The following is a 72,089-nucleotide window of genomic DNA, read 5'->3' as shown; positions in this document are numbered from 1 at the left end:
GTTACAACATCAGATGCGCGTAACTCCTACGAAAATGCCTTAAAATGCATGAAATTTTTTTTATGAAGACATCTCCCGACATATATACTACCGTTTACATTTGGTGCAATTTGGAGGCAATTGATTTTCGATTTATTTTCGATTTATTTCTTCTTCTCTCCATGTCTTCTCTCCATGTCTTCTTCTTCTTTGAGTTTTATGGCGGTTGGCAAACATATATGTGCATTACCGCCACCTACTGGAGTTTGATATCAGCCAAACGCCTGAGGGGTGGGCATGAAAACGAAGGCCACGCGAGCCCAGTGCATTGTGGGAAATGTAGTATTTCGAGTCCCCGCACCCCCCCCCCCCCCACCACCCCCCCCCCCCCCACACACAGAGTGGATTTCTGGTGATATCTCAGGCTGTAAACAACCAATTTCAAAAATTTCAACGGATTCTAAAACCTTAGGGGCGTGAGATTTAATATATATTCATATTCCCCACGGAAAACCCGGCCTTTAACACCAGTGATATGGATACTGAGGTTCTGGCCCTCCTCCACTGTGATCATCTGAGATGCCGGCTCAAAGCGGAACTCCTTCATCATGGGCTTGAAGTAGTACTGATGATGTTACTGCAGAAAGTTCTGAAGAAACTCCCGTCCCTGCTCACTCTCCCAGGACACTTGTGCTTTAAGTTTTTTCTCAAGCTAAAACAAAACAAAACATACATATAATACAATTAAAGTGATATTATTAGATATATTTTTAACAAATGAATACAAATAAATAAATAGATAGATGGCCATCGCATCTTACTTTGCGCAAGCTTTTAAGCAGATCAGCCCCCTGTTTCTGCTCTTTGAGAAGATTTGCTCCTCGGTTGGTCAATCTTAAGGGGTCTTTTTTCTGGGAATGAGAAAGACAGCCAGACCTTAGTGTAAAGTGCGGGGTGCGTCTAGTAGCTGGTTTTTCGGGTCTAGACAGCATTATTTCGCATTTTATTTTGCCGACTTTCTGAAAATTCGATTAAAAGTTGCGATACATTTGGATGTAAACCCAGCTAGTGACTCTGAATCACAATTCTAATTTATCAGAATTCTGACTTTATTCTCAGAATCCTGCTTTAAAGTTAGAATGTCAAATATTTTCATTTAAATAAATACATTTAACCATCTATCGCTCATTAACACAAGGTGATTGACAGGGTTCCCACAGATCCTTGAAAGTTTGTGAATTTGAACGATAAAACCAAGGCCTTTTTTTTATTTTTAGACATGGGTCCTCCACAGCTTGAATTTAGGGGTTTTCCCTGCATAGAGAACTCAATTTGAGAGTTGTCATGTGCAACTGCAACTAGCACAGATGAGAAATGTTCACACATGATAGTTCTCATTATAAAGATTGTGTTGTAACAGTAATTCACCTTGATATGATTGTGACCCTATGGTGTGAAACCAATCTGCACCTGCAGGAGACTCAGACTACGCAAATCATTTTAATTGTTGAGTCAGTGATGACTGGGAAAACTGTCCCTCTTCTATCACAATTGTTCTCTCTGCACCTATATGTACTACAACCAACAGCTGAATGCAACAAGTTCAGTCTCATTCCCTGCCTGTGGGTTGTTGAAAGGCATTCTGGGAAATGTATGAAGTCAGTAAATGAAATAGAACCTAAACATACATGTAGGCTAAAACCCATGAATGACTTGGGACCACCTGCTGTCAGGCCAGCAGCAGTCCTACCACACCTGTGGAGTATGGCACTAGGGCCGGCACCCGTGGGACCTAGCCTGTTAAATACTCTAATGCCACGTTCACACACACGCCTAGAGCGACGCTTAAAGCAACGCCTAAGCAACGCCTAAAATTTAGGCGTCCTTGTTAACAGACGAGAGCGTTCACACATACCGCTGCCACGCTGTGCTGAAGCCGTGCTGAAGCCGTAGGCGTGTGTGTGTGTGTGTGTGAACCGGCCGTAACACACACACGCCTACGCATATAGGCATTGCTTCATGCACACCTGGCGCCTATTTTCGTTCACACAGGACGCCACGCTCTGCGCTACGCTGAACACATGAGCAGTGGTTTTTTTACACTTTTCAGATCTGATTTATAGCATGGGTGAGTCCTCTTTTTTATTGTAATGTGCAAGTGAGGATGTCTGTCTATTTCTTGGCCCGCTGTAATTGTTATTTTCCCTCGGGTAATCATGTGACTATGAGTCATCAACACCATGAGTGATACATGCATTGAGACAGGGGGGGTATATATACATCTGACAGAAAAGACGTTAATAGAGGAACACATGAAGGACAGCTCTCCTACTATGCACTCGTTAATTCGCGCTCCACCCTCCCTTTTGGGCAAACTCGGTAGAAAATATGGCCCAAGTCCACCAGAAACAACAGCCAGCTTGACAGTTCAGCGCGCCTAGAGCTGAAAAATAGAACAGACGCCTAAACGATAAATGCAGCGCAGCGTAGGCACAGCGCGAGCGTGGCTTCAGCACAGCGTGGCAGCGGTATGTGTGAACGCTCTCGTCTGTTAACAAGGACGCCTAAATTTTAGGCGTTGCTTTAAGCGTCGCTCTAGGCGTGTGTGTGAACGTGGCGTAAGCCCCTCCTACAAGCACAAATCCACAAGCACACAACCAATTAGCAATTAGCTTTGAAATAACAGCACAATAGGTACATCAAGGGTTTAGTTCTACACAACAAGTGTAACTGGATGACCCAATATATCTAATATATTGCAATATCCCCATCAGCGTTCATCTCAGACACTTAGAGAGAGAGAGAGATAGTCTAGACTAGTCTAATCCATTTGACACCCTCTGCACAACACACATGAGCCCCTTCTAAACATTCAGTGAAATCCAGATTAGATTGACTGTGCGCACACCTGCATGCCCCATATCCCTTCCCCTGCATGCTTAGTCTCTTAGAACAGACGAGTAGGCTTCCGCAATTTTCAAATGCTTCCGCCATACCGTCTGTACTTCGTGGGGGAGAATCATGCACCAACCGGAATGGGAAGCAGAAAGGCGGGTCTTCCGCTCATTAGTCCAATCAGAATCCAATATGCCGGCAGAAAGGCGGGTCTTCCGCTCATTAGTCCAATCAGAATCCAATATGCCGCATTCGTGTGTCGTGATTGGTCGGATTCTGTAGAACTTCCTTCCAGTCTGAAGGTTTTTTTCCCAACTTCCTTGTGCATGTTCTGGGGGTGTAACGTACAGACTGTATATAGCTGCATTCGCCGGATGTAGATGATACAGTCTGTTTTAAGAGACTACTGCATGCTCAACTCCAACCAATGGTCAATGCAAATCACAACATGAAGTTACAGCTCATATAAACCAGCCTGATTATCACTTCAAAAGAAAATAGAGAGTGGCAACATGTTGCTGGCTGTGGTGAATGCAGTGAGCGCAACAGGGGGGGGGGGGAGTGATCCGATTTGGAGATGAAGGGAAAAAAGGGGGATTTGGTTGGATATAATCAGAATGTCATGTGTATTATAACATTGCACCTGAAACATGTATTAATCACTGTATTCACTTGGCAGCTCCGAGGCGTGGCTCTCCTCCCCTCCTCTTGTGCCAAATGTGCACAGACGCAGGCAACCTGCCTGTCACCATGGATTCTCTGATTTCTGTTGTTTAAAAAAATGATCTGTAATCTCTGTCATCTGCTCGCTAATTATGTGTCAATTATGTTCTTATCCCTGTTCAATCAAAGAGTACAACTTGAAGTGTGAATGTCGCATTTTGGCACTCGCATCTCATCGCGTCCGACACCTGACATCAACGACATGTTATTTGATAGCCTATTGTAGATGTATTTCTTATTTTTCTTAGATTGACATTATCATGCAGTTTTGAGGATAAAGCAACATCTCCCTATAAGTCTGAGAATACAGGAAAGGTAGAACAATGAAAGGAATATCGCCTTCTCTTATGCCTCTTATTGAGCCTATACGAGGGATCAGCTGAGCAGCATTTTGGTAAACAAACCGCTTCACTGGGTGGCAACAGCAATGGAACCCTATGGAGCACAAGTGGCGCGAGGCGCGAGTGTCTGACTCTAGCCGGCTTGACTCTTTACATTTTTTAAACTGCAACAGTTCACACAACTTTAACACGACATGCATATATTATACATCAAACTCTTGAGCTACTTCTGCTCTCACTCAGAATGTATAATATATGCATGTCATGTTAAAGTTGCGTAAACTGTCGCAGTTTTTAAAATGTAAACAGAGTATTGACACTCACTTGTGCTCCATAGGGTTCCATTGCCGTTGCCACCCAGTGATGCGGTTTGTATACCAAAATGCTGCTCGGCTGATCCCTCGTATATATGTATGTATGTATATAATATAAACATTTTATCTTTTAATATTTCCTCTTATTATAGATAATAATTAGGCCTAGAACTTTCACCTAATCATTTTCACTTTGATAGGCTATGGCATATTATCATGTGTTGTCTATTGGGCTAATTTTAAAGCCCCAATAAGCATTTTTTCCACCTTAATATAACAGCTTTTTAGTCATTGGAGATGGTACAGTGACTTATATGTATATATTTGACTCGTATTAGAACTTGTTGACTTGATGTCATACCAAAGATTTGTTTCATGCCCTTCCCAAATACTGAACTCAGAAGAAATCACGTATACATCATTGCCAAGGGACTAAGACCAGTGAGGGCTGTCATCAAGAGCCACACAGACTGAAAAACAGCTTTTTTCCATGGGCCGCCCAGACTCTAAACAACAATAGCAGCCATTAACTCTCACTCAGTGAAATACATGAACTTGTGCAATATATCAAAATGTGCAATATTCTTTTACTACCTCAGCAGTATTTTATTATTGTCTTGTTTCCGTTCTCTTTGCCCACCGTCTAGGTGTCCATGTGTTCTTATTTGTTCTTAATTTGATTTTTTCTTTAATGTTTTTTTAACTTCTGATTTTAATGCACTGTCAGCTGAAGCACTCTTAATTTAGTTGTATGGGGAACTGTGCAATGACAATAAAGGCTATTCTATTCTAAACATTGGGCTCATGCAAGCAAGCATCAGATCATATCAAACAAACATGTAACATTATATTTACCTTTGCTGTCACGACAATGTTTGATGATGATGTCGTTGGTGGCACAAAAGTAAAAATGTCAGACCAATTGCCACAGGTGAAATAGTTAACGCTAGGACTCAAGGCATTTGAAAGCCTTCAGCTCCTGAGACGTGTAGCCTATGCCAATACTGTATTCACAATGTCCGGTACGTTATACCTGGCAATACTCTAAGTCGGTTTTTTATAGGGGTCCGCACCTCCAACCAAACTTATTTTTTCATCACTTCTCTTTGACGAAGCCATAACTGTTGCTATATGCTCGGCCAGACTACGTTACGGCTACGGTTTGTCAACAATATGGCGCCGTCCAGGGTTATCGAATAAGGTCTATAAACTGTATTGTCCAAAATGACATCAATGCAATGAAACAGTAAACCACGGGGAATTTAATAATGATAAATAACTAGAAATAGAAAAACACAAATATAAGATCAGAAAAAAAAAAATATATACACAACATGCTGTCCATAACTTAAAAAATACAAAGAAAAAAAATATCGGCAATATCGGCCGATACCGTTTATCTCCTGTGTGGACTATCATGTGTTTCTTCAAGATTCCTTTATGACAAAAACCTTTACCACAGACTGAGCAAAGAAATTGTTTAACTCCTGTGTGGATTATCATGTGTATCTTCAAGTTTGCTTTATAACCAAAACCTTTACCACAGAGTGAGCAATTACATTTTTTCTCACCTGTGTGGACTATCATGTGTGTCTTCAAGGTTGATTTTTTACCAAAACCTTTAATTCTTTATATTCGTGATAATAACACTCGCACATAGGAGTCTTGTTTGTAAATTTAAACTTCTGAAAGTGTATAACAGGAAAATAATATGCTACTTGTGGCGATCTGCCATTTCAAAACATCACTCCATTCATTCCCCCCCCCCCCCCCCCCGTAAATAAATGAGCCATTAAATCTGTTCAGAGAGGAAGGGTCAAAGGCTGGTGGTGGTAGTGGAGTTCAGGATGTCTGGCTGGACGTTGGTGTTAGAGGCCTTGGAAAGGTCTCGCTGTGGAAAAGGAACAAGAAGACTAGTGTAAGAAAGATTCCTCCAAAACAAGGAGACAGGAGCTGATATTTATAAGCAATCTGTAATGCGCCATAAACCCATAGGCACTGGTTTTGTTTTCTAATAAAAAGAGACAGGTTGAAGTTGTTAGTGATCATCAGTGGAACAAGTGGAAAGAAAACAAACCGCATCATCACACAGTGTGGCTCCTGAGGCTTTGAACCCTGACTGCTCTGTGAAATATTACATTTGACACAGATTAAAAAAAAAAAAAAAAAAGACGAATCCACCCTCAGATTCTCTCATTAACACACACAGCATCATCAAACCCATGTTCGCAGCATCCAGAAGATATTTTGTGATCGAGTGTTGTCATTTAGTTTTGGTGAACCCACTATTTCCTCGACCTGCCTCCCATATTGCCTTTCAACGACCCGCATAGAACAGGAGTGAACTTGTTGCTTTCATTACGCCTACTAGGTGGAGAGTGTGATGGCAACAATGAAAACGCATGATTTATAATTCTGCAGTCGTCTCTTGGTGCAAAATGGCGGCTTTAGAAAGAAGCCCTCGCTCTATGATTCTGAAGGGACTGACCCCAAAACCTGATGTTTACCACTGATGCTTTACATCCTGAAACATTGGCTGCGTTTACATGGACCGTTTATTCCCCTTTTCATTCGGAATTAACGTTCAATCCTATTAAAAGTTATCATGTAAACATCTGAAAAAACTTAAATCCGAATGAAAATGGCCAATCCGAATGAAAATTCAATCCGATGTAAGTGGCCGGTTGATTCCGTTTTTTATTCCGAATGAAACCATTTTGCGTTCATGTATACCCTTTTTTAGGAATTAAGTTCATTCCGGTCTTTCTGCGCATGCTCGCTCCCTTTTTCATCCACTGCTGTCTGGCCTTGCGAGTGGGAAAAGGCAATGGACTGAGGTACAGCGGTTTTCTACTGCCTCCCTTCTCCTCCTCAGCAGACGCAGAATAAGCAGTAGCATATTACTGTCGTGCTGCTGCTTAACACAAACGATCAAAATGAAACAGAAAAGTGCGGTGATAACGTTTTCTTCCATGTTGTTGCTGTTTCTAGCTCGTCGCTCGCACTGGTAAATCGCTGTCCATTCTCAAGAAGAGCTATTTAGTTGGTTCATGAAATCGCTGGGCTGCGTGTCCTCCAGTGTTGCTCCTGGCCAATCCCGGGGCCACAGGGCGTGGTTATTGCTTATCCTATGTGGGGTTAGAAATCACGCAGCACTGAGAACTCTGCTGAGTGTTTACTTCTGGTAAACGTAATGACGTTAACATCCTGTTTACGTTTATCCAATCAGAAGCCTTCCCAGCCCCAAACCTTACGATGACTCAAAAACATCAGATTAAAGTTTCTTTCATGTAACCACCTTTTCGGAATTAAGATTTTACATGTAAACTCGCAGGAAAAAACTTTACTTCTGAATGATTTCATTCGGAAGTTTTAATTCTGAATTAAAAGTCATCATGTAAACGTAGCCAGTGTCTCATTATCAAACTTCCACTTATCCACTGTAGCTGCTGGAAATATCTGGTGGTGATGTCACCTCATCTATAATTGGCACAGAAATGCAACAACCAATAGCTGTTTGTTGTTTTTTACACCGTTTTTAGGTTTTTTAGGGTGTCATTTCCTGTAATTAATACAGGGTTTCCTAGAGGTCTTCAGGGGTCCAAAATGAAGGACCCGGAACCTAATGGACCCAGGAAATGTGTGCGCCCGGACCCGATTGTATATAAAAAGGTGTGAGTGACAGCTGTGACAACCGGGTGAACCACTCGGATCCGGCATTCCACTGGGGGTTCGGGCATATTACCCCCTCTTTTGTAATATCAAATGATAGATTTTCAAGCACCAAAGACAAATTATTTCAAAATTACGAGCCAATAATTCACAGTTGTTCACAGACAGGTCATGTAAGTCCTCTAGACGGAGCGCACAAGGTTCAAACAGATTCTGGTAGGCCAAATTCAAGCACTTTTAATGACTTTTTTTTTTTTATTCAAGCACTTTCCAGACCTGTACCTGGGAGGGGAGCGGCCGGGCCTCGAGCGGCCTGTCGGCGACCCAGGCCGGTTGCGGGAGCTGCCGCCGCGGCCGCACACCTCAGATGGTCCCGGACGTGAAGGGGAGGGCGGGTGCCTGGGAGGGGAGCGGCTGGGCCTCGAGCGGCCTGTCGGCGACCCAGACCGGTTGCGGGAGCGGCCGCCGCGGCCGCACACCTCAGATGGTCCCGGTGGAGGGGAGGGGGAGTGGATGGGAGGAGAGCCCTCGCCCTCCGACTCAGTGGTGTCCACTGCTGTAAATAAAATAATTGTATGAGCACTCAATCTGTTTGTCACCGACTCTGAATGAAGACTGTTCTATGTGAATATTTGCACTGATTAGCTCTACTACGTCTGCTGTTCTGACAGGAGCTCCATTCCACAATGGTGTGCTTGATCCCATCAGTGCACAAAGCACGTGTCCAACAAATGTGCCTGCAGTCATTACGCACACCGGACACTGCTGATTACTCTGTACTGAATACACATTTATTGATAGGTTCTAATGATAATGTGGTAGTCTCCCGGTAGCCTAGATGATTATAGATTGTTATTGGATTAGTATGGTATTATTCCTATAATTAAACAAAGGGAATAAATGAAGAGTTAAGGATTACTTACTGCCCACCTGTGGTCCCCCAAAACCCCCCACCATCTCCGGGGGGATGCTGGCTGCGGTGACCTCCTCACTGGGGCTCAGCTCAGTGTCGGAACTGTTAAGCTTCCTTGCTGTCAAAATGAAGACTTTGAATCAGGATGACATTATTTTAATGACTGTAAATCACTTTGGGTCAGAGTGGATCGAAAGCTCCAAGAAGGTCCTATTTGAACTGTGCCCTGGCACGTCGCAGCGGTGTGTAGCACATAAAGGACCACAGAAAGATGCTAACAATGTCAAGAGTTGTCTGAAAATACTTAATGAGGTTGGTGAAAATGTTCCTCGCTTTGTGTCCTATCACTTAGACGAGCTACCACCAGTGACTTTTAACAGCCTTGATGTCTCTTGCCTGGTTAGTAGAATTGAACGCCTAAGTGCAGAGATAGCTTCCATGAAACATGAAACTTTCTCTGACAAAGGTATTCTCTGTCTGACTCACAGATCACACCTATGGTCATGTAGACACTGACTAGCACTTCTATGCGAGCGGTTCCCAACTTCTCCCACTCATGGCCCACTTGAAAATCTCAAAAATGTTTGCGGCCCACATCCGACCATAAACAGTACGGAGGCCAAAGAATGTGTTCTGAGAAGACTTTTTATATTAACGATAAACAAAGCTGTCCATCAGCACCACACGGAAATCAGAAATCAAAAGTGAGGGGCTGTCTGCAATAGGCTAAGTAACAGATAAATGATTACAAATTAAATGGCGGTATATCATTCAACAATGGAGAAATGCATTCTCATACATAATAAAAATTGACAAGTTCACGAAAATCGTAATGTTTTGCAAATAATTTTGGCGGGGCCACTCGTGATACCGTCGCAGCCCACAGGTCGGGAATGGCTGTTGTATGCTATACAAAACACACACCTGGTGCTATACAAAACACACACCTGGTGCTATACAAAACACACAAAACACACACCTGGTGCTATACAAAACACACACCTGGTGCTATACAAAACACACACCTGGTGCTATACAAAACACACACCTGGTATGTTCGGATCATGTCCTGGCAGTTCTTGCGGATCTGCTCGGTCTCTTCTTTGGCCTGGGCCAATCTGGATGTTGTGTCTTTCAACTTGTCTTTAGTCTCCTGTGCGCAGACAAACACAACACATACTGTACCTCTGTAACACACACACTGGACGTCAGTGATCTATAGGTATTAGGTTTTACAATTAATAGGTTTACATTATGAAACACTAAAACAGCAAAGGACACTCCTCTTCAAAGCTAAGCCAGTATGAAACCAACACACTAGGCATGTCAAAAGTGGCGGTTTAATCAATCTAAGAAATAAAATAAGAAATAAAATGACCCTGACACATTTGTATTGTTTCTGTGCCGTTAACCTACCTTGTGGGCATCCATCTCACTCTTGAGCTTGTTCTGGGCCCATTTGACTTTGATGAGCTGTGAGTTGATCTCCTCCTTGAACTTGTCCAGCTCTCGAGTCAACCTGCCGACCTCCCCTTCCTGAGAACACAGAGAGAGATGGGACACTGAAGATAAGACAGGGTAGTAGGTGGTTCTCGCTGATGAGGTGATAGATGCACATCCCCCACGGTTCCTGAGGGGTGGGGGGGGTTGGGTTAGGGGAGGGCGGAGGTACTGGACAAAAACAACAAAAACAAACTCAAACTAAGTTATGTTTGGTTCTCGCTCCCTTGCGACATGCTCAGAATGACATTTCAGTAATACACTTAAACATTCCATTCAAGGTCTTTCTAAAGGTGAGTTTGTCATAAGTGGATCAATGATTAAACTAAAAGGGAGTTTCAGAGGAACATATGGCGGATATCAATGACATTAGATAGTCAAATGTCCTCTTTCCTTTGTTTGTTTATGTTGTTGAAGGAGGCAATAGGCATACATGATCACATCATGCATACTTTTCAAAATGTGTTTAACCGGTCCTGTCTCAGCCCTCTGATTCCCTCTTCGCCGGCTCAAAGCGGAACTCCTTCATCATGGGCTTGAAGTAGTACTGACCATGGCCTTCTTGGTCCGGTAGGGGATTCCGTTTGCTAGGCAGGACTGCAGGTAAGTCCTGTAGTCCTCATCCGGGGTCCCCTGAGTTGCCACTTGTGCCAACTCTTCAGCTGTCCACCGAACCCTTTTCCCAACAGGCACAGCCATGCTGATGGACCTGGGTGGCCTCTCATCATCCTCATCCAGCACCTGGGCATCCTCTTCCATGGCCTGTGCCTGTGGGCCCTCTGGCTCCTGCTCCCTGTATTTGCCAGGCTTTGGTGGCACTACGAGCTGGGTGGGGATGTCATCTGCCATCTTGAACAGTATACAGGTCTCACCACATATCTTTCTCAGCGTGAAGTTAGAACGCAGGTTCAGGTCGAGCATTCTTTGCCCTGCTATCGGCCTCCTGTTATGTAGGTAGCTCAGCTGGTCAAAGTCCACAAAGCCATTGTTTTGCAAGATCCCTATGCAAGCAATGTAGACCAGCAGGTCCATGGTCTTTGCTTCCTTGTTAGCCAGTTCGGGGGGAAACCGTCTGAGCACCTGGGGCAACCAGGGCATGCCCCACTCACGGTACCTTTCCAGGTGCCCCTCCCCGGTCAAGTCACGCTCCACCATCTCATTGCAGATTTGCTGCACCAAGGCGTGCTGTTTTGTCTGGTCCGACACGGGGGCTCCGATGGCCCGGAGTTCGGCAAAGTGCCTAAAGGACCAGTTCACGGTCTTTGTGCCTTTAAATGTCCGATAGCGGATCAGCGGGAAGTACTTGAGTTGGAGGGCTTTTAAACCCTCAGTCAAGCACTTCGCTGGATCTCGGCCTGCCTCTTTCACCATCTCCAGGGCTCGTGGCATGACGCAGGGGAAGCGGAAATGGGCTACATTTTCAACGACCGATCCACCGATCCACAGAAGCTCCACAGACGTGCTAGAAGCCGATCCACTATCAACATGACTATATTAAGTGCACAGTTATAATGTACTGTAGATGCTGAGGACGATTTTTCCTGTATGCTTTATTGCATTATTTATGGAGTTTGTGCTGGTCCACGTGACATTCTGGTACCTGTATGCAGTCTTAACACCAGTGATATGGATCCTGAGGTTCTGGCCCTCCTCCACTGTGATCCACAGAAGCTCTGCGTAACTGTGGGAGTCTGTTGGGATGATTGGATCTGAAGTTCCCTGCAGCAGGTCGAGGGGCACGTTGAAGTTCCTCTGGTAGAGGTCCTTTAAAAGCACCACTACCAGGGCCTCCCCAAGCACCTCATCGTTTGCCCCCATGCTGTTTGTCAGCGGGAAGATCCTTTGGATTCGATTCTGCTGCATCTCCACCGCTGTCCAGTGATCCAGTGGTGGAGGCACATTGCCTGCGCTGGCTCCCGACCAGGGAGCAAGGCCCAGGAAACCCCGCTGCCTGGTCCTGCTCTCCACATGGAGTGAGCTTGTGCCCAAGCTCACACTGTACGCACGGTCTGTGCTGCAACGTGGTGCCCCATGGAAATATTCTTCCAGTGCAAGTTCACACTGGTAAGCTTTCCAAGCGGAGTCATAGCCTCCCTTGTGCTGGGCATTTGTGTACTCCCATTCCAGGGTCTGTGTGACGTGTGAGATGCAGGCTGATGTCACCTCCTTTAGTCCTTGACCCTGGAATGGGAGGAGCATTGCTTCCGATTTTAGCAGTGTGTGAAGGCCTTCCACACTGAAATAGGCCCGTGGATGAATGGTGGACGGCACCAGCACCTCCTCCCCCTCCTCCTCCCCAGGCTCGAATCGGAGGACCACCTCCAGACGGGCAGGGAGCTGATACCCCCCCTTGTCCCGTAGGTCATTGAAGTGGACCCCGTAGTATTTAGCCCTGGTCACCATCGCCTTGGTGGTATTATGGTGTAAAACACCACAAGCGGCGATGACACCGCTGACTGGGTGTTTGTAAAAGGGGGTCTGGGGGTTGTGGGGGCTGTCACAGTATAGCTGGATGAACTGCAGGCTGCCCTTGCCTAGCTTCAAGGTATCCCAGATTTTTCTGTCCAAGTCCAGCGCTCGGTTTTGCAGCGCGGACTGGAAGTTAGCAGCCTCGTGGAATGACATATTAGTATATGTCTTCCCCCTTGCGCCACACACCCTGTTAATCCCATAACGTGACCACATCAAATCCACCTCCTTGTTAGGGTGGTGGATTGATGTGGCCACGTGGACAGACACCGCCTCTAGGTGCCACATGTGTTCGAACATAGAGGCTATGTGGAGGGGCGCCTCGTCCTTCTGGCCCATCTGGCAGATTGTTCTAAGCCAGACCAGACCAGCAGGGAGCGGGGTGGCATCAATCACCTTGTCGAGGTAGGTAAGAATTAACGCTTGGTCCCCTGGACAGACCCTCATTTTGGCTAAGTTAGAGAGGTTATTTTTTTGAAAACTTGGCCTCCTCTTCACCTCATCCTTGGCCCCCCTCATCCGCTCTACCATCCCATTTGCCACCTCCACGGCTGCATCCTCCGTTAGCTTTTTGGCCTGCTTGTCTGTCATTAACAGAAGGGATGGCCTAACCTTGTCACCCGGGACCACCGACAGGTGGCACATCCACCCCCCGTCCACAAAAGCCAGGGTTACGGCGTGGACGTGGGTCCACTCGCGCAGGACGTCGTCAGACAGTTCTGTCAACTTAACATGTTTGTGGAGTACAGGCCACTGCCTACGGGCACCATACTGCGCTCTTGTGTCTGGCAGGTACAGGTAGTGCAGCCGTGCCTTCAGGGAGTGCCACTGGCTCACCTGAAGGACGGCCCCATCTACATCATATTTGACCATCAGGTCAGTGGGAGTGGGGTGACATGCTGGGTGGAGGGGCACAAACACATCCTCTGCATAGAGGAAGGCCCCAGCATCTCCAAATGCAGAGTACGCCCCCTGCAGCGCCTCTGTGTTGGCAGCAGCCACTACACCAAACTGGCACTCAGTGTGTGCCATGCTTCAATAGCTAATCCAACAAAGAAACAATCAACACAAAACACAGAACAATTATTTCCCCTAAGCATGTTTAAACAAAGATCTGCGTATCACTGAAAACAGAAATTGTAAAAGAAATATTGTGCACTGTACCGATTTCTACAAAGTGTTCACCGTGACTGCAGGTCACGGTGAACACTTTGCAGTGTTGTGGACCTGACTCCTGGGTGACCTGGTAATCTGGCGGATGCCATCCCTGCTTCACCAGCAACTCCTGGCAGAGAAGGACACATGCATATCCACATAGACGCAAGCAAGCACGCACACACACAGCAGAGAAACACACAAAATAATTAGACACAGGTACATACAGGTGCATGCACAATAGCAAACAAGCAGTCAGGTGGACCAACAACACACTGACTATACAACAAGAGCCGGTCGTACCATCAAGTCCAGACAAGTCCTTGATCTGTAAACTCACGTAAAAAAAAACAAAAAAACATGTAAAATGCACTGTCATGTTTTGTTTACTTACCTGTCATTAAGGGCTACTGTGATTACCTGTAAGGTTACTGCATTTTATCACATGGTAAAATACCCGCACGTCTAGTAGCTGGTGGGATTGTGCAACACCTGACTCTTCCTCGGTCAGAAGGAATACACTGGCACTCCAGAGAGTAACTTCAACAAATGGGTTTATTGTCCAACACCCAGGTTAACAGCAGTCTTTAGATGAGCTTGCTTACATGAAGATGTGTGGTTGTGAATAGTAATGTGTGTGTGGTTTCTGCAATAACAAGATAAAATAACAAATATTAGCAGAATGTACAAAACTCACATATAAGCTACAGGTAGACTGCTCCTCGGTTGGTCAATCTTAAGGGGTCTTTGACTTTTTTCTGGGAATGAGAAAGACAGCCAGACCTTAGTTAAACACTTTTTCCTAACATGCAGTCATTTAAAGTTGAGCTGAACCCAAAAATGACTTTTCTTTTAGTTCAAATACCTGGGTATGCAGTGCACCCATTTAATGTATGCCAAAAAAAAAATCACGAAAATATAATTTCGTTTTTCACATCAAAAGTTCATTTTTCAAGATTTCATTGATAACAGCAATCTACAGTTCAATCAAATTATCGACACCGTATATGGTCCGCCTCTCAATTTGTTTTCAGACTGAAACAGACTCAGATGCACGTGACGAATGGGTTCACCTCGACTTTAAGCAATTATGATGACTCAATGAGCACACTGACGCATGCCCATGTTTTTCAAGTCCTCTCCATTTGCAATTTCCAGTATTTTGATTAAGCAAATTGTAAATAGCTATATTATGTTAATACTAGAGGCAATTAAATTAGATAGAAGATGGCAGCATAACAGTTATACTGTACCATATCCTGTCTAATTTAATACTGCAACTTCTTGTGGATTGGGTAAGTTCAGGAGAGGTCTCGCCTTGACTTGGTGTTGGGGAAAAGCTTCCTTTTCTGCTGGAAAGAGTGCTCACCTGCAGCTCCTGGAAGAGTCTCCAGCTGTCCTCCCAGCTGTGGCATATCTCTTAATGGGATCATGTCTATGTTTCCCCGGGTTCTATATTCCCCGTTTTTCACTAACCTCTCCCAGCCCCCACGCCAAACCTAACCTCCCCCCATGCCTAAACCTAACCTCCCCCAGACCCTAACCCAAAACCTAACCTCTCCCACCCCCACGCCTAAACCTAAGGTCGGCATTGCGGGTGGTCGGCATAGCGGGTGGACACCATTTGGGAAAAAACGGGGAACATAGGACCCGGGGAACATAGGGATGACCCCCTCTTAATGAGACCATTCATAAAAAGGAGAGGATGCACGCAGTTCCTGAACGCGAGTGGCTACTGATGTTTTTTTCCCCACTAACCTCATCTGTGTGTATTTGGCCCTGGCTTCAGGGGGACTGCCCCCTAGTCCGACACCTCACGAGACCGACACCTCATGGTTTTGGGTTAGGGTCTGGGGGAGGTTAGGTTTAGGCGTGGGGGTGGGAGAGGTTAGGTTTTGGGTTAGGGTCTGGGGGAGGTTAGGTTTAGGCGTGGGGGTGGGAGAGGTTAGGTTTTGGGTTAGGGTCTGGGGGAGGTTAGGTTTAGGGTTAGTGAAAAACGGGGAATATAGAACCCGGGGAACATAGAACCCGGGGAACATAGACATGATCCCCTGTCCAATGCCTCTTTTTTCGGACTCGTGAGGTGTCGGACTCGTGAGGTATCGGACTAGTGCCATGGCACCGGCTTCAGATGGCTATAGAAATGTGATCATTCATAAGAGAAACCTGTCATACATCCTAGCAGCTGTGGAGCAGACAGATGTTTCCAGTGCGCTCTTGGATTGTGCATCAAAATCTTTAGACTAGACTGTGTGCTGTCAAAATAGAGGAGTAGATGTGTGGGGAATATCCCAAACTCCAGGATGTGTTATCCTAATAAGGGCATGTATGTATGTTTGGTAGTTATCGCTCCTCGAGGCTGAATGATAAAACAAACAAAAGAAGCCACAAAATGAGGCACATTTTCAAAGTTTACGTTTTCATGTTTATTTTAGACCAGAAGAAACAGCCTATGACAAAAATAATTATTTTAAGATGCTTAAACATTGGAGGGATTTAAAGGCCCAATCCGTCAAAACTCACTATTACTGATGCCGGTGGCCATTAGGGGAACTGCACCCAGGCGCTTGCATGTGCCAGAGCGCGTGCGTACCCATCCGGGAACGCGCCTCAACAGCAGCTCCAGAGTTGGAGACCGCGCAGGCGCAGTGTGGACTTGAATCACCCTCGCAAAAAACACCGCAACAGTTCTTTTCTCCAACTTTTAGCGACTAAAAGCACCATGTCCAGTGATGAAGTAAGTAAAGTCGAACTTATACGGTAGTTTGAATTCAGTACACTAACGATAGTTGTCAATAAGCAAAGGAGGGGAAAATAGCGAAGTTAGACGTAGATGTAGAAACGGCAGCACATTGTTTCAGCCAAATGAGTGTTGCTATGGAGATTACCACAATAGATTTGGAAGGACATACGTTTAGTACTGTAACGTACTGTTGTCTCTACTTTACTAACTCTTAGCGTTAGCATCCAGCACATGCAGACTTACAGACGTGACACAGAAATCCAGTCGAGGTTTCATAGTTTTCATTCATTCAATGACAATTCAACGTGACTAGACGATAGGCTCTAGTATACAGTCCATAATGTCAGGAGGCATGGCATAGTTGCAGGACTGTAATGCATGTGAACGTCCAGATTTCGCAAACAGCCAGGTAACCTGGTTATAGCTGATGTTTTAGAAAGGCACTAACTACATTATCAGGGAAAACTGTTATGGATCTGCTAAGACAACTTCAAATGACAGTTAGACAAATGTCCCCAACTACAAACTTACTTTATATGTGAGGTATTAGGGCTGACAGTGCTTGTAGCCTACTTTATTGTAATTGGGGTTTACCATTTGAAACAGTGAGCTTAGCCTGTTATCTCATCTTCCAATGTAGTCTTTCACAACTTGCAAATCTGCATACGTCAAATGTAGGTTTGAGACTCAAACCAGCCTTTTGAGGGTTAGGGTTCAAGATTACACACCCATTTGAAAGCCATTCTAAACATGTTATTCTTGCTCAATATGCAGGCTGAATTGCAACAACTGAGCCAGCAACAGCGGGATGAAGTCCTCCAGATGGTGGTTGAACGCCTTCCAGGGGTGATGCTGGACATCATGGAGTACCGGGCAGCCGAACCAGGACCACAACTGCCAGACAGAGGACAGCCAGCATGGTGCAGATGCACAAACTGGAATGACATTCTATCCTTAGACGACAGCCAGCACCTAGGGGCCGATAACAAACAGTACTGGTACTCAGCTTACCGCCAGTTCAACGTCTGGCAACACGGACGTCTGGGGAGGGGGAACCGGCAAGTCATACCTAGCTGCTGTGTGTGGCGGGTCAGAGACAAATATCCTGACCCCTTTGGGAATTATGTCGGATACAAGGAAGCACCATTTAGGTGAATTTTCCCCTTTGAGATGTTCCTGTGTGTTTTTGTTCTACCTCAAAAAGACATTTCAATTTGACAATATCCTGACATCTTCTTGCGTGTGTTCTGTACCTCAAAAATACATTTCAATTAGGGTTAGGCTATACAACAGAAAGAGACTGCTGTTCAGTGTTTCTCGGCCAGTGCAATAACTGAAAGGAAAGATTTTTTTCCCCAACATTTTTATTTTCTCAAACACGGACAAAGACAGTCTCTGCCTACCTTTTCTTTTGCACATGTGAATTTCTTTTCTTACAAAGTTTTGTCTAATAAACAATTTGTGGTGCTGTAAACAATCTTTTTTTTTTCTAAAACATGGACAAGAGACAAAGTCTCTGCCTACCTTTTTTTTTGCACATGTGAATTTCTTTTCTTACAAAGTATGTACAAGGTTTTGTCTAATAAACAATTTCTGGTGTTGTAAACAATATTTTTTTTTTCTAACACGTGGACAAGAGACAAAGTCTCTGTCTACATTTTTTTTGCACATGTGAATTTGATTTGTTACAAAGTATTTATAAAGTTTTGTGCAATAAACCATTTGAGGAACAGTAAACAATACTGTCAAGCCTTTATTGTTTCTCGCAGTCTCCCGTCCAAGATGCTGAAGCCATGTCCTTCACAGGGAGAGACAGAAAGATATTAGAACCAACACCAGTATTTCTCAAACCAAGTGGGTGCAGGCTTCCAAGCACAAAGACTAAACAAAAGTAGACAATTAATCAGCATACATGTGTAACCATCGTGTCATTATTGCAGGGTATTATTTTATAGTAGTGACTCAAATTGAGCCAATGAAATCAGTGCTGACCCAATCCACAGAATATTAGATTCTGCAGGAAGAGGTGAATGTCTCAAACGTTCTCAAAGTGGCGTCCCCAGATGTTCCCCGGCTAAAACACAGTAGTTTATTTCATATATATATATATATATATATATCAAATACCATCCACAAGTGCCACAATGAGTAAACAAAGTACTACTGCTATTGAGGTCTTGTGGTCTAATTTGTGTGAGTTTATGGGTCCTTGGCATGGTAACATTCTGAAAACCACTGACGTACAGCATGTCTAAAGGGAATTACATGGCAGACAAATGAAACGTATGTGTTGTTTGTTATCATATTGAAACTCGGTGGCTCCTTGTGAGAGATCAGGGATGACTTTTAGGATGGCGGTTGACATACCTGTCCTCTTTGGATCTGTGCCTTGACCAGTTCAGCTGTTGGAGGGGGCAGGACCCCTGTAATAGGTCCCAGACTCCGCGGGTCACCTGGCTTCAGACCTCTCCGTCTTGGGAGTCCAGTTGGAGCGGTGAAACGTGTCCTCAGGATGTGGATCAACCCCAGCTATTCCAAAATCCTCCCTGTTGAGATATCAATTTAGTTTCAACCAATCAATTATCTGTGTGTGCAGCTGTGGTACACACATAATCCAGCTGTACAATGCTGACAAATCATGAGCATTTTTTAGAGTATATAGATTTTACTTATTGATCATGCAGATAGTTATGTTGGTAGTTTGAAAGGGAAAACAAACTAACCAGGCAGATTCTTCTCCAATAGGTGATGTTTGGAGGGTCAATTGAAGAGATTTCCTCTTTCTTGGAGTTGACGCTGCTGGCCCCTTACTTTTCAGCTTCTTGTAGCTAGAAAATAAATGTAACGCTAGTCAGATTAGGAATGCTTTACCATGCAACCACGCTACGGCCGAGCTTCTTTGTAAAGTCAGCTGGTTCCAAACAAACACAACAAGCTAACGTTGCAAGCTTACAGTTTATGCGTCACTTTTGGCTCAAAAAAAGTCTGAGAACACAGTAAACTCCAACACCGCTAGTATTAGTATGGACAACAAACTAACGTGACAACGTTGTTAGCATGCTACAGTCAGAAACACTATATTTGTCAGTCTTTTTCCGAGTCGCGTTCGGCTCCAAACAGCTAATAGCTACAACCACATAGCGTTATAAATAGCTAGCGTTACTATTGCATATATGACTGAGCCCCCCGCAAACGTTAGTTTGCTAAGTAAAGGATATCCTCTTCTATGACGCTAAAATCAAATTCACTAAATCTTTGTAAATGTGTTCTTACCAGTTCAATAGGAAATGAGCCATATCGGGTTATCTTCAGAACCGAGCGAAGGTCTCTCCATGGGGCAAAAGCATAGCCGATGGTGATTCAGGTTTTGTTCCAGTTTCCTGATGCAAGTTTATGGGCCAGACGGGCTTCGCTGGATAAAACTTGCGGCTTTTTCTTTTTCGGTTGAGCTTTTAGTGGGCTCTGAGTTCCTGCTGGTCGTTTGCTGCTGCTCGCGGACGCCATTGCTTCGCTAAACATTTGCCTGTTGGTTGTCCCGCTCTTCTTCTACGGTTGTATTCATTGCTGTTTCCTGGAGGAGCTGCCTGAGCGCGTGAACGCGCGAGACGTCACATCCTCTAGCTGTGGCGGGAGATGCTCTCCACTTCGAAACTGCGTTTTTCCATGTAACTTCTGAACGGCTGGTCTGAGAGAAACGCCCCTGGTCGCCATTTTTAAGTTACGTCAAGGCGCATTCACTCAGTGCCAATAATAAACACTTTGTGCACATTTATTTCTCGCCAAAACCAACGGAATGGGCCTTTAAGGAAACACACGTGATTCTAAAAAATTTGACATGGCAAGCCTTCATGGTAATGGGTCGACTAATAGGGGGTCGGAACATTGGGAGGTCGGAATATTGGGAGATCGGAACAATGGTACGGCACCCCCTCTGCTAGCCCGCTGAGCAGAGAGGATAGGTGCACTTCAGTCAGGCACACCGCTGCGGGCTGTGTGCCTTTCATCCCCTCATCTCGCCGCTGTGCCAAATGCACAAACACACACAGGCAGCCTGTCACCATGGATTATCTACTTAATTCTAACTGATTTCTGCCATTAAAAATTCTCTGTAATCTCTGTCATCTGCTTGCTAATTATGTGTGTCAATTATGTTCTTATCACCATTCAATCAAAAGAGTACAACTTGAAGTGTAAATGTCGCATTTTGGCACTCACATCCCATCGCAATCGTGTCCATAGCACCAACATGTTATGGTAGTGTATTGTAGCCTATATTTTTTATTTTCATTCCATTGACATTATTATGCAGTATGATTTAATTTAATTTATATATTTGTATCGTATTTAATTGGGGACTGCCCCCTAGTCCGATACCTCACGAGTCCGATACCTCACGAGTCCGATACCTCACGAGTCCGACACCTCATGGTTTTGGGTTAGGGTCTGGGGGAGGTTAGGTTTAGGCGTGGGGGTGGGAGAGGTTAGGTTTTGGGTTAGGGTCTGGGGGAGGTTAGGTTTAGGCGTGGGGGTGGGAGAGGTTAGGTTTTGGGTTAGGGTCTGGGGGAAGTTAGCCTCTTTTTTCGGACTCGTGAGGTGTCGGACTCGTGAGGTATCGGACTCGTGCCATGGCACCATTTAATTTTTTACATTTGTTCTTATTGTACATCATAATTAGGTCTACAACTTTCACCTAATAATTTTCACTTTGATAGGCTATGGTGTATCAGCATGTGTTGTCTATTGGGCTGTTTTTGCCAATGAACTATGCATATAGAAATAAATAATTAAATACCATAAATGACCATTAACCACACACATTCAAATTCCAGTGTTGGTTGGTAGACTATGATTTTTCAAGTGTTTTCAATGTTCTAAACATTTCCAATGACTTGAGGCAGGGAAGTGCACGGGGAAAAACAGACGTTATTGACACAGGAGAGATCATTCAAATAATTTCTTTACAACGAAATACAGGCCCATAAGTTAGGTCTACATATCTTTTCCAAACTCATTCATGGCAAACATCCATTATCTCTGCTTGTCACAACAGGTTGGACGGCGGTCTGGCATTTCGGCTTTGGAAATAATTTGTGTGGGATAAGGTGCGGGAGCGTACCTATGTTCCCCAGTTTTGTGGGACCGAACCTAACCTCCCCCAGACCCTAACCCAAAACCTAACCTCTCCCACCCCCCACGCCTAAAACCTAACCTCCCCCAGACCCTAACCCAAAACCTAACCTCTCCCAGGGAACATAGCGGTAGACCAGCTATCCCCAATGAAAACATAACACGCTGGATTGAGGGTAATGCTAGGAATTGGGAATACACAACCCTTCTGATTTTACGTGATCACTACACAGACGCGCTGCAAAGTGAACTGAATTCACTACCACAGATGTCTACAGAGGGATGGCAGGACCCGTTTGAGATAGCTGCAAACTGGGCTACACGTAACCTAGGGAAACGTCTACAATATGAGACACTGGAACATGCTGCAAACTGGGCTACACGTAACCTAGGGAAACGTCTACAATATGAGACACTGGAACATGCAGCAAACTGGGCTACATGTAACCTAGGGAAACGTCTACAATATGAGACACTGGAACATGCAGAGGCACTCATAGAGGAGAGAGAAGAGTCAGATGAGGACGAGGAGGAAGGTGAGGAGAGCGATGGCCTGGACTCTCCACCACCACTCTTACAAACAAGGGTGGCAGAGCAACTGCCACAGAGACCTATAAAAGGGTTACATGCTGCGACTCCGACGTGCTGCCACTCCGACGTTCTGCCACTCCGAAATATCGGCACTCAGAAATATTGCCACTCAGAAATCCCACCACTCCGATTTCCATAAGGTCCGCCACTCCGAACTTGATTTGACTGTCTGTGAAAGCTGCTGTATAAACATAACTTATTTATTTACTCTCCCAGCCCCACGCCAAACCTAACCTCCCCCCATGCCTGAACCTAACCTCCCCCAGACCCTAACCCAAAACCTAACCTCTCCCACCCCCACGCCTAAACCTAAGGTCGGCACTTCTGAATGGCGGCTCCTTTAGAAAAACGAGGAAGGGCCGACATTTCGAATAATGAAGGCAGGAATTTTCGTAATGGTGGGGCCTATGAAAAAAAGGTGAACGACCGCCAGTCCGAATAATGGAAGTTAACGTTCGGAGTGGCAGGGCTTCGGAAAGGCAGACAGTTACCCTATAAAAGATAGGACAACCCAGACAAAACAATGAGTCCAGGGTGCAAATAACCAGATGACAGATGTGGAGTATGAGGGTAATCAAGGCCCCCCTCCACAAGTACAGACCAAGACTGTGGTTGTTGCCATGACCCCCCATAAAACCACTGTTCCTTCCCCTGACCACTCATCCACCCCTCTAGGGTCACACAGAACCAAAGCAGGGCCCAAGAGTTGACCAACATACTGCACATAACCCTGCTGTAGCATTGGATATGCAGGACATCATCTGTATGACACCTCAGCAGACAGAGGATGGAGCTAGTAAAATAAACACAAAGGTTCAACTGCAACCAACAGCAGACATTCACACTGCACCACCTGATGAGGAAAACCGCATCGACCTGTCATCCATACAAACGGATATGGAAGGTCAAGGGTCAACGGAGAGGCTTACTACTAGTCCATTCAGCTTGAAGCCGATTTGAGAGAGAACGAAACTCAGAAAGCTTGCTTGCTCAAGCAAAGCTGACCCTACGTCAGAGGAGGGAAACACCTGGCTACATGGATTCATACCATACAGGTACAATGCGTTGCGCCAGAGGGAAACACAGACACCTCTAGTACGCCCGGTGCAAGCCACAGTCATCCAGCATAATCCTAGATGGACTGCCATCCAGAGGATAAGTCAAGAAAGACTATGGATCAATATATTAGACACTGTACACCCCAGGGGATTAAATCGAAAGTGAGGTCACCTTACCCCCCCGGGGGGGAGCTTTTGATGGAGTGCCGGAGTGCCAAAAACGGTAACTGTCTGCCTTTCCGAAGCCCTGCCACTCCGAACGTTAACTTCCATTATTCGGACTGGCGGTCGTTTACCTTTTTTTCATAGGTCCCACCATTACGAAAATTCCTCCCTTCATTATTCGAAATGTCGGCCCTTCCTCGTTTTTCTAAAGGAGCCGCCATTCCGAAGTTTGGATATTGTGTAATATGGCACAAACGTATAATGCTGACCTTAGGTTTAGGCGTGGGGGTGGGAGAGGTTAGGTTTTGGGTTAGGGTCTGGGGGAGGTTAGGTTTGGCGTGGGGGCTGGGAGAGGTTAGCTCCACTGACACGCCACAGACAGTCAAATCAAGTTCGGAGTGGCGGACCTTATGGAAATCGGAGTGGTGGGATTTCTGAGTGGCAATATTTCTGAGTGCCGATATTTCGGAGTGGCAGAACGTCGGAGTGGCAGCATGTAACCGCCAAAAACCCTAATCCCTAACCCACTGTTGCGGGCATGTAGGCTATGTTGGCGAACCTAAACTGTCGGAATGGCGGTACTAAAATGTGTCGTAATAGGGGTACATCGGGCATGTCGTAATAGAGGCATGTCGTAATAGGGGGATGTCGTAATAGAGGATTGTCGTAATAGGGGTATGTCGGAATGGAGGTTGCCTCCCCCGGGAAACATAGGACGCGGGGAACATAGAACCCTTTTTAGCAGAACATAGAACCCGGGGAACATAGGCATGACCCCTGCTGAATGATACTAAGTGACCGTTTAAACATTTTCCTCAAATATTTTCTTCCCTTCAGAATCAGGACTGTAAAGAGCCAATGTTTACCATTGTGTATTTGCTGGTATAACAACTTGTTCTACCAGCAAATACACAATGGGAAACATTGGCTCTTTATGGGGTAAATGCAAAATGCCATTGCGTAAATGGCAGTTGTTTTTACCATTTACCATCAAAAATGTAGGCTACATTGTACTGAATGAAGCAAATGTTTGATGCAACCACGTGCAAATAGTGGAGTAGATCCCACATCAGCTGCACAACAAATGTTCCAAGACCAGAAATGCATAGACTTGAGCCCCCCCCACGCACGCACACACACACACACAAATTCCAGCATTAGTCAGTGATGTTACATGGAACAGTATACCCCCCCCCCCCCCCCGAATTGTGACAGTAGACGGGTTTCCATCCACCTGTTTTTATGCGAAATTTCAATTTGCGCATAAAAAAAACAGAGTGGAAACGCTGCCTAATTCGCAAAAGCCTCCAAATTCCGCAAAAAAGTTTTCACGCTTGAGGGAGGCGGAAAAGTCGGGTGTATCGATTGAAGGAAAATGCGAAACGTGCAGTGGAAGCAGATGAAGCGATATTCCGGCAGTTTGCCTCGATCACTGCAAAACATGACATGTCGCACAATAGGGCTACACACGGTAAATATGCAGCACAATACCCGCCGTGGTAAACAGAAGAAGACTGGGATATTAACTTTAAGGTGACTCACGTCTAGAATTGAATGAAATTGCATTAATTTACTATCTGCTCTGTGGATTAGATTAATAGAGCTGTATATCGGGTCTAGACAGCATTATTTCGCATTTTATTTTGCCGACTTTCTGAAAATTTCGATTAAAAGTTGCGATACATTTGGATGTAAACCCAGCTAGTGACTCTGAATCACAATTCTAATTTATCAGAATTCTGACTTTATTCTCAGAATCCTGCTTTAAAGTTAGAATGTCAAATATTTTCATTTAAATAAATACATTTAACCATCTATCGCTCATTAACACAAGGTGATTGACAGGGTTCCCACAGATCCTTGAAAGTTTGTGAATTTGAACGATAAAACCAAGGCCTTTTTTTTTTTTTTAGACATGGGTCCTCCACAGCTTGAATTTAGGGTTTTTCCTGCATAGAGAACTCAATTTGAGAGTTGTCATGTGCAACTGCAACTAGCACAGATGAGAAATGTTCATACATGATAGTTCTCATTATAAAGATTGTGTTGTAACAGTAATTCACCTTGATACGATTGTGACCCTATGGTGTGAAACCAATCTGCACCTGCAGGAGACTCAGACTACGCAAATCATTTTAATTGTTGAGTCAGTGATGACTGGGAAAACTGTCCCTCTTCTATCACAATTGTTCTCTCTGCACCTATATGTACTACAACCAACAGCTGAATGCAACAAGTTCAGTCTCATTCCCTGCCTGTGGGTTGTTGAAAGGCATTCTGGGAAATGTATGAAGTCAGTAAATGAAATAGAACCTAAACATACATGTAGGCTAAAACCCATGAATGACTGGGGTCCACCCGCTATGCCGACCACCTGCTATGCCGACCACCCGCAATGCCGACCTTAGGTTTAGGCGTGGGGGTGGGAGAGGTTAGGTTTTGGGTTAGGGTCTGGGGGAGGTTAGGTTTAGGCATGGGGGGAGGTTAAGTTTGGCGTGGGGGCTGGGAGAGGTTAGCTCCACCGACACGCTGCACGCCGCCTCACTCAGCTGGTTCTGCTTGTGGGCTATCGGCATTGCGACCTGTCGGCACTGCGGCCTGTCTGCACATAGACGCGGCACCTGAATGACTTGGGACCACCTGCTGTCAGGCCAGCAGCAGTCCTACCACACCTGTGGAGTATGGCACTAGGGCCGGCACCCGTGGGACCTAGCCTGTTAAATACTCTAAGCCCCTCCTACAAGCACAAATCCACAAGCACACAACCAATTAGCAATTAGCTTTGAAATAACAGCACAATAGGTACATCAAGGGTTTAGTTCTACACAACAAGTGTAACTGGATGACCCAATATCTACGGTAATATATTGCAATATCCCCATCAGTGTTAATCTCAGACACTTAGAGAGAGAGAGATAGTCTAGACTAGTCTAATCCATTTGACACCCTCTGCACAACACACATGAGCCCCTTCTAAACATTCAGTGAAATCCAGATTAGATTGACTGTGCGCACACCTGCATGCCCCATATCCCGTCCCCTGCATGCTTATGCTGCCTTCCAGACAACTGGGACGTGGGTGTTTCCCAGTGGAAAAGTCCCACCCCCCACCTTCAAAGCATTCCAGAGCACAAAGGCAAAATGCAACCAAGAAACATGGCGGACCACGACAAACTTTTTTTTGTTTGGCAAATAGCAAGACAGCTTAACAACGAGCAGAGCACCCTCCTTACATATTTAAATGAAAATGAGGAGCAGCAATGACACATAATGTAACAGACTCTATTATACTATTTTATTTAGGCACTTAATACTTTGGACTACATACTCCATGTTGCGGCCATTGTTGTGTGACGTCAGACAACTGGTTCCCAGCCTAGTGGGGGTAGATTTTTTTCTCCCAGTTTTCAAGTGGGAGCTCCCACTTTGAGTGCCGTTCCAGCACACTTTTCCTAATAGGAGGCCAGAAAATCTGAAGGTCCCAGTTGTCTGGAAGGCAGCATTAGTCTCTTAGAACAGACGAGTAGGCTTCCGCAATTTTCAAATGCTTCCGCCATACCGTCTGTACTTCGTGGGGGAGAATCATGCACCAACCGGAATGGGAAGCAGAAAGGCGGGTCTTCCGCTCATTAGTCCAATCAGAATCTAATATGCCGGCAGAAAGGCGGGTCTTCCGCTCATTAGTCCAATCAGAATCCAATATGCCGGCAGAAAGGCGGGTCTTCCGCTCATTAGTCCAATCAGAATCCAATATGCCGCATTCGCGTGTCGTGATTGGTCGGATTCCGTAGAACTTCCTTCCAGTCTGAAGGTTTTTTTTCCCAACTTCCTTGTGCATGTTCTGGGGGTGTAATGTACAAACTGTATATAGCTGCATTCGCCGGATGTAGATGATACAGTCTGTTTTAACACATTCACTGCCAGCCGTTTTTCAATACTGTAGTTAGCTTCTGCCAGAAGGTTTTTTTGAGGATTCTGGCTCATTTTACAAGAGCCGAGGATTCTTTTCTGTTTGGACTTTGTGAACACAAAGTTCACAAAAGTACTAATAGAATGTGTGCTTTCTCTGTCTAAAAGAGTTAGTTTGTAGAGTTAGTAGTTATGTAGATATTAGCCGTTGAGTACAGCATGGTTTCAGAGATTTTCAGAGAGTTTTGAGATAAATGGATTTTTAGAACCACCTCACGTGCCTGTGATTATGGGTGCCCTTGGGCAAGTCTGTATACTGTATTGTGTTTGTGTGTGTGTCACGGGTGTGTGCGTGACTGAATGAGATGGGATTCTACTGGGGAGTGGTACTTAACTGAAGGAGGGGGGAAGCGAACCTCCACCCCTCCGCTTTCACACAGCGTGTCTCCCGCTGTCGCTCCTGTCCTCTCTCTCCCGCAGCTCGGGCGAGATGGGATCCCAGCGTTCCCCTGGCTGTTCCCACACGTCCAAGCGGCTTCCTTCCTCCGCCTCTCGGATCTCAGGTCGGCTTGGCTCGTCCGGGTCTCCGGTCGGCTCGACTCGTCCGTGCCCCTCGTGTTCTCTGGCGTCTCTTCCAAGCACAGCTGACACACTGCTTCTGCCGCATCAGGTCCCTGACGGATAGCTTTGAGTCTTTGGCAGCAGAATTCTGTCCATCGGCTAAGCCCTGCGACGATGATATCTGGGCGGACTGATTCATTGGATCCATTTTTTGTCAAACTATAATTTCAAAAACTGCACAAAGGCTATGTAATGGATGTGGTTACAGTTGCTCTTCTCCTGTCTTGTCCTTTGAAATGTGTTTTTTGTCTGTCTTTCCTCCTATTTCCCCAAGAGCGGGACACAGCGTCACACACGGCTCTGCACCGACTTGCTCGGCTCGTCTGGAGGAGGAATGGCAGCTGAAACAGAAAGAGACTGGGGAGCTCTCACCCCACCTGCGGCTCACAGTTCATGGTGGAGCGGCTTCCGGGGCCTTCACCCCCTCTCCCTCTCACCCGTGCATCAGCCACGGTGCGACCTTAGGTACGCAGGGAGAGGAGGTAGCTTGGCCATCCCAGCCAAAGCCGCTCCCACCAATCTTACCTAAACCGCAGGCAGGGCTGAATACTGCTCCCCAGCTCCGCCATTCCTCCTCTCGACTCGTGCATGTCAGTCTTCCATGTTCCTGTCCATCACGGCTGGCTTCCAGGCTCCTTCTCTCTCCGTGTCTCTTTTTCTCACACCAGCTCTGCATCTCCTAATGAATGGTCCGGAGCAATTGAGGGAACCACCCACAGAGCCCATGCACCAATCACAGCCACTGTGCCCCAGATTAATTAAGACAGTCCCACGAAAATAGAGCAAACTCCCCTTACAGACACTGCCACCCCCAGGTTAACCATCACACCCACACCAATGCATCACCCTGTGACACCCCCCCCCCAACTCAAAGCGTTCTAGTCCCTAGAACTACTCCATATCGGAGGGGTCCAACCTGGTGCTCCCTTTGGGAACGTCTGCTTGCATCCATGGGCCCCCAAAAAAAAAAAATACCGACGGCCCTGCGGCCTGTTGTTCTTCCCCTGGCATGCTGCAAGGCCAGTTACTCAACCCAGTAGAAAATCCTTGCCGACAACGCCAAAATTGTCACAGGTGTGTGCGTGACTGAATGAGATGGGATTCTACTGGGGAGGTGCTGGCCCAAACAGCATACACAGACAAGGTGGAAAGTTGGAACAAATGAGTTTTATTACTAAAATACAATAGAAAAAATGTGCCTAGTTAAAAAGAGTGTCCAACGTCCGTGCGACGTCCAGTGTCTGCTGCAGTCCAGAGCAATTGCGGTGTTTCCCTCTCGTCCGGTCCCCGTCCTCTCCTGACGCCTCCAGCTGACAAGAGGGTGTAGAACAGAGCAGGCTTTAATGCTTTGGTTCCCCAGGGGAATAAGAGTTCTTCACTGGTAGGATAACTCACTAGTAGGCTACTGTCACTTTGGATGAGCCAAGTTAAATAATTGAAATGCAACCCAATCCACTGCAACCAAGTTCAACCCAGTTAGATGCAACACGTCTATTGCAAGTAAATCACACCAACTAAATAATTCACAACACGCCTTAAGGGCTCGTCCTCCTTCAGTGCAGTGGCCTACGATAGTAGTTCCACTGAGGGTTTGTTCTACTGCCAGGTGTCTGGGGTTAGGCCTGCAGGCAGACCCGCCTGTTCACGGAGCTGGTCACACTCAAAGATAAAACAATAAAAATGGAGCGGGACTTAACTGAAGGAGGGGGGAAGCGAACCTCCACCCCTCCGCTTTCACACGACGGGTCGCTCCTGTCCTCTCTCCCTCGCAGCTCGTGCGAGATGGGGTTGCAGCGTCCCTCTGGCTGTTCCCACGCTTCCAGGCGGCTTCGTTCCTCCGCCTCTCGGATCTCAGGTTCTGCTCGCTCTCAGGTCTCAGGTCTCCGGGGGAATGCTGACATCCTTATCCATCAACGCTTTGAAGGGGTGTCCGTCGCTGGACTTCTGCACAGCCTGGACGACAGACTTGTAGATGCGGAAGGTGATGGTGACGCAGAGCAGGGCCAGCAGCAGGTAGGACACCACGCTGATCACGCTGAAGGCAGCCAGAGACAGCAGCAGCAGCATGGACAGGCCGAACGCCACGCCAGACTTCTTGGGGTCCCGCCAGTGGATCAGGTCCCTGACGGATAGCTTTGAGTCTTTGGCAGCAGAATTCTGTCCATCGGCTAAGCCCTGCGACGATGATATCTGTGTTGTGACCAAACGAATCAATAGTCAAATGTGGCAGAACCCCAGAGACAGACGGACACAAGGATTCAAATACAAGTAATGTTTAATAAAATAATAATAGTACAAAAAAGGGGCTGAACTAAATCTGGGGCCTTCGTGGAGGGGAATGTATGGGTGTACGGGCAGAATGTAGGTGAGGTGTGTGTAGAACCAAAGTGTGTGTGTGGGTGTGTGTCTAACGTGCGTAGCTAGTGTGGTGCAGTTATATAGATGGCGCTGGGTGTTGTACATGTGCGTGTAACCTGCTATCTGACCAAGTCCGAGATCCGAGAGGGGAAGTCCGAGGGAGAGAGAGCCGTAGTCCTGAGCAATGGGGGAGGTCCGTCCGAGAGAGGGTGATCCAGGAGTGGGGGAGAGCGGAGGGAGAGAGGGATCCGGAGGAGTAGAGGAGAACGGTGGAGGAGCTGGGAGACACTGGAGGGAGCCGGAGGGATGGAACCTTGGAGAGAGGAAGGACAGGTTGGAATTAGTAAAGCGCAAGCCAGAGTAGGATATTAAAAATAACCAAAACGGTAGGAACACGAACCACTGTGACCAGTACGATCAAGCACTGGATTGTAGACTGCGGGCCCTCTTATAGGAGCGGTGTCTCTGAGGATGATTGGTGGCACCTGATGAACTCGACACAGCTGGTGTAGATTGGGCTGATTGAGCTTGGGCAGGGGAGGAATGTGGTGAATGACTGAGAGACATAACAATCTGGGCGGACTGATTCATTGGATCCATTTTTTGTCAAACTATAATTTCAAAAACTGCACAAAGGCTATGTAATGGATGTGGTTACAGTTGCTCTTCTCCTGTCTTGTCCTTTGAAATGTGTTTTTCGTCTGTCTTTCCTCCTATTTCCCCAAGAGCGGGACACAGCGTCACACACGGCTCTGCACCCTGACTTGCTCGGCTCGTCTGGAGGAGGAATGGCAGCTGAAACAGAAAGAGACTGGGGAGCTCTCACCCCACCTGCGGCTCACAGTTCATGGTGGAGCGGCTTCCGGGGCCTTCACCCCCTCTCCCTCTCACCCGTGCATCAGCCACGGTGCGACCTTAGGTACGCAGGGAGAGGAGGTAGCTTGGCCATCCCAGCCAAAGCCGCTCCCACCAATCTTACCTAAACCGCAGGCAGGGCTGAATACTGCTCCCCAGCTCCGCCATTCCTCCTCTCGACTCGTGCATGTCAGTCTTCCATGTTCCTGTCCATCACGGCTGGCTTCCAGGCTCCTTCTCTCTCCGTGTCTCTTTTTCTCACACCAGCTCTGCATCTCCTAATGAATGGTCCGGAGCAATTGAGGGAACCACCCACAGAGCCCATGCACCAATCACAGCCACTGTGCCCCAGATTAATTAAGACAGTCCCACGAAAATAGAGCAAACTCCCCTTACAGACACTGCCACCCCCAGGTTAACCATCACACCCACACCAATGCATCACCCTGTGACACCCCCCCCCAACTCAAAGCGTTCTAGTCCCTAGAACTACTCCATATCGGAGGGGTCCAACCTGGTGCTCCCTTTGGGAACGTCTGCTTGCATCCATGGGCCCCCAAAAAAAAAAAATACCGACGGCCCTGCGGCCTGTTGTTCTTCCCCTGGCATGCTGCAAGGCCAGTTACTCAACCCAGTAGAAAATCCTTGCCGACAACGCCAAAATTGTCACAGGTGTGTGCGTGACTGAATGAGATGGGATTCTACTGGGGAGGTGCTGGCCCAAACAGCATACACAGACAAGGTGGAAAGTTGGAACAAATGAGTTTTATTACTAAAATACAATAGAAAAAATGTGCCTAGTTAAAAAGAGTGTCCAACGTCCGTGCGACGTCCAGTGTCTGCTGCAGTCCAGAGCAATTGCGGTGTTTCCCTCTCGTCCGGTCCCCGTCCTCTCCTGACGCCTCCAGCTGACAAGAGGGTGTAGAACAGAGCAGGCTTTAATGCTTTGGTTCCCCAGGGGAATAAGAGTTCTTCACTGGTAGGATAACTCACTAGTAGGCTACTGTCACTTTGGATGAGCCAAGTTAAATAATTGAAATGCAACCCAATCCACTGCAACCAAGTTCAACCCAGTTAGATGCAACACGTCTATTGCAAGTAAATCACACCAACTAAATAATTCACAACACGCCTTAAGGGCTCGTCCTCCTTCAGTGCAGTGGCCTACGATAGTAGTTCCACTGAGGGTTTGTTCTACTGCCAGGTGTCTGGGGTTAGGCCTGCAGGCAGACCCGCCTGTTCACGGAGCTGGTCACACTCAAAGATAAAACAATAAAAATGGAGCGGGACTTAACTGAAGGAGGGGGGAAGCGAACCTCCACCCCTCCGCTTTCACACGACGTGTCGCTCCTGTCCTCTCTCCCTCGCAGCTCGTGCGAGATGGGGTCGCAGCGTCCCTCTGGCTGTTCCCACGCTTCCAGGCGGCTTCGTTCCTCCGCCTCTCGGATCTCAGGTTCTGCTCGCTCTCAGGTCTCCGGGGGAATGCTGACATCCTTATCCATCAACGCTTTGAAGGGGTGTCCGTCGCTGGACTTCTGCACAGCCTGGACGACAGACTTGTAGATGCGGAAGGTGATGGTGACGCAGAGCAGGGCCAGCAGCAGGTAGGACACCACGCTGATCACGCTGAAGGCAGCCAGAGACAGCAGCAGCAGCATGGACAGGCCGAACGCCACGCCAGACTTCTTGGGGTCCCGCCAGTGGATCAGGTCCCTGACGGATAGCTTTGAGTCTTTGGCAGCAGAATTCTGTCCATCGGCTAAGCCCTGCGACGATGATATCTGGGCGGACTGATTCATTGGATCCATTTTTTGTCAAACTATAATTTCAAAAACTGCACAAAGGCTATGTAATGGATGTGGTTACAGTTGCTCTTCTCCTGTCTTGTCCTTTGAAATGTGTTTTTCGTCTGTCTTTCCTCCTATTTCCCCAAGAGCGGGACACAGCGTCACACACGGCTCTGCACCCTGACTTGCTCGGCTCGTCTGGAGGAGGAATGGCAGCTGAAACAGAAAGAGACTGGGGAGCTCTCACCCCACCTGCGGCTCACAGTTCATGGTGGAGCGGCTTCCGGGGCCTTCACCCCCTCTCCCTCTCACCCGTGCATCAGCCACGGTGCGACCTTAGGTACGCAGGGAGAGGAGGTAGCTTGGCCATCCCAGCCAAAGCCGCTCCCACCAATCTTACCTAAACCGCAGGCAGGGCTGAATACTGCTCCCCAGCTCCGCCATTCCTCCTCTCGACTCGTGCATGTCTGTAAAGGACTGTATGAAGGACTGTGTGAAGGTTGAGGTAGATGGCTGAATCAGATAGTTTGACTATCTACTGTGGAGTGTCGATAAGGACACGGTAGGCAGGTATACGTTTAACAACGTTTATTCAGGTTCCAGGTAGGCACAGAGTATGTACATTGTACATTGTATGGTTGCTGAAATAAAATAACAGAATAGAATATCAGTACTTTGTAACGAACCTGATACCGTAAACCATGGTGAAAGAAATGAAAGGAAGTGAACTACCACTTAGACCAAATACTCTAAATATCACAGAAATATTAACAGAGCATCACAGTAATACTATAGAAATACTAGGCATATTACCGAAACATCACAGAAATAACATAAATATAGTAGACACTTGCCAGCATACAGGTCTATGCATGTAACGCACAGCCAACCCATCACCAGAGTCTAATAAATGCAAATCTTCGATGTTAGGCTAACTTAGCTCGTAATGCTAAGCTAACATGCTAATGAAAATAGGAAATGACCAAATCCGACAAGTGTAGCTTATTTCCCATTGTATTCCAAGTAAATTAAGCTGCTAGCCAAAATCAGCTAACATGCTAACCTGCTAATATGCTAATTAGCATGCAAGGTTAATTGACAAACTAAAGGTGAATAAATCTTATTCTCTGTCAAAAACCCAATAATTAAGGTGACACTCGATATAACTTGGACAAATATAATTCACAACATGACAAATATAGAAATTATCCATCAAATGGAAGAACTTCAACTTACATTCTCCATGAACGCATACAGGCTGTTACTCTGTCAGGTGAAAAGGCAAACTGACTTCTACAGAGCACATGTGGGATAAGGCCCCTCTATAGGCAACCGAACTATGCCTGAGTAAAATAAACAATAATCAATTAAAGAGACAGTACCACTGGCGGCCTCCAGAGGGCACTGAAAGGATACTTTGTAGTGACCTAGTCACACTTTCTTACAATGTCAGTCTTCCATGTTCCTGTCCATCACGGCTGGCTTCCAGGCTCCTTCTCTCTCCGTGTCTCTTTTTCTCACACCAGCTCTGCATCTCCTAATGAATGGTCCGGAGCAATTGAGGGAACCACCCACAGAGCCCATGCACCAATCACAGCCACTGTGCCCCAGATTAATTAAGACAGTCCCACGAAAATAGAGCAAACTCCCCTTACAGACACTGCCACCCCCAGGTTAACCATCACACCCACACCAATGCATCACCCTGTGACATGTGTGTGTGTGTGTGTGTGTGTGTCTCCAAACTCCTCCCTCCTTAGGTGTGTCTCTGGTGGCTTTGCAGTGTTTTGTCACAGGCGAGTTTCTGTTGCCTCACAGATCCCAAAAAAAGAGAAGGGAATCGCAGGAGCGGGGAAGAGGAGAGGAGAGGGGGGGGGGGGGGGGGGGTTAGACACGGGAGAGAAATTCCTTCGCAATCCCCTTCTTCCAATCTTGAGGCATACTCCGCTCTGCTGCTGCTGCTGCTGCTCGTCTGTGCTGCTGCTGCTGGCGGCTCTCGGGCGAGTCTGGATTACTGTAAAACGGGCGGTTGAGAGCTTTGATGAAGCTTTTGCGATTCTGGTCTTATTTATGCTCAAAGGTACTCGAGTGTGTGTGTGTGTGTGTGTGCGTGCGTGTGTGTGTGTGTGTGCGTGTGTGTGTGTGTGTATGTGTGTGTGTGAAATCGAAATCGTTTTCGCCAAGCCATTTCCTTGAGAATGGCTTGCTCCCGCGGCTGTTTTTGGTTGGCTTTCTCTCTGTCGGGAGAGCACTGTCGCCACTTAGTTGGTCGGTAAAATAGATTATACACATTCAATACTTCCAATATTTTTATAGGAGACGTGGGGGGCATTGATCCACGTAGCACGTCAAAAAATTTATTTTTTATTTTTTGACGTCTCAACTCGTCATTGGCAGTGAACGGTTGGATTGTGTTTGACGAGTCAACTCGCCATTGGCAGTGAACGTGTTAAGAGACTACGGTCAAGGTGACCTCTCAAACGCCATTTTCAAGCTTGTTAACGTGATATCTCAGGAATGCCTTGACGGAATTTAATCAAACTTGTCTCAAACATCGACTTGGACTCAAGGATGAACTGATTAGATTTTGGTGGTCAAAGGTCAAGGTGAGCTCTCGAACGCCATTTTCAAGCTTGTTAACGCGATATCTCAGGAATGCCTTGACGGAATTTAATCAAACTTGTCTCAAACATCGACTTGGACTCAAGGATGAACTGATTACATTTTGGTGGTCAAAGTTCAAGCTCACTGTGACCTCTCACACACCCAATTTCCAAGCTCTGTAACGCAACATCACAGGAGCGCCTGACGGAATCTCTTCCAATTTGCCTCAAATGGCGATTTGGACTCCAGAATGAACTAATGCAGAGGCATAAGTCTGCGTTGCGGTCGTTCTAGTTTCTTCCTTCATTATTTCATGCACACTTATTAATCTGCCCTCAAGATATGCACAGAGCTGTCACAAAGCCATCCCAGATTATTGGAGTAAAACATTCGTATTTTATTGTAGTTCAACCTTAACTTATGCCTGACATGCTCCTTCAATACTACTATACTGTTGGCTTCTGATAAGCCATTCAAAGCAAAAATAGATCAAATGTTATACATTTGAGATGTGGGCTAGATTGGTATTTGCAGTTTTTTGATGAAACACCACTTCATGGTGCTGTGCACACAGAACATGTGTATTTGAGCTGCCAACGCCTTTCTGCAATTCATTCTCTATGGTACGGACACTCTAGGAGCGCTCCTCTTTCAAGGACCGCACCTGGGGCCGGTTGCACCAACTGGTCTTACACTGGTCTTAAACACATTTCCTGATAGACTATCTCACTTTCTCAAAACCCGAAACACAAATCTCAAAACTCACACACAAAATGCAAAATCCTACACTTCTCTTGCAAAAGCACACTTTGCCCTCAAAACAGTGTTAACTCTTCACTAAATGGTATTTTATTTTCAAATGACAAACACATACATCATATGAGTAGACATATCTAAGCACCCATTGAACACTGGTGTGCAGAATGGAAAACACTATATGAATGCTTTATCAGTAGAATTATGCCTTTGCATGTTCAGTTTCAGGTTGTGCACATTGTGTCTAATGTGTTTAAACAATTATGAAAAACTGTAAAACCAATTTTTGAGGGGTTAAACTACTTGGAGTCATTATAAATGGAGTCATAAATGATGACGTATGGGAAAGTCAATGTAATAATAGTTGTGTTGAAGGGGACTCTTGTTGTACATTGTGTGGTTAATTGAAAACTAATTATGTTTGTCTCTGCATAGGAGGGGCTGCATCCTTCAATGGGGGATTCATGTCCCTGCTTCTGACAGGGGAAGGCAGCAGTCCTGCTGCCTACATACTGGGTTAGGGTTAGGGTTGAAGGAGAAGGAGGGAGGCCGGGAGATGGTAGGGGAGGGGTGGGGGGGGAGGAGGGAGGGGTGGGGGGAGGGAGAACAGGGTGAAGGAAGGAGGGCAGGGGAGGGGAGAGCAGGAGGGAGGCCAGGAGATGGCAGAGGGGAGAACAGGGTGAAGGAAGGAAGCCAGGAGATGGCAGAGGAGGGAGGGGATGGGTGGGGAGACGACTTCAAATCCCCTGCAGGAATCGAACCTGCACTTCTCATTGTATGCGGTTGTTAAGGTGACCGCCTTAACCCCTAGACTATCAGCCTAGGTAACTTACAATGGATCTCTAGACAGTTTTGTTATGGCTTTCCCAATGAAAGACTTGAAAAGGTTTTAGTGTCCATACCGGGATTCAAACAACAAACCTTTGAGTTGGAAGGCATGGTCTTTCACCACTGGACTACAGCCCAGCTCAAACACACAGAACATGCAGCAAGTCAAATAGATGTGGTTAAGATTAGGGTTTTCTTAACCACAACCATACCCTAACCCAATTGATATGGTGGTGGTGTGTGTGTGTGTGTGTGTGTGTGTGTGTGGGGGGGGGGGGGGGGGGGGGGGGGGGTATATATATATTTTTTAATATTTTGTTTTCAATTATTAATATTATTTTCACATTTACTAATCATTAACCACTCTATTCAGGAATTGACCGACTAATCAGCAACTATCTAATGATTAACTAATATATTCACGAACTGACATGTATTAATCATTAAAGAAACAGTTAACTACTCTGAGTCTGCACTGAGTGCTCAGAAGTGTCAAAATAGAAAACCAGATTCAAACATAGGCAGAATGGTTCCAGGTCCATGTTTATCATACCAGAATGTTAGCACAACAATACAAAACTCACAGCAACAAGTAGACCAGTGGTTTATTGATAGTATTCTGTGACATCACCACACAGACATCTTGGTCTGTATATATATATATATATAATTTTTATTTTGTATTTGTTTGAGGGGGGCTCAGCCTGGACTGTAGGGTTTAGGACTGTGTACTGTGTGTTTAGGTTGGAGGTGGGGGAGGCTGCCCTGGTGAGATGGGGGATGGGGTGCTTCGGGGGAGGGTCTCCCTGTCATCTCTGACCTACATTGGGAGCCCACCTTTGCTGCTGCCTCGTCCTTGGAGCTACAGGAGGCTGTGGAGAGCCAGGAAGAGCACTGTTAAACATAAACCAACAATAACAAGTCATATAAGCACACATCCATGCTGGGTAATGTTTGTCCAATCTACACTTCAAAACAATCCGCGTCATTTTTGACCGAGTTTAACACACTGTGGAAACCAGTGGAGACTGGGACACCTACTGGATAGTCTGTGCGTCAGTTTGACTCGTCTGTTGTGATCCATTACTGCCCTCTGCGGGTGGCGTGGTGTAAAAACACCCAGGTGCCACCACAGTCTGCAGGTTTTCACTTCAACCACTTCAGACAAGTCAAGTCGGTAACCTCTTAAATTACAGTCCATTAAAGCGAATTAAAACATTGTTTCTGCACGTGTGGTCGCTTTATGTACTGCATGTCCCTCCGCTCTGATGAACCAGTTTGTCCAGCATGTTTCAAAGTTATCAAAGTGTGTGGTAGTGCCACTAATAGCTACATTCACTATAATGTTTTACTTGTTGTATATTACCAGTCATTTGAATGCAATTGTATAACTATATTACATATATTTTACTTGGATATTAGTTGTTTCTACTGCCTAATTAATGGTCTGTAATACTGTCAAGTCAGGTTTATCTATGTAGCAAAATATGTCTCAAATGACTTTACAGAGAACAAGCCTACCTAGATCTAACTACTGAAGTTTTTTATTGTGCGTTTGTGTTAGAATAATTGTTTAATAATGTCAGACGCACAGACAGACACGGCCGAAAACATGATCTCCTGGCGGAGATAAAAAAAAAGGCGGGACAGATACGAGGGCAGAAACAAACACTAAAAATCATTCACTTAAGCCAGTGGTTCTCAAACATTTTCTTGTCAAGGATCCCTAAACTGACACAAATTAGACCACAGATACGATTTTGTCCCAGATGTTTGTTTTTTTACAAAGTGTGTGAAACCTGTGCTGGGAACTCAGCAGTTTAGACAAAAACACTGTGGGAACTTGAAACCAAGTAATAAGTGTGTAATTGTTGCAACCAGTGAGAATCTCATGACAGAGGTTCATCCTGTCTCAGCTGGGAAAAGCTCTGCTAGAAGTCTGGAAAGATTCCACCTGTCCAGTAAGAAATAACTTTTTCACTCCCTGCTGAGCCTTATCTTCAAACCTTGAAGACAAAGAAGCGACTGTTTGCAGCTGTGTCTACTTTAGAGAGAAACCTAACACTTCATAGTTCAGCTATAGTGGTTATACTTTACATGTGAAAGGGTGTGATTCCTAATAACAGTGAGGATGTATTCTTATCCCAAAACCCATGACCAAAATAGTCTGTCATTGTGTTACGATGAGATAGTGAACATAAGTTGTCCCCTTTTTTGCTGGGGACCCCCAGACCCCCTCTGAGAACCACTGACTTGAGCATCCTATTTTTGGATGAAAAAGGTGACTCTCACTGAAAGGTGACTAGATCCCTAAATCATCTTGGCAGACGCTGTGTCTGCAGTGCATAAGCTACAGATGGTATAGGTAATTAATCCCAAAAATGTCTATGAGCAGGAGGATCAGAGGAACTCAAGGTCACCTGAAGGTTGTTTGCCAGCTGCCACTAGATTAGTTATGTGGTTCCATAACTAGTGTGAAATAAAATGGTATCATAGCATTTCAACCGAGGAAATCCAGTCAACCGGAGGATTTACAGAACCTGCTGAACATGGCTGTCAATATTGTCAGGGGAAATCTTACTACTCCAATTTGAATGTTCGTTTGCTCACTTAACTGATCATCTACTTTGATGGGGATTTAAAAACCTATTGTATATTTAAGCATAAAAACATTTAACTCTAATGATCACTGTGGGAAAATGGGGATTGTTATCACAATAAAACAATGTATTCTCATTTCCTTAAGAGTTGATGTGTTGGAGAGAACGTTTCCCATCTGACAACGGCAATGCACATCTTCTGAACACCTTTCTATCACATCTTTATATAAAAACTGCAAACATATGGATTTACAAATACCACTAAAAACATTTTGGAACATTTTATTTCAAGAACATTTAGATTATTTAATTCAGAAAAGCTTCCTTCCACTGTTACAGAACATAATTTAATAAACAGAACGTTTCATCTGATGAAAGTTCATCAGATGGCCTCAACCTTTGGCGCCTAGGTGAAGAAAACACAGAGAAAAGCTCGTTATACATCCAACATGACTTTTAGTGCCGTTATCTCATGATGCCTGCATTTTGTCCTGTTTCATTTGATTCCTTATGTTCATGCCTTTTATTAAAAAATGTCTTAGGCTAAACACGTTTTTAGTCTTGTTTGGTGAAATTCAAAGGCTCAAAATGTCAGAGGCCTCATTTGTATCAACACAAATCTCATCACAGTGAATCCTATGATGAAGAGGAATGATACTGATGATGAAGAGGGTGTTATACTTTTATATACTGTATATCAAATGAAATAAACTCCCAAGGACTTTCAAGTCCCATGGGAATCCTGTGATTTAAATTGTTTTACTAAAAGTGGAGATTTCCTAAGCTACCATGCATTTCTTCTGCACACAAGTGATTAAAAATAAAAACTTATCTTATTTCGACCGTTTAGCAGTACTTCCCAATGACTAGCAGTAAACGTGTATGGGACATTCCTTTTTCTTTTCTCCCGATCACTCGATTTCAAGTGTGACTATTGCAAAATAGCAAAATAGATGTTTCTTATATTTTATTTTCCAATGAGTAATTTTGATGGTCGTTTATATGTACTTTGTCACTGTATTTTACTTTAATTTATGTTTATTTTATTTATTTTTTGTGCTTGTGCTTCGGCAATGGGGGTGGGTTGGGGAGGAGAGGAATGGGGGTAAATTTGAAAATATGGAGGGACAACCCCCTTGATTTGTGCCTTTTCTGCATAACTCTGTACACCTTTTTTTCCTCCTAATAAATTATATAAAAAAATAAAAAATAAAATAAAAACAAAAAAACCATGACGTGATGTTAAAAGATGTGTAGTGGGAGCATCTTTTCAAAAAGGTAAACAAACCTCAGCCTTGGCTTCCCCATTGTCAGCTGGATTGGCCTTTCCCTTGGCTGCCTTCTACAAGAGAACACGAGACGTCATCACCAACAAATAAATGTGGGTAATTCTATTTTGACGATTTAACAGTTAGCATTGTAGATTGAAACATGACTCCAGTGATGAGTGTTGCCAAAATGGGTGTAATGTATGAATATAGGCGCGACCTAGTGGCCATTGTTGCACATTACAACTGGTTTATGTTATTGCTCAGAGGGAGAAAACAGTGCATTGAGGCACAAGTGCTTGAAGGTCCTTACACACCGAGCACGTTTTTTTCGTGCAATTAATTCGCACGTCAATAATATTTTCCGAACCTATATCAGTCAATGCAACCGTACACACCAATGGCGACGTTTCTCTGGGCGAATTTGCGGCATATATTTTTTCGACTGGTTCGATTTTTGCGAGTTTTCGCTGCGACTTGAATGCCTCGAATGTTCATGCACCAATCAGGATGAAGCTTGTTGGGGTACGCGCGTCACGTCATTGCACCTACAACCATCACAGAGAAATCAATAGGCCTACTGCCTCGATTATGAAGTGATCAGTTATAAACGCTAGCTCCAACATTATCCCACTCAAACAGATTTTAAACCTCCCGTTGCAAATGCGCACAGTTGCAGTGGCACTGTCAAACAGGACTTATTCATTTTCTGATATATTTATATTATTTTACCTCAGACACACGGCTAGCCTCTGCTCTGGTTCAATCGGCTCTCTGTAGTTATTCCACATCCTCGTCAGATGTGGTGCCAGCTGTTGCAGCAGAGACTGTGTATTCACACCTGTAGGTCGTTTGCTTTGTTCCGATTCAGGTACTTAATTGATACAATTGTTGCATTTGTGCCTTGGTTCGTTTGTGTTCACACAGCCACAAATGAAACGGTCCAAATAGTATTGTCAAACTTCCTGGATTGGCCAGCAGACACTCATAGGCTAATAGCCTCTCGGGATGGACAAAATAATTCCCAGAGATTTTCCTATATGATTATAAAAATGCGTTTTGTTAGACCTACATTTTAGGCTATGTCGGGCGTCCGCCGTGCGAGGAGAGAGAGAGAGAGAGAGAAAGAAAGAAAGAGGGAGGGATCGGGAGAGAGAGAGAGGGAGAAAGTTCTTTATTTATTTTGTATGCTATGTAAGCCTATGTATTTATTTAGCCTATTTAGGCTATCGGGAATTTGGAGATAGAAGATCAAAGACCCTCGGCAAATTCTGCTATTAGGCTACTATCACGGAGATGAGGATTAGCCGAGACATAGGCTATATGAACACCTGTCCTGTCAGGAATAAAATATTAATAAATAATTTAATAATAACGGACATTTCGAGGAAGACATGCAATCAGCCTGATTGTCTGATTGAACCAGACAATCTTATCACAAAGAAGGCTGGCTCTGATTACCACGATTTGTTTTCATTTATTGAATGGAGACCAGAGAGAGGGAGAGAGGGAGCCAGCAGCACCCGCACACCGCACACAATTTACAGGCAAAATCCGTAGAGATTCAACACATTAACGTTGCTTCCCATGGTCCGAGGTAAGTTGATTGAGTTCAAACTGCTGATGTGATGATCCAAAAATTCCCCAAAGTTTATCGATGCAAGTCAAGTCGCCAAAACAGGATCTGAAAGATGTTTTTAAGCGATAAAAATGTTCGTTCTTCAGGCCATTACGCACAGCGCAGCTGACTACGGCAGCTGGTTTATCCAAAAATGCGCACCGTTTACTGCAGTTGTGGCGGATCGAGGTCGGATCACGTTCTCACCACAAACGAACCGCACCAGAGTTCGTTTGGAAGCGGACCGAGACCACCCTTTCTTGGCGATCTCGGTCCGCTTGTTTTGTCCCGCATCCGAGTGCGATTGCTGTGTTCACACTCCCCCAAACGAACCGCACCAAGGGGGAAAATGCTCTCTGTTTCGGAACAACTGCTCCCAACGAGATAGGTGTGAATACACAAACTGCCCCACGGACATCCTGAAATATGTCCGAAAGCATCCGTGGTACAATTTCAGCTCCTGTATCAAGCAGTGAAACTCCCCATGCTGTCTCCTACCCCTGAAAATTGGATGTACCCAGAAATTTCTTTTTTCTTTCGTTTGCTAAGCAAAAGCAGAAGCAAGTCGTCTTCACTGGATGAGGATTCCATTATTTTTTTCCGCGCCTGCTTTATAGCCACAAAATCGTGTCGCGTTTGATGTGCATAGAAAAGTGCGAATAATTTGCCAGCGAATTATTCGCACTTTTCTCAACGTTTATTCGCGTCGTGCTCGGTGTGTAAGGACCTTGAGTATCACAGAAGTCACAAAGCTGCAATTCTGAATAAGGAAATCTATTTGTTTCAAAGTACATTAATGGAGCTTACCGCTGCCAGCCGTGCAGAACATCTGATTGCCTATGGAGAGAGAAGAGAGGGACTTCACTCAAAATATTACATCTAATCGACTACATTTATTATGGGTTGTTTGAAGTCAGATTTGGGCCGTTTGAAGCCCAATTTGGGCCCAGTCCAATTTTACAATGAGATGCACCCACTTTAACCCTGAATAAAGTAATAAAACCACTAGTAAACCAGTAGGCGGCGCCTGGACTGCTGTTCAGTGAGTGGCCTGACTGCGGGCACCAAAAAAAAAAAATTTTTTTTTTTTTGTTTTCAGGCCAGGCCACCGGGCAATTGCCCGACGTGCCCGATTATGCAGTCCGCGCCTGATAGTAAATACTGTTTATTAGCACTTCTGTCTTCTTTGTGTCTCATTAAATCAGCTGTACACACAGTACTATCTAACTTCTACCTGTGTGGACATGTTGCTGCTGTATGCACAAAATACCACAAAATGCATTGTTATCAACTGTTATTGCTAACAATGGCTAGCCTGGCTAGAGCTAGCCTGGCTAGAGCTAACCCTGGCTAGAGCTAACCCTGGCTAGAGCTAACCCTGGCTGCTTTCCTGATTGTTTGAATGGAACGCCGACAACTCGGGTGTGATGAAACAAACTAATAATACCCAAATTTCTTTGAGTGGATTACTGGTACTTTTTACTTAACGCATAAAATTTGTTTATTTTACATGTGTCTTTTCATTTTTTAAATTATATTTAGAATATTATACAAGTAACAGGGTTGACAACAGTTAGCATATTGGTTCTTCTTTTTTTAACCTCTTCCCCCCTAGCGGGCCCGCCGGCGGGCTGAGCCCTTGTCATCTCTCACAAATGACTCTCTACAGCAGCTTAGGAAGCAGGCAGGGAGACATACAGCACACCAAAATGTCAGGAAGAAACGTGGCTACAAGACTCTACAGCAGCTTAGGAAGCAGGCAGGGAGACATACAGCACACCAAAATGTCAGGAAGAAACGTGGCTACAAGACTCTACAGCAGCTTAGGAAGCAGGCAGGGAGACATACAGCACACCAAAATGTCAGGAAGAAACGTGGCTACAAAACTCTGACAAGCATTTGTATTCAAACGAAAAATAATTCCAACCCCAAGCAACAATATCACCATCCAGTTCCTAAAGAGGAACAGGAAATTAGGAGTGGAGTCCACAGATACAAATTGATTCATTAGGTAAGGCTAAAATATCAAATAAGAATACCAAAAGGTACATTAAGTACAAATCTATTGTCCTATATCACAAAATTAACATTATACACCAGTAACATACTTTTATATACTGTATATCAAATGAAATAAACTCCCAAGGACTTTCAAGTCCCATGGGAATCCTGTGATTTAAATTGTTTTACTAAAAGTGGAGATTTCCTAAGCTACCATGCATTTCTTCTGCACACAAGTGATTAAAAATAAAAACTTATCTTATCTCGACCGTTTAGCAGTACTTCCCAATGACTAGCAGTAAACGTGTATGGGACATTCCTTTTTCTTTTGTTTTCTCCCGATCACTCGATTTCAAGTGTGACTATTGCAAAATAGCAAAATAGATGTTTCTTATATTTTATTTTCCAATGAGTAATTTTGTTGGTCGTTTATATGTACTTTGTCACTGTATTTTACTTTAATTTATGTTTATTTTATTTATTTTTTGTGCTTGTGCTTCGGCAATGGGGGTGGGTTGGGGAGGAGAGGAATGGGGGTAAATTTGAAAATATGGAGGGACAACCCCCTTGATTTGTGCCTTTTCTGCATAACTCTGTACACCTTTTTTTCCTCCTAATAAATTATATAAAAAAATAAAAAATAAAATAAAAACAAAAAAACCATGACGTGATGTTAAAAGATGTGTAGTGGGAGCATCTTTTCAAAAAGGTAAACAAACCTCAGCCTTGGCTTCCCCATTGTCAGCTGGATTGGCCTTTCCCTTGGCTGCCTTCTACAAGAGAACACGAGACGTCATCACCAACAAATAAATGTGGGTAATTCTATTTTGACGATTTAACAGTTAGCATTGTAGATTGAAACATGACTCCAGTGATGAGTGTTGCCAAAATGGGTGTAATGTATGAATATAGGCGCGACCTAGTGGCCATTGTTGCACATTACAACTGGTTTATGTTATTGCTCAGAGGGAGAAAACAGTGCATTGAGGCACAAGTGCTTGAAGGTCCTTACACACCGAGCACGTTTTTTTCGTGCGATTAATTCGCACGTCAATAATATTTTCCGAACCTATATCAGTCAATGCAACCGTACACACCAATGGCGACGTTTCTCTGGGCGAATTTGCGGCATATATTTTTTCGACTCTGGTTCGATTTTTGCGAGTTTTCGCTGCGACTTGAATGCCTCGAATGTTCATGCACCAATCAGGATGAAGCTTGTTGGGGTACGCGCGTCACGTCATTGCACCTACAACCATCACAGAGAAATCAATAGGCCTACTGCCTCGATTATGAAGTGATCAGTTATAAACGCTAGCTCCAACATTATCCCACTCAAACAGATTTTAAACCTCCCGTTGCAAATGCGCACAGTTGCAGTGGCACTGTCAAACAGGACTTATTCATTTTCTGATATATTTATATTATTTTACCTCAGACACACGGCTAGCCTCTGCTCTGGGTCAATCGGCTCTCTGTAGTTATTCCACATCCTCGTCAGATGTGGTGCCAGCTGTTGCAGCAGAGACTGTGTATTCACACCTGTAGGTCGTTTGCTTTTTTTCCGATTCAGGTACTTAATTGATACAATTGTTGCATTTGTGCCTTGGTTCGTTTGTGTTCACACAGCCACAAATGAAACGGTCCAAATAGTATTGTCAAACTTCCTGGATTGGCCAGCAGACACTCATAGGCTAATAGCCTCTCGGGATGGACAAATTAATTCCCAGAGATTTTCCTATATGATTATAAAAATGCGTTTTGTTAGACCTACATTTTAGGCTATGTCGGGCGTCCGCCGTGCGAGGAGAGAGAGAGAGAGAGAGAGAAAGAAAGAAAGAGGGAGGGATCGGGAGAGAGAGAGAGGGAGAAAGTTCTTTATTTATTTATTAATGTATGCTATGTAAGCCTATGTATTTATTTAGCCTATTTAGGCTATCGGGAATTTGGAGATAGAAGATCAAAGACCCTCGGCAAATTCTGCTATTAGGCTACTATCACGGAGATGAGGATTAGCCGAGACATAGGCTATATGAACACCTGTCCTGTCAGGAATAAAATATTAATAAATAATTTAATAATAACGGACATTTCGAGGAAGACATGCAATCAGCCTGATTGTCTGATTGAACCAGACAATCTTATCACAAAGAAGGCTGGCTCTGATTACCACAATTTGTTTTCATTTATTGAATGGAGACCAGAGAGAGGGAGAGGGAGGGAGAGAGGGAGCCAGCAGCACCCGCACACCGCACACAATTTACAGGCAAAATCCGTAGAGATTCAACACATTAACGTTGCTTCCCATGGTCCGAGGTAAGTTGAATGAGTTCAAACTGCTGATGTGATGATCCAAAAATTCCCCAAAGTTTATCGATGCAAGTCAAGTCGCCAAAACAGGATCTGAAAGATGTTTTTAAGCGATAAAAATGTTCGTTCTTCAGGCCATTACGCACAGCGCAGCTGACTACGGCAGCTGGTTTATCCAAAAATGCGCACCGTTTACTGCAGTTGTGGCGGATCGAGGTCGGATCACGTTCTCACCACAAACGAACCGCACCAGAGTTCGTTTGGAAGCGGACCGAGACCACCCTTTCTTGGCGATCTCGGTCCGCTTGTTTTGTCCCGCATCTGAGTGCGATTGCTGTGTTCACACTCCCCCAAACGAACCGCACCAAGGGGGAAAATGCTCTCTGTTTCGGAACAACTGCTCCAAACGAGATAGGTGTGAATACACAAACTGCCCCACGGACATCCTGAAATATGTCCGAAAGCGTCCGTGGTATAATTTCAGCTCCTGTATCAAGCAGTGAAACTCCCCATGCTGTCTCCTACCCCTGAAAATTGGATGTACCCAGAAATTTCTTTTTTGCCGTGACGTGCTCTGCACGCAGCCGGTTAGTGTTGGCGCAGCACAGAGCACGGAGCAAAACCGGAGAACAGCTGCAACGCAACGCAAATGCAACCAGTGCAATCCCGGCGTAATGATGATCCAGATACTTCAGGATCATCACAAGAGCTTTGTCAGCTGGTGTCTGAGTGCACAGAGAGATTGTGTTTCTCACCATGGTCATACGCGACAGCATCTTCGCTGCTGTGTTTCTCTTCGCGAGCCTCTTGGATGATCCACTTCCTAAAGAGGAACAGGAAATTAGGAGTGGAGTCCACAGATACAAATTGATTCATTAGGTAAGGCTAAAATATCAAATAAGAATACCAAAAGGTACATTAAGTACAAATCTATTGTCCTATATCACAAAATTAACATTATACACCAGTAACAGTGATTCAACAATTGCTTTACCAGGCACTGAGATTTGTGACTTTCAAAAACTCACTTTCAGGCCTGTACTCAGAGTTTTGTTTGTTTGGTGTTTTTTTTCTTCAGATTTCCCCCCCATTTTCTCCCTAATTGTACTTGGGCAATTTCCCCCTGCTGCCCCGGTCGCTGCCCCACCCCCTCTGCCGATCTGGGGAGAGCCGTAGACTAGCACCATGCTTCCTTCGACACAGCAGGGAGTTTCACCGGCAGGACGTAGCACGTGGGAGGATCAGGCTATTCCCACCAGTTCCCTTCCGCCCCGAACAGGCGCCCCGACCGACCAGAGGAGGCACTAGTTCAGCGACCAGGACACATACCCCTAATCCGGCTTCCCACCCGCAAACCGAGCCAATTGTGCCTGTATGGACGCCTGACCAAGCCGGAGGTAACACGGGGGCGCGAGCGTGCCGCTAAACTACCCGGAGGCCCTGGCCTCTACTCCGCTTTAACCCCCCTCACATTTACAACTGCACAACGCTTGAGGATGGTGCTAGTTAGTTAGTTAGTTACTTTATTGACACAATATTAAAATATTGGGGTCCAAAGAATAAAAATAAAAATAATCAATAAATTACAAGATAGAAATACTCCATCATCAATACAACAATTAAATCACAAATACAATATATTACAACATAAACATTACAATACAGACACCGACATCAGTCAGCCAGAACTTGCTGGTGCTCCAACACTGCTAGGCAAGCCTGTAACATGTTCAACTTTCCTCTATCAGTGTGACTAAATATTGAGCTCAGCTGGGTAGAGTCATGCCCATAACTTGTCCCAATCTGCTGTGTGAGAGGACACACAAGTATGTGTTCCTCATTCTGCACGCCAGTCCTACAGCAGCACATATGTTGTTCAGGTGGTGTACGGCTCCATCTCCCTGTTTCTATGCCTAATCTGTGAGCAGATAACCTGAACCGGGTGAACGTTATTCTCAGATGGTCTTCAATCAATGGTGCATTGCTGGTATAGAGCAGGTGAACAGACATATCTGGGTTAATGGCTTGGTAGGTCTTATTATACCTTGTTCCCTCGCTAGCCCGCAACTTTTCCACCATCTCTCTTCTGTCACTCTCAACGTGATTTCGTTGTTCTATGAGCTCATCTAAATGAGACATCATGACTTGGTTTTCATTTTTTGTCATTTCAAGAACAAACCACAGGGGCTTGCTACATGCAAGCTATCAGTATCATAACATTTCATTCTCAAACAGATAAGAAACAGCAAGCAGTATTATTCTGCATCATGATATTCCACCATGATATACCATCTGTGCTGTACATAGATAGCTAGCTTACTCGTTCCATTGTTAAATGTGATTTTTATATTTCTGTCCATTAGAGGCTCCTGAGACTTGTTGATGTTTTTGCTGTTGCTTTCTATCGTTATAAAATAATAATTGTATTATTTCCACTAAGCATGTTTAAACAAAGATCTGCGTATCACTGAAAACAGAAATTGTAAAAGAAATATTGTGCACTGTACCTGTTTCTACAAAGTGTTCACCGTGACTGCAGGTCACGGTGAACACTTTGCAGTGTTGTGGACCTGACTCCTGGGTGACCTGGTAATCTGGCGGATGCCATCCCTGCTTCACCACCAACTCCTGGCAGAGAAGGACACATGCATATCCACATAGACGCAAGCACGCACACACACAGCAGAGAAACACACAAAATAATTAGACACAGGTACATACAGGTACATGCACAATAGCAAACAAGCAGTCAGGTGGACCAACAACACACTGACTATACAACAAGAGCCGGTCGTACCATCAAGTCCAGACAAGTCCTTGATCTGTAAACTCACGTAAAAAAACAAAAAAACATGTAAAATGCACTGTCATGTTTTGTTTACTTACCTGTCATTAAGGGCTACTGTGATTACCTGTAAGGTTACTGCATTTTATCACATGGTAAAATACCTGCACGACATAGCAAGATTCAAGATTCAAGTTTATTATTTGTCCCAGAAGGGCAATTTGTGTGCAAGCAGATATAAAAAGCATAGCGAATACATGAAAAAACAAAACATGGACAAATTAAAACAAACATGGAGCATGTGCAGCAGTTTTCCAGCAGAAATGGATCAAGTAAAACACAGGATAAAAGTAAAGTAAAAGCACACCTCAAGGGATCTGTACAATGTACTTAAAAGTAGTAAAGACACGTACAATGTACTTAAAAGTAGTAGAAGACACGTACATGAACTTAAAAGTAATAAGAGTCCAGGAGCCTGTACTACGAAGCTAGTTTAACAGATCCGCGATAAGTCCCTTTGATCTGGTTTGACTGAACAGGATCAAAGCTATCTAGTTAACTGATACTACGACGCTGGTTTTCTACTGTGTAAGTGGACCTGGGATCTGCCTGTGCACGCGCACGTTTTTCGCTCGTGCACAGGCGCGCGTCCACGCGAAAGAGGTGCGCTAGCCAATCACATTATGAACAGCTGAGTTGATCCACGCCCACACCCATTTCCACACCCATTTCCTCATTGAATGAAAAAGCGCAGCCACAGTGGGATCAGAGATTTTAGCGGATATTTAATGTAACCTATGGCAGAATGAAAATCCGCGTTGGATATAGTTGGGGGAAGGACTGTCTAAAGCTGCCGCTTGTATTCACATCAGTCATTTGATTTACTTTGATCAGCGATTTCTGTCTCCTACAGCTTTGTGCGAGTGTAAATGTACATTAAATGTGTAATCTCAGTCTATAAATTTCCACAATCTGTAAGCCTATTTAGACCATAGATTTAGAAAGCATGCTCAATGAATAATGATCTCTATCACTCATTATGTGTGTGTGGTTGCACTGATCGAATAATTCATATATAGGCTATAATAATGATATCCTAATATAAAAGAGAAAACTGCTGGACTGAATTGAGACGATGCGGGCATACTTTTCATTGATAAAAACTAGCCTATTTTTGCTCATATATTGGCATACAGCCTACAGGACACAGTTCCAGCTGAAACATGCAAGAAGCCTGCATATTTAGTATTGGGGCTATCCCATATTTATCCCATCTATATTATATGTATAGGCTTTTCTGGCATGTAGGAGAATATCACCCTCACTCCATTTGAGGCTCCGTTTAGCCTATGATATGCGCTGCGGTGATTAATAGTGATCATATTTCTCCACGCATAGTTGAGCTGTTAAGACATAAAGTGGTAAGTAGGCTTAATTTAATTATGTAGCCTACAGAGCCACAAATGTTTTTCTTGTTATATTCTCAGTTGACTGCAATCTATTTTTCATATGGCGATCTTATATGAACGGTGAGTGACTCCAGAGAGCCGATTATATGGGTCTGTCATGGATTTTGATCTTATCCTCTGAAGCTAACCTGGTCGCGACCAGGTTAGCTTTGCAGCGTCAGTTGCCATGGTGATTGAAAGTTAACTTGCTTTGTAGTACGGCTAAACCAGGTTTAAACTCAAACTTACTCGGATAAGGCATTAAACTAGCTTCGTAGTACAGGCTACAGGACTATTTTAACTCGCATAAATAGGTAGGTAAAAATAAATAAAAATATATCTCGAATATAAAATATATAAAGAATATTAGTAGCAGCAACATTACCTACCTAAGAAGAGAGACAGAGAGAGAGAGAGTGCATCATCTCCTCCGCCCAGCAGCGTTTAAGCTGCATGAGAGAGACAGAGAAAAGGGAGCGAGACAGAGATCTGTTTTTCGTAGCCCTCGGAACCTTTAGCCGAAGGCCCGAAGGGAGCAGCACATACTCTGGACTCTAGCATACCTAATTGTTTACATATAGACAGCCAATATTATTCTGAAGATATCCTTACTATAAGGGAGACACTACAGGATTGGCTAAGGTTAAAATATAGTGAAATGTTGATTGCTTAAAGAAATTGTTGAGTCTGTTTGTTATAGCCATATGTTCAAGAAGCCATATATATACACATATACAGTATGCATGAAGTCCATATGATATTGCTTGTTGTGTCTCTTGTTGTTTTTGCACTCATATGCCCTGTTACATTTGTACTGTTGTAAACGGAGTCCTCAGCACAATAATTTCACACGTGATACTTGTACCATGGAGTGACAATAAAAATCTTGAATCTTGAATCTTGAAACATCCTGAAACATTGTCTCATTATCAAACTTCCACTTATCCACTGTAGCTGCTGGAAATATCTGGTGGTGATGTCACCTCATCTATAATTGGCACAGAAATGCAACAACCAATAGCTGTTTGTTGTTTTTTACACCGTTTTTAGGTGTTTTAGGGTGTCATTTCCTGTAATTAATACAGGGTTTCCTAGAGGTCTTCAGGGGTCCAAAATGAAGGACCCGGAACCTAATGGACCCAGGAAATGTGTGCGCCCGGACCCGATTGAATATAAAAAGGTGTGAGTGACAGCTGTGACAACCGGGTGAACCACTCGGATCCGGCATTCCACTGGGGGTTCGGGCATATTACCCCCTCTTTTGTAATATCAAATGATAGATTTTCAAGCACCAAAGACAAATTATTTTAAAATTACGAGCCAATAATTCACAGTTGTTCACATAGACAGGTCATGTAAGTCCTCTAGACGGAGCGCACAAGGTTCAAACAGATTCTGGTAGGCCAAATTCAAGCACTTTTAATGACTTTTTTTTTTTTTATTCAAGCACTTTCCAGACCTGTACCTGGGAGGGGAGCGGCCGGGCCTCGAGCGGCCTGTCGGCGACCCAGACCGGTTGCGGGAGCGGCCGCCGCGGCCGCACACCTCAGATGGTCCCGGTGGAGGGGAGGGGGAGTGGATGGGAGGAGAGCCCTCGCCCTCACCCTCCGACTCAGTGGTGTCCACTGCTGTAAATAAAATAATTGTATGAGCACTCAATCTGTTTGTCACCGACTCTGAATGAAGACTGTTCTATGTGAATATTTGCACTGATTAGCTCTACTACATCTGCTGTTCTGACAGGAGCTCCATTCCACAATGGCTTGATCCCATCAGTGCACAAAGCACGTGTCCAACAAATGTGCCTGCAGTCATTACGCACACCGGACACTGCTGATTACTCTGTACTGAATACACATTTATTGATAGGTTCTAATGATAGTGTGGTAGTCTCCCGCTAGCCTAGATGATTATAGATTGTTATTGGATTAGTATGGTATTATTCCTATAATTAAACAAAGGGAATAAATGAAGAGTTAATTGGATTACTTACTGCCCACCTGTGGTCCCCCAAAACCCCCCACCATCTCCGGGGGGATGCTGGCTGCGGTGACCTCCTCACTGGGGCTCAGCTCAGTGTCGGGGTCATCTTGAGGGGGTCCCCGCCGGTCTGGCTCTGGGCCCGGCGAGAGGCTGCCAGCTTTTCTTTAGCTCGGCGTCTGACAGTGTCGTGCTTTTTGTGGCACTGTTCTGACAGTGCCAGACGCCGAGCTGACGCTGGCAGCTATTCTCCGCCAGGCCTCAGCCCTCCCGGCGGGGTAATTCCCCTCTGAGACGCCGGCTCAAAGCGGAACTCCTTCCTCATGGGCTTGAAGTGGTACTGACCCGGACTCTGAGCAAACAGAGAGAGAGAAAGAGAATGAGAGAAAAAGAGTGATTATCTCCAATGGAATGCAGAAAAATATATACACCAGCTGGAGCTCAACAGAGGTCAAAGCATTCCTACAATAAGCTCTTTACTCAACTGTGACATCTGAGCGATGGAGGCAATGCTGTTTCTTATCAGGTTATTGAAGGTGAGGAGGCCACTCTCCTGGGTCAGTAGGTTGGAGCGGAACTGGCCGCCACTCAGAGACAGGAGGACGCCTGACAGGGGCTGGCCTTCGTGCTTTTTGTGGCACTGTTCTGACAGTGCCAGACGCCGAGCTGACGCTGGCAGCTATTCTCCGCCAGGCCTCAGCCCTCCCGGCGGGGTAATTCCCCTCCCCAAATAAGGTCCTATTGTACATTTGAACCTGGATGGATAGATGAATAAACGACTTAAGTAAAGAGTTGTTTTGTAGCTATTCAAAATGAATGGTGGACAGATATATCACCAGCACCATTTTCTCCTCAGCTGTGAATTTAGCGGCTCGGTTTTGGTCTGCCATATTGATCACACTGGGCCAGCTGCTGCCAATCTGGCTTTTAAAGCCACTCTGATTGATTACTGAAGATTTTATTGAGAATGAACATATTTGTCAGAGCCTGTGGGCAGGGGGTGGGGGCATATATAGGCCAAATAAAATACAAATACACAATAATAAAATCCAGTAAATAAAATAGAATAAAGTAATCAGATCCAGCAAAAGTGATAGGTGTCATTCAGAGGATGTTGCATCATGCAGTTTATGCAGACATTTTTTTTATGTAATTGAAGTGCCGAGTTGGAAAGGCTTGTTGTTGCTGTGATACTGGCTTATAATAAAACTGTAATAAAAATAGAAACAGTGATAAGTATTATGATGGCCTGAGATAAACCTTCTACTACCCAAAACTCAAATGTATCAATCACTGTGGCACTCATGAAGATCCGCCATTAGGCCCTCTCTGCACTTTCACACAGAACCAAGCAGCCCTGAAATACAGTACATGTATTTCCGCCCCGGAGTGTGCTTTAGATAGCATCCATCCCTCCCGGATTGAAATTAGGCGTGAACCATGGGCGTTAAGCTTATTATGTCCGAGGAGTCTATTTATTCAATTTAATTTTGCCTTTATTTAAACAGGTAAATCAGTGTGACCTGAATTTAACGAGCAACTTTCAATATTCGTCTGATCGACTTTATGGATCACAGAGGCAGCATCATGTATTACAAGCTACACGTAACGGAAGGCTTTCTTACCCTTGGTTCCAGTTTTTTATAAAGCATATACCCATGTTGTGAAGTAGCCTAATTAAGTCCGTTCTGAAAGCGCGTTGACTGGAAACAAAAAAAAGTGTGAAACAGCTGCAGTCTGATTTTAATAACGTTATCGACGGCGTCATTATAGACCACTTGGTTTCTACTTCTGGTTATGTCACTTTCAGAAGAACAGAGCAAATCTCAGGCACAGTGGGCAACGCAAGGCACACACCTGCTCAAGTGACTCGGGCTATAGTAGGAGCACAGTCTGCTACTAACCAGTGCTGTAGTGGTAAAAAAAAAAGTGGGTAAACTATACTTTTGAGGCAGCTTTCTCACGTGGCACCGGCAGTGTTATAACGGCGGATAAACTATAAGCTTCCGTGACCGATAGGCTATATGTTACCGGTACTGCAGGGCAGGTACGGAGGTAACAAATGAATTTGTGTTCGGTGTTTGCACCCTCTGTAAAACACAGATGAAAGGCGGAGGAGTGAACACACAAACCATCAGCTTGTCTTCCCAATTCACGTCTCTTTTATTACAACATTCTGTAAACATTCAATAAACAACCATTTTAATCCTTTCCCTATCTTCAAGTGTCTCTTTGTTTGTGTTTTAATGTCCATTGTGTGGTTCACTGTCCCTGCTTAATTTAACTCATGTCCATCAACATGCATTTCTTTCCTTCTAAATTTCACCACATTCATTAAATCCATAAAAATAAATAAAACAACCTAATAATCCCATTGAACATTAATCTCTGTTCCCATGCATTTTATCAGCATGTGTGCTGGTTCCATGACTAGTTCACATAGTGCAATTAAATCAAGTTCAACCTGAAATGTACTATACATTCACTGAGCAAGATGATTAGCTTACTTTTCTTTACCGCTACCTTTTACAGTGTACAATACTGTTTTCCTCTCAACACACATTTGACACTTATCAAATAGGGAAGGTTAAAGAATGTAGAATATTGTAACGAATTGGGTATTCGTCCAAGGAACTGGAGACTTGAAGTTGGTACAGGCTTTTTATTCTTGTCTTCACAATACACGCTCCTAGCAGCTAGCTTCGCCGCTAGCTCTAAACCACCCGGTCAGCTCGCCCACCCTGGCCTGACTGGCCTCCGCCCCGGCCGCTGGTCACATATATCCCCTTCCCCCTAGGAACACACCCCCACATATCAGTTCCTAGCCAAGCACGGAAACACCCCAATACACGTAATTACCCGATACGCTACATATCCCCCACACAAATTTAATGTCGCTTCCACGCGACATGCACAACCCACACACATCCCCCTGTACCAAAACACACCCAACACAATATTTTTCCCATCACCACATCAAATTCTAATTCCCCACAAACAGTCTTTTCTTTTCAGCACCCCCGTCATAATGTCCAGTTTTTCATTAGGTACTCCGTAATGTCTAGTTTTCCATTAGGTACCCCCATAATGTCTAGTTTCCCATTAGGCACTCCATAATGTCTAATTTTTCATTATTTCCTTCTTTTTCACACATTTCAATTCAAACACAAGCCCCCCACATTTTCCTTAGCTTTTCTTTTAAACCCCATTTCCATCCCCCCTTTTCCCAGCTTCACCAATTCCCCTGAAGCACTCTTTTCGGTCCCCCCTTTTTGTTTGTTCCAGTAGCCAAATGCTCGAACGAGCACCGGATCGACATCCTCGTCCTCCGGTCTCCACTCGCGCCCGTCGACTCTCCAGCTGACCCTGGCGTCGTCCTCCCGGCCTCGCACTCGCTCGTTTTTCCGTCCCCCTCCTCCAGGGTTGAGGACAGCAGAGCGAACACCACCGGCGTCGATCTTCCCCTCGGCTCTCCGCAGTGCAACGTTAGGGGGTGTATAGCGGTTAGGCTGGGCCGGTTCCCCCGGCGGTAACCCCTCTCGCTCACTCGGAGACACGAGCGTCGCTCTCCCGACTGTAACAACGCTGCAGACGATGTCCCTCTCTTCCCTCTGGCTGTTCACGCTCTTCCCAGCCTGCGTCTCACCTCCGGCCTCCACACTCTCAGTGCAGTCCCTGGCTAAGTGCTCCGGTGACTGGCAAGTCCAGCAGAGTCTCACCTGTCTGCCGCCTGCACGTCTCTCTTCTCCCGCTGTCCCCCGATCTCCGACAGCCTCTGGACACTCTCTGGCTAGATGTCCGATCGCGCTACATGCCCAGCAGGCTCCCTGCTGTCCATGTCGTTGTCCCGCATACATTACCCGGTCCGTCTCCCGGAACCGCATCGGCACCACCTCGCCACGTGGCCCGGCTCTCTGCAGGTCCAACACAGTCTCTTCCGTGGCTCTTCCAGCCGCTCTGGGCGCTGCATTAACTCCGCGCTCATCAAGTCCACCCGCTGCATGACTTCTCGCAGCGCCCGCATCACCTCCACTGCCCAGGCAGGAGTTTCTTCTACCAGCCGTCCGACCTCTCTCAACACACGGGCCTCCATGCCCGCCAGCATCGAGCTGATCCCCGCCGTCAGCTCTCCTTTCCTCCCGTTCACCGATGGCCATTCTCCGGAGATACTTGATTCTCCGCGCACCATCGCACGTGGTTGCAGCTAGCAGTTAGCAGTTAGCACCCCTGGTAGCTAACTTACTAGCGCTAGTTTCTAGAGCCAAAAAGCCGCACCACCCGTCTCTTTTGCCGTTCCTTCTCACCCTCTCCCCTCTCGGCCGAATCAGAGGCGTTACCGCTTTACTGTCTGGCACCAATGTAACGAATTGGGTATTCGTCCAAGGAACTGGAGACTTGAAGTTGGTACAGGCTCTTTATTCTTGTCTTCACAATACACGCTCCTAGCAGCTAGCTTCGCCGCTAGCTCTAAACCACCCGGTCAGCTCGCCCACCCTGGCCTGACTGGCCTCCGCCCCGGCCGCTGGTCACATATATCCCCTTCCCCCTAGGAACACACCCCCACATATCAGTTCCTAGCCAAGCACGGAAACACCCCAATACACGTAATTACCCGATACGCTACAATATCTAGAAAATAAACCTTTACCCAGTATGAGCCTACTTCGAACTAAAAATGGAGAATTACTCTTTAAACAATTACTATATGCATTACTGTAGAGAATTAAACCTTTAGACACAAACATCTTAGCAATAGAAATAAACCTTATTTACAATATATATATCTATGTCAGGTGTGCAGGTCCAAAACATCAAAACTATAGCTGTACAATGTCCAGACAAGTTACTGTTGTGCTCTGTTCCAAACATGTCAATTCGCCATCTTTCACAGCGTGCTGCTGCTCCGCGTGTTTCAACCATGTCAATTATCACGGAGGTTTCACCTCTCAATACACTTGATACAGGACGCACATAATAGCAAACAAAGTGATCACACTCGCGCTACATAAAGTTTAGCTTTAGGAAGTTGATATTTTCGTGGTTTTCACAGTGTACTGACCTGTAAAACACAGATGAAAGGCGGAGGAGTGAACACACGAACCATCAGCTTGTCTTCCCAATTCACGTCTGAAGTTGGGCGGAAAAGCCACACCTTAACGAAACCGGGGAAACACTACCTGCGTTCGTTGGTTCCGCCATAGATATATATAAAGGCTAGATAGCTTACCCGCGCTGCCGGCCAATGGAGAGCGACGTCGTCGGATGGCGGCCATCTTGCTACAGGGAGCTACTAGGAGTTATGAGCATCTGTTGTTGGGTTAGTATGGCAACATCATATGATCATAACTCCTAGGGAAATGGATGAAACTGCATGAAACTTTGTGCCTGAATCCCTCTCATGGCATAGATGCTTCGGTTTAATTTTGGTGTAATTTGGAGCTCATCAAAAAAATAGTGTTTTTAGTGTTTTTTTTTTTTTTTTTGTCTATCTCGGGAACGGAATATGCTTGTAATAAACCAAACCGTTTGTAAATCCGTCAAGATTTCAGCGAGTTATGAGTATTTTTGTCTGTGCAGGTCACCAGCTACCATAGAACGTACCAGAAAGGCACTGTAGCAAGATGACGGCCGTTCAACGACGCTGCTGACTCCGCCTTAATAGTCTAGCAGCAAGTCCTCAAAAAAGGCTTTAGTTTTTGAGATACCCCTACCCGAGGTAGAACAAATGACAACAATGATTTTTCTTATCTTTAGGGTCTCCCATTAATGAAATTGATTGTTGTCAAAAAAAAAATTGGGGGAAAAGATGTTTTTTTGGCTGTTCTTTAGAACTACCCCAATCCCTGAAAAAGAGCCAAATTAGGCCAGTCCGAATAGGGGAAAGGTGACAAAAAAGCCAATAACTTGAGAATGCTCACTCTTTTCCTCATCAGATTTGCTGAGGTATGAACCAGGTGGCTGCCCTACATCACCAAATAGTCAGAAAATGATTTACCTAAAAAGATAATGAATTATAGTCCTGTAAATATAGCTTTAGTTTAGGCGGAAATTGTACTTTGTGGTGATAGGAACATAGGACTCCATCACTTTTCTCTCATTTATCAGAAAAACTGAAATCCCTGAAAAATATACCATTACTGAATTGTCTAGGGTGCTATTGAACACTGACCAGTAGTTGTATGGAGATATCTGGTACAGTTGTATTGCAAATGAGATTTCTTTAGACATAGGCCTACTACCTCTTCACTGAAACAGTCAAATTAGGTCACTGGCATAATAGTCTATAAATTAAGAATGCTCACTCTGATGGTCATCATATTTGGAGAGGGAAATACCAGGTGGCTGAACTACATCACCAAATAGTCAGAATGTGAGTAACCCAATAAAATAAAGATTATCTAAATTACAAACCACCTGGAGTGGCTGTAGCTCAGGAGGTAGAGCGGGTCGTCCACTAATCGTTTTGGATCAAAGAGGTCGGTGGTTCAATTCCCACCTCCTCCAGTCTGCATGTCGAAGTGTCCTTGGTCAAGATACTGAACCCCAAATTGCTCCTGATGGTGTGCCAGCACCCTAACCTGCCGCCATCGGTGCATGAATAGGTGAATGTACCTACTGATTGTAAAGCGCTTTAAATAAAAGCGCTATATAAATGCAAGCCATTTACCATTACCATAAAACAGAAATAACAAGCTGTAAATATTGGAAGTTTGATTGAAACTGGAACATTAATCCAAGTATAATAGTAATCATAATACATAATACACAATCACAAAAACAGACTAGAAAAACGGACTAGAAAACAAAATAACCAAGGCAAAAATAAAACAGAACAGAGAAATAAAAAGTGGCTGCTTATTTGTCCAGGTATATGGACACTTTTTTCACAGCCAAAGTCCAAATATTCAAATATGAAATACAGTATCAGCCCTTTGTTGAACGTATTATGACCCTACCAGATTATTGTGCCAGTGTTTGGGAGTCTGGGGCACATTCACAACCTTATACTCCATTTACTGCAATTGTAAGGATTGCAAAATACTGATGCAAACAAAACTGTCTATATATTGTTCAGTCTGGAGGCAGCCTGTCTATCTGGAAACGATCATGTTTAATATACTGCATCCTTAGTATCATTGTCCATTTGTCAGATTAAGCTATCACAATGTTACATTCTTTCCTCTTCTGTGTATCATATTGTAAGCTTTTTCCGAAGTATTTGGATCTTTCATTGTTGCTGCGCATAAGATGTTGGAAGGCCAACAGAGAAGCACTGGCACTTTCCACTCTCTCCACAGTTTGGATCTTTGCAATACAAGTGAGTAATGTCTCTCACTTCTGTAGGTGCTGGGGGGTTTCCTAAATAGGACTGGTTGGCTCCATCTCTGGCAATCCATCCCTTGACGATAGGACTCCATAACAGGGGTTTGGGCATGTGACTGTGAAACCATATCAGTGTCTGATACATTGCTCTTGCTGTCTACCAGCATGTCATGCACTCACTGGCTGTGACACAACAAGTAGTTTGTACAGAATAGGAAAGACAACAGCATTCACCAAACTCAAGACCCATCTCAGTGAGCTCAAAGATCTGGCCCATTTTGGACTCTGCCAGCTTGGAAGAGTCTTTGCCAGTCGCAAGAGAATTTGCACTTCTGCTTTACGGAAAAAATAAAAAGGAAAATGGACTGATGTGCACAAACTTGTATGAACTGAGGTTCATAATTGCATCAACAACATATGCAGCCTCTGCAAATTTGCAAAGAGCAATGTATCAGACAGCGATATGGTGTCACAGTCACATGCCCAAACCAATGTTATGGAGTCCTATCGGCAAGGGATGGATTGTCAGAGATGGAGCCATTAAACCAGGCCTATTTAGGAAACCCCCAGCATCTACAGAAGTGAGAGACATTACTTACTTGTATTGCAAAGATCCAAACTGTTAAAAGAGTGGAAAGTGCCTCTCTGTTGGCCTCCCCTGTACGGAGTTCTGCACCTGCTGTGCAGAATGTCAAAATGTGTCCCCAAACATCTGAGGAACCTGACATTTGACATTCTAGTATCTATATACCGTAAATTCCGGACTATAAGCCGCGGCTTTTTTCCCGTTTTTTGGCCCCTGCGGCTTATATAACGGTGCGTCTTATCTATGGATTTTTTCAGAAAAAAAAAAAAAAATACAAATAAAATCTCTCTTTTTTAGCACTCTTTCTAACTATAAATCCACTTCTGTTTTAATTTCCTCTCTTGCCCTCTTTTCACCACACCGCGGACACTGTGTGCACTGTAAAAATAAACAACGGTGGTGTTGTGTTATGTTGTTTTGTTGAAATGTTACGGTAATACGGTAAATGGGAGCTTCCTCAAACAGCCATCCCGACAATCCCCTCTGTGCGTGACCACTTACATATGGTAATTACGGTAAGCAAACGGCCACTCGGCCATCAACTCCCTCCCCCGACTACCAGGAGAAAATCACAAACTTCGGCGAATTCACACAAAGGAAGATCAAGGAATATTCCATCGAACCGGAGCAGATCATAAATATGGATGAAGTGCCTTTGACGTTCGACCTGCCACTCACTCGGACTGTTAACAAGAAGCGCCCTGGAGGATTCTTTCACCAAAAAAAAGCTTTGCTCGTTCTCGACAGCATGAGAACGAGCAGTAGAAGCAACACTCTCACTTACCATGGGGAAGGTACGCAGAAATTCACACGAGGCAGCTTTCAAGTTGAAAGCAGTCAATCTCGCATTAAAAGAGGGAAACAGAGCAGCCGCGCGTAACCTGGGCATCGATGAGTCAATGGTGAGGCGTTGGACGGTGCAGCAGGAGGAACTGTCTCAGCACGGAATATTATAGGAGTGTGAAAACATCCACAATCACCAACGGGTTCCAAAACGCTGGACTGCTGCGGGATGAAGAGAATGACGCCGCCACAGCTGGCGCTGAGGGCCGTCAGAGGCTTCAGAGGCTGTTCGATGCCGACAGTGATGAAGAGGAGTTCGTTGGTTTTGAGTGACAATGAAGGAGAGAGGAGAGTGGTTGACGAAGCCACCCTGAACCTGTTCGTTTCCGACACTGAAGATGAGGACTTTGGTGGTTTCAGTACGCAGGAAGAAGAGGAAGACGAGGATTAGTGACCAACGGCGTTGGAAGCACGGTGCGGTGGGCGCTGCAGCACCCCCTGGTGGCAAGAGATGTAAAAAAAAAAAAAAAGGGTTTTTTTTTTTTTTTTTTTTTTTTTACAGTGCACCTGAACGCAACATGCAAAATACCCGCTGAATAAGTGTCCAAATGTTCATGTAATTCTGGCCAATACTCCACTTCTGTTATAACATTTCAGTCTGGAAGATATAATCTTTATGACTACCTTAAAAGGCTAAATGAATAGCTTAGAAAATGAATAGCACCGGGGGCCCATGGTACTATTAATCCGGCCCTGGATATATCGGAGGAATAGCAGGTAGGCTATCACTGTCCCTGAGTCCTGAGGGTAAATTGAGTAATGCTGCAGAGAAGAGGAGAAGACACTGAATAATGACATCACAACAGTATAATCCTAATGTTAATTTAAAATTTAATATTCCTCTAAATATGGCTAAAAGTCCAAAAAGGGTGGGAGAGAGAATGAGGATTCCAACACAGCAGTGGGAGCAAGTGGTGACATGGAGGTGAGTGAGAAAAGGTGACTGAATAATGACACAACAGTCTAATCTTAATATTAATATTCCTCTAATCTGGCGACAAAGTGGTCAAATTTTTTGGCGCCCTATGGGCGCCGTCAGCCGTCCCCCCCAATGTTCAATCGGTGGCAGCACCCCCTACCTAAAAGTACTTCCAACGCCACTGTTAGTGACTTGACTTCTCTGGTTACAGGTTTGCTGCACATATAGCCTATTGTTGTGTGATTTTGTCTGGGGATTAGTGACCTGACTTTTGTTTTGTTTTGTTGAAATGTTAATAAATGGGAGCTTCCCCAAACAGCCATCGCTTTCCCGACATTCCTCTCTGTGCACGAACCCTTTCATATGGTAATTAAACATCAAAACACCCGCGGCTTATAGACCGGTGCGGCTTATAGAAGAAAAAAATAGTCAATTTTGGTCCCGCGGCTTATAGACCGGTGCGTCTTATAGTCCGGAATTTACGGTACTTGACCTCTCACTGAAACACATCTTATGTACGCGCAGCAACAATGAAACATCCAAATACTTCGCAAAAAGGTTACAATATGATACACAGAAGAGGATTTTTTTTTACATTGTGATAGCTTAATCTGACAAATGGACAATGATACTAAGGATATATTAAACATGATTGTCTCCAGATAGACAGGCTGCCTACAGACTGAGCAATATTTAGACAGTTTGTTTGCATCAGTCTTTTGCAAGCCTTACAATTGCAGTCCATGGAGTATAAGCTTGTGAATGTGCCCCAGACTCCCAAACACTGGCACAATAATCTGGTACGGTCATAATACGTTCATCAAAGGGCTGATACTGGATTTCATATTTAGATATTTGGACTTTGGCTGTGAAACAAGTGTCCATATGCCAGGTCAAATGAACAGTTTTTTTTCTAGTCTGTTCTCCTGTTTTTGTTCATGAAATGAAATGAAGCACTGATATTTGGGGCTACCATAAAACAAATGTATTATGATTACTATTATACTTGTATTATTCCATCATGTCAAGACAGGAGATACTACTGATTTATAGTTTGGATTAATGTTCCAGTTTCAATAAAACTTCCAATATTTACACCTTGTATTTCTATGTTTTAGAGGCTTGTAATTTAGATCAACTTTATTTTATTGGGTTCCCCACATTCTGACTATTTGGTGATGTAGTTCAGCCACCTGGTATTTCCCTCTCCAAATATGATGATCATCAGAGTGAGCATTCTTAACTTATAGGCCACAGTACCCATCTGACCTCAAACACTATACCGTCCCAACTCCAACATCCCCTTCATCTCCAAAACTCTTGAGAGGGTGGTTGCCGCCCAACTCCAGTCCCACCTCGACTCAAACAACCTCCACAAACCATTTCAATATGATTTCCGCCCTAATCACAGCACTGAAACAGCCCTGTTAAAAATAAATAATGACTTCCTCCGTGCAGCTGACTCTGGAATCCTCACCATCCTCATCCTCCTTGACCTCTCCACTGCTTTCGATACCATCTCCCACCCACTACTTGTGGAGCACCTGGCGAACATTGGAATCACTGGTGTTGCACTTTCCTGGTTTGCATCCTACCTCCCGACAGACAACAGTTTGTCCAACTAGGGAACCACTCGTCCGGGTGTTCTGCCATTTGACTCAGGGGTCAGTATTGGGTCCACTCCTATTCATCACCTACCTCCTCCCCCTGGGTAAAATCCTCCGACACCATGGTGTCCGGTTTCACTGCTACTCCGATGATACCCAGGTCTATATCTCCACCAAACCCACCACCGCTCTTCCTCCCACCTCCCTCACCGCCTGCCTCCAGGACATCAGGAGCTGGATGAGCAGTAACTTCCTGAAGTTAAATGCCAGTAAAACCGAGGCCCTCCTCATCGGCTCCAAAAACATCCTCTCCAAAGCTCAAAACACCACTGCCCCAAACATCATCATTGACAGCTTCCCTGTTCCCTTCTCCACCAAAGTCAAGAGCCTCTGCGTCATTCTGGACAGCACCCTCTCCTTTGCACCCCACATAAAAAACATCACCCGGTCTGCTTTCTTCCACATCCGCAACATCTCCAGACTCCGCCTATCCCTGTCCCAACACAGCACCAAAGTCCTCATCCTGATCCACGTTACATCCCAGATTAATTACTGCAGCTCTCTTCTCTCTGGCCTACCCACCAAATTGCTCAACAGACTCCAAATGCCTGGATCATCACCCGCACTAAATCATCTGACCACCTCACCCCTGTCCTCATTCAACTCCACTGGCTTCCCATTCACTACCGGATTGACTTCAAAAACCTTCTGCTCACTTACAAAGCCCTACACAACCTAGCACCCACCCATCTCTCTGACCTCCTCCAGGAATACACCCCTTCCCGCTCCCTACGCTCTTCCTCAGCTGGCCTCCTGACTGTCCCGCCTCCCTCGCCTCAGTACCATGGGTGCTAGGGCCTTCAGCTGCTCTGCACCCAGACTCTGGAACTCGTTGCCATCACACATCCAACAGTCTGACTCCATCACCACATTCAAATCCCACCTCAAAACCCACCTGTTCAAATTGGCCTACTACCTTTAATCATATACAGCACTCAATCTGTTATTCGCCTGCCGTGTGTATCTCCTGTCTTTTCTTATATCTACGCTCGTCGTATTTTAATGATGCTGGTGTTTGCAATGCTTGTTTTTATGTATGATATTTTAGAATGTCATGTCTCTTTTATGCACTGTACAATGACCTTGGGTGTTTTGAAAGGTGTCACCAAATAAAATGTATTATTATGTTTACAGGACTATAATTCATTATCTTTTTAGGTAAATGATTTTTTGACTATTTGGTGATGTAGGGCAGCCACCTGGTTCATACCTCAGCAAATCTGACGAGGAAAAGAGTGAGCATTCCCAAGTTATAGGCTTTTATGCCACTTATTCCCCATTCAGAATAACATGTATTATGATTACTATTATACTTGGATTAATGTTCCAGTTTCAATCAAACTTCCAATATTTACAGCTTGTTATTTCTGTTTTATGGTAATGGTAAATGGCTTGCATTTATATAGCGCTTTTATTTAAAGCGCTTTACAATCAGTAGGTACATTCACCTATTCATGCACCGATGGCGGCAGGTTAGGGTGCTGGCACACCATCAGGAGCAATTTGGGGTTCAGTATCTTGACCAAGGACACTTCGACATGCAGACTGGAGGAGGTGGGAATTGAACCACCGACCTCTTTGATCCAAAACGATTAGTGGACGACCCGCTCTACCTCCTGAGCTACAGCCACTCCAGGTGGTTTGTAATTTAGATAATCTTTATTTTATTGGGTTACTCACATTCTGACTATTTGGTGATGTAGTTCAGCCACCTGGTATTTCCCTCTCCAAATATGATGACCATCAGAGTGAGCATTCTTAATTTATAGACTATTATGCCAGTGACCTAATTTGACTGTTTCAGTGAAGAGGTAGTAGGCCTATGTCTAAAGAAATCTCATTTGCAATACAACTGTACCAGATATCTCCATACAACTACTGGTCAGTGTTCAATAGCACCCTAGACAATTCAGTAATGGTATATTTTTCAGGGATTTCAGTTTTTCTGATAAATGAGAGAAAAGTGATGGAGTCCTATGTTCCTATCACCACAAAGTACAATTTCCGCCTAAACTAAAGCTATATTTACAGGACTATAAGTCATTATCTTTTTAGGTAAATCATTTTTTGACTATTTGGTGATGTAGGGCAGCCACCTGGTTCATACCTCAGCAAATATGATGAGGAAAAGAGTGAGCATTCTCAAGTTATTGGCTTTTTTGTCACCTTTCCCCTATTCGGACTGGCCTAATTTGGCTCTTTTTCAGGGATTGGGGTAGTTCTAAAGAACAGCCAAAAAAACATCTTTTCCCCCAATTTTTTTTTTGACAACAATCAATTTCATTAATGGGAGACCCTAAAGATGAGAAAAAGCATTGTTGTCATTTGTTCTACCTCGGGTAGGGGTATCTCAAAATCTGAGGGCCCATTCTGCTAGACTATAAGCCATCTAGCCTTTATATATATCTATGGGTTCCGCTCTCCACCTTCTTCTTCTTCTTCTTCTTCTTCTAGTGTTTTATGGCGGTTGGCAAACAACTTATGGTGCATTACCGCCACCTTCTGGATTTTACCAGTTACAAAAATATTCTCTTCAGTGTGTAAAACAAAACTACGTCCACCCAAAATACTCCAAAACATAATAGTGTCCATTCTTCTGTCACCCAGACTCACTCGTCTGGGTTTTATCAAATGCTTCCCTCAGTATATTGTCTAGATCTTTCCCAGTTACATCCACCACGTCCAAAAACCTCCTGGCAGCATCCAGCACCATCTCAATTCTCTCCGTCTTCCCCGTCACATCAACAGCACAGTTGACCACCATCGCAATGATCTCCACTTTCTGATAGACTAACGATCCTTTTCACAGCAAATGTGATATTAATTACTCTGGATTTCAACCTCAAGATTGACATGCACAAATAACAAAAATAAAATAGTCAAAAGTATTTAAAATAGCAATGGCCATTTGTAAACAATAATGTTACCAGTAAATCAGACATACATACATCAAACATTTTGAGTGTACCACATATACAAGACAAAATATGAACAACTTAATCTGAATAGCCCTATAAGGTATATCAGGGGGTTCCCCACATCCACATTTCTGAGTAGCCAGCCAGATAGGAAAAGTAGCTGGCTAAATATGGGATGGGCCTTGGACCTTCAAGGGTGGTCCGGGGGGATTCTCCCCCGGAAGAAAATTTTATACATTTTAAAGTAAAATTCGTCAACCTGGTGCATTTGAGAGCAAAATGAAGAGGCTAAATCTATGAAGAACTACACACATCTCTAACCTATTGTAACGTGTCGGGTAATCCAGGTATTACCTGTAATGTGATGTGCAACATAAGTGTCTCAACGGTAGCTAGGAACTAATGTGTGTGGGTGTGTTCCTAGGGGAAACGGGGTATATAGGACCAGCGGCCGGGGTGCCGGGGGGAGTCTAGCTATGGAGTGAGCAAGACCGGGTGTTGTGTGTAGAGCTAGCTCTGTGAAGCTAGCTGCTAGGAGCTAAAGAAGCCTGTGAATAAAGAACCTGTACCAACTACAACTCTCCGTTCTTTGGCGTATCACCGATACGTTACATTGGTGTCAGGAAGTAAAGCGGTAGCGCCTCTGATTCGGTCGAGAGGGGAGAGAGTGAAGAGGAACGGCGGAGAAAAGTTGGAGATCAAAGGCTCGAGCGACCTAGCAGTAGCGAGCTAGCTGTGTGAGCTAGCTGCTACGAGCGCCACGTGTGATGGTGCGATTAGAAGAATGCCTGTCGGCGAACGGGAGAAAAGAAGAGCTGACGACAGAGATCAGCTCGGTGCTGGCGGGCATGGAAGCCCGCTTGATGCAGGAAATCAGACGGTTGTTGGAGACGATACCAGCCTGGGCAGAGGGGCTTATGGAGCTGCTACGAGAGGTCGCGCAGCACGGAGAGAAGCGGACGGAGGAGCCACAAAATAGACTGTGTTGGAGCTGTGGAGAACCGGGCCACGAGGCGAGGTGGTGCCGAGGCGCTCCCGGGAGACGGACCGGGTATGCGGGACAACGACATGGACAGCAGGGAGCCTGCTGGGCATGCGGCGCGATCGGACATTTAGCCAGAGAATGTCAAGAAGCTGTCGGGGATTGGAGGACAGCGAGAGAGGAGAGACAGGTGAGGCTTTGTTGGGCTTGCCAGTCGCCTGAACATTTAGCTAGAGACTGCACTAAGAGTGTGAACGCTGGAAGAGACACACAGCCGGGGGAGCAGCCCGAGCAACAAGCAGTGGAGCAGCCTGAGCAACAAGCGGCGGAGCAGCGGAGCAGTGCAGAGCCGATTGTTCTGGGCAGGAGAGTGACTGTTGAGCCGGCCCAGGCTAGCTGCTCTGCATGCCAGCCAGTGGTGGGGGAGATCGCCATCAGCGACGAGACCATCAGGATAATGGGAATCGTTTTGAACAGCCAGAGGGAGGTGAGCGACATCATCTGCAGAGCTGTTACAGTCGGGGGAGCGGCGCTCGTGTCCCCGGGGGAGCGAGAGGGGTCAACGCTGGAGGAGCCGGCCCAGCCAAGCCGCTACACAGCCCCCACGGCTGCACTGCAGAAAGTCGAGGTGGAGATCGACGCCGATGGTGTCCGCCCTGCTGTCCTCAACACGCCGCCCCCTGGGGGAGCGGGACGGGAGGACGAGCGAGTGCAAGACCGGGAGGATGAGAAAGTGACTATGGAGGATGTCGATCTGGAGGAGTGGATACGCAGACAGACGGAGGACGCTAGCGTTGGACCGGTGCGCAGGTGGGTGGCGGCCGGATGCCGGCCTCGCCTGGAGGAGATATGCATGTATTCAAGTACCACGAAGGAACTGTGGGAGTTGTTTCCGGACTTGAGGGTGAGAGAGTCGGGGATTCTGGGGTTAGATGGGCGCGGGAAGAGTGGCAGCGTCGTGGTGGTGCCCAGCTGCCTGCGGGGACTGGCGCTACGGGGGGCGCACAGGGGCCGCAGGGGGCAGGGGCATCGAGGGGCTGAAGAAACACTCAGCCGCCTTTGTCGAGTTTTCTACTGGGTACAGATGAAGGGAGACGTAGAGGACTACTGCCTTAGCTGTGTCGACTGTAATGTGCTTCAGATGGGACAGAAGCTGTAAAAGGGGGGATGGAAATAGTGGTTGAAGTGAAGTGGGATAATGTGAATAAGAAAAAAAGGTTTAAATGAAGGTAATGAAAAAAGAATGATGTAAATGTTGGGGGTTATTGTCGAACTGAAATTACAGTATATGTGGGTTGAATTGAAGATGAGTGTAAAGAAAAGAGGGAAAACGAAATAAGGTAAATGTGGGGGTTATTGGTAAATTGAAATGTGTGTAAAAAAGAGAATTGAAATGTGGGTTGAATTTAGAGGAATGGGAAAAGAGGAAGGAATGAAAAGAAATGCAAATGGTGGTGGTGGAACGAAAATTAAGAAGTAGTGAAATAATAAGAGACAAATTGGGGGAATACAAAATGTTGTGGGGTGGTGTGTTTTGGTACAGGGGGATATGTGTGGGTTGTGGGTGTCAATGTGGGCATTGAGCTAATGTTGGGTGAGGAGTATGTAACGTGTCGGGTAATCCAGGTATTACCTGTAATGTGATGTGCAACATAAGTGTCTCAACGGTAGCTAGGAACTAATGTGTGTGGGTGTGTTCCTAGGGGAAACGGGGTATATAGGACCAGCGGCCGGGGTGCCGGGGGGAGTCTAGCTATGGAGTGAGCGAGACCGGGTGTTGTGTGTAGAGCTAGCTCTGTGAAGCTAGCTGCTAGGAGCTAAAGAAGCCTGTGAATAAAGAACCTGTACCAACTACAACTCTCCGTTCTTTGGCGTATCACCGATACGTTACACTATCAACAGTGTGGGACCCTAAACGAGAGGACTGCTTTGTGTGGGGAGGCATGGAGCAGCTTCGCCAGGTGCAGGTCTTCCACGAAAGCGGCCAGCTGCAGCACTCCTTCAGGAACGACCACCACCTCAGCACGGTGCTGTCCATCACAGCCTTCCATCCCACAAGGAATGCTTTGCTGGGCGGCAACAGATCAGGACGCCTGCATGTCTTCACCAACTGAGACCAGGACCAAAACGTGCACGAACAACGCCACCATTTATAAATGCCTACTAAATCATTGTTTTTAGGGGGCATCCCGTTTCAAATTTGACCAAGTGTGTCCCCAGGTTCACACTTGTTAACCCTAATTGTTGTTATAGGCTACTTGGATTGCGTCTACATGTAGCTGCTGCTGTTTCATTTCCTTTCAGTCGGATTGTTAGCCACACTAACAAGCCAAATGGTTAACATTTCCCATTATGTGACTCGCTGAATCACAGGTTTACTTTGCAGAGAGAGAGACAGACAGAGAGAGAGACAGAGAGAGAGAGACAGAGAGAGAGAGACAGAGAGAGAGAGAGAGACAGAGAGAGAGACAGAGAGAGAGAGAGAGAGAGACAGAGAGAGAGAGAGAGAGACAGAGAGAGAGACAGAGAGAGAGAGAGAGAGACAGACAGAGAGAGAGACAGACAGAGAGAGAGACAGAGAGAGAGAGACAGACAGAGAGAGAGACAGAGAGAGAGAGAGAGAGGGAGAGACAGAGAGAGAGAGAGAGAGACACAGAGAGAGAGGGCTCGGGTCGGGTGCCTCTGCAGGCCACCAGGGAGGGCAGGGCACCCCAGACCATAAATTGGGGTCGAGGGGCGCTCGAGGCAGGATTTAGTCAGGCCTAGAGATTAAACTATATGAAAATTTCATATCAACGTTTATAGTGACCAAAATTATCACGGTTATGAGTATTATCACGGTATTGTTAAAATGTGCTGAAAATGTTCATAAAGTACTAATACATTTGACCAAGTTTTATATTTAAAAACCAGACCCAAAAATTACTGATACAAACTGAAATAATTTTTTCCAAGGCTGCGCGTCTGCATCCGGGAGACGGTTGCCAACTTTGGTTGATGATGGACAGTGTTTACCATGTGTTAAGTGCTGTAATCACGGTAATCACGGTACCACGGTTTGAATGATAATCATTTTAAACGGTACGGTTATCGTCAGGAATTTGATCACGGTTATCATTAAAACCGGTTATTGTTTCATCCCAGTCAGGCCTCACTCACAGAGTTGGCATGCCGCCTCTCCTCTCTCTCCTCAGAGGGTTTTCATACTCCTCATAGTCCACTGGCTGATTACTGGTGAACCCTGTCCTTGAATGTTATATTCTTAGTTCTTAATCAATAAAATCAATCTGTTGTGGATGGAAACATGTCCTCATGCAGTCTGTTTCCTGGGGAGCCTTGATCATCCACTGTCAAAAAATATGAATAATAAATAAATACATAAATTAATAAAGATAGATAGATAGATACGCACACACACACACACACACACACACGTGCACACACGCACGCGCACACACACACACAACCAGGCAGCACA

General features: G+C 45.1%; 2 long non-coding RNA genes and 2 pseudogenes across 4 annotated transcripts; all 4 read right to left on the bottom strand.

Annotated features, from left to right (window-relative positions):
• Nucleotides 1–8,354: 8,354 nt before the first annotated feature.
• On the bottom strand, nt 8,355–10,374 carry LOC310774502. The gene is made up of 4 exons (XR_014552600.1): nt 10,254–10,374; nt 9,886–9,990; nt 8,848–8,955; nt 8,355–8,480 (listed from the first exon to the last, which is right to left on the bottom strand). It is a non-coding gene; the product is annotated as an uncharacterized lncRNA (long non-coding RNA).
• An 18,808-nt stretch (nt 10,375–29,182) lies between these two features.
• LOC310774988 (reticulon-3 pseudogene) lies at nt 29,183–31,577 on the bottom strand (annotated as a pseudogene). The gene is made up of 3 exons: nt 31,513–31,577; nt 31,298–31,310; nt 29,183–30,365 (listed from the first exon to the last, which is right to left on the bottom strand). The product of its transcript is annotated as a reticulon-3 pseudogene (transcript).
• LOC310774499 (reticulon-3-B pseudogene) lies at nt 30,492–33,464 on the bottom strand (annotated as a pseudogene). The gene is made up of 2 exons (XR_014554034.1): nt 30,934–33,464; nt 30,492–30,846 (listed from the first exon to the last, which is right to left on the bottom strand). The product of XR_014554034.1 is annotated as a reticulon-3-B pseudogene (transcript).
• Nucleotides 33,465–38,028: 4,564 nt separating this feature from the next.
• LOC310774501 lies at nt 38,029–58,492 on the bottom strand. Its single transcript, XR_014552599.1, has 9 exons — nt 58,433–58,492; nt 53,387–53,725; nt 52,859–53,021; nt 49,668–49,788; nt 47,916–47,983; nt 45,570–45,623; nt 43,657–43,686; nt 41,252–41,305; nt 38,029–38,235 (listed from the first exon to the last, which is right to left on the bottom strand). It is a non-coding gene; the product is annotated as an uncharacterized lncRNA (long non-coding RNA).
• Nucleotides 58,493–72,089: the final 13,597 nt, after the last annotated feature.

Source organism: Poromitra crassiceps, assembly GCF_964638095.1.
Source record: "Poromitra crassiceps genome assembly, chromosome: 4".
Taxonomy (NCBI): Eukaryota; Metazoa; Chordata; class Actinopteri; order Beryciformes; family Melamphaidae; genus Poromitra; species Poromitra crassiceps.
This window is presented reverse-complemented; position numbering and strand designations above follow the sequence as displayed.